Genomic DNA, 72089 nt, shown 5'->3' with positions numbered 1-72089 from the left:
GTTTTAGACTAACTTCAAACGGTGTGGCCACACCGTTCAAGTCGCAAAAAAACAGACAAATCATTTTTTCCAAATTCAAATCCCAAATGACATGGCCACATCGTTTTGGACACAGTCCAGATGGTGTGACGAGACCGTTTGGTGTGAAATACAAACGACCTAGCCACGTCGTTTAATTACTACATGCATAATTATTACATGTATAATCACTGTACACATCAATAATTCCTACATGCAAAATTATTACATGCATAATTACTACATGCATAATTATTACATGTATAATCACTATACACATCAATAATTCCTACATGCATAATTATTACATGCATAATTACTACATTCATAATTACATTTAATTTAGATTTACCTTATTCTTATTAAATGCATCATCATCAATTCCTCTATTTTCTTCAATTTGAACTTGTTCTACATTTTCTTCTTGAATGGGGTCACTTGGAACTTGTTCTATATTTTCTTCTTGAATGGGGTCATGATGCATTACATTTTCTTCGTCATCTTTATGTTCTAAAATGGGGTTGGGATGAAAAGGTAGCAACAAGTCAAATTCACTTTGGTTTGGGGTCTGCCCAACACAAAACAACTTTTGGGACCAATGGCACATTTGTAATAAGTGTTTTAGTTTTTGGAGTCTACCCAACACAATATGGGGTCCGACAGTAACAAGTACAATAAAAAATAACAATATAGGATCGAAAAATGTATATTTCAACGTTTAGCCAGAAAATGTTGGAATTCCAGTTTCTGGTACCATCCGAATTCCGGAAATTTGTATTAGGCAAAATAGTAAATATGTTAATTGGAGGAGGGCATTTTTGTATAGTCAAAAAATGTAAATTTCAAATTTGTAATTATGCAAATTGGGGAAGGGCAAAATTGGGGAAAAAATTGAACGGTTAGAATTGAGATTGTTGGGGAAAAAATTGAACGTTAGAATTGAGATTGTTAACTTTGGCATAACTCTTAAGAATTCCGGTTCGGTTCTTACCAGTTACGGTTTTGGTTCTTTTTTTATTGTTTCTACCGAGTTCAGTTTTTTTGGTTTTTTTATTATATTTAGAACATACCCATTAATTAAGTTGGTTCCGGTTTCAGTTTCGATTCTTTTTTGGTTATACGTTATTATTATTGTTAAAATTACTTTTTGAATTATGTAACTGATATAAAAATTGGTTTTTAGTGCGACTGATATAAATTTTTTTTTTAAATTACATTTGGCACCAATATTTTTGTCCTCTCCTAAAAAATAATGGTCCTAATTTCAATAATCTTTAGAAATTATCTAAAAACTTTAAATGCATCTCATAAATTGTACGTACAAGTGTAGTGTAGTATATATATATAGTGTATTAGTTAATTTAAAGCAAGGACCAAAATATCACCGATATATCGGTATTTTGGTACACCGACATCGATATTTCCGACATATATCCACCGTTTATAGAACCCTTTTTCCCGATATATATCGGAATTTCCGATATAAAACTTTATATCGCCGATATAATCGATATATCCAATATTTACAATATATATCGGTTGACTTTTTTACCATATTTTAATATAAATCCAATATTTTCAATATATTTCCGATAGTTTAAATAGTTTAGACTAGTCACCAAAAAACTGGATATATCCGATATATATCGGTTTTTGGGTACACCGATATATTCATCGATATCGATATTTTGGGCCTTGATTCAAAGTATACATGTATTAGTTAATTCATGTTTATTAACATTTAAAAAACACATTTACATAGTGTAATATGTTATAAAATATACATTTACCAGCACACATTCATTATATGCGTATATATCTAGGTTACATTGACACGCCGTATCGGATACGGATACGAATTGTCGAACACGGCAAAATATCAAAATTCGAGGTAAATTACATACAATATGTGTCCGACACGAACACGTGGATACGTACCCGACACGAATTTTTTTCAAAATATGGCGTGTCCATGTAACCTAGGTATATATGTTTAATAGACTTTTACACCAAAGCAAATACTATAATTTACTGTTTGAGTTCATATTTGTTAACTGTATAGTAAAATTTAATAATTTATATATTATTATAATCGGTTCCGGTTTTGGCTCGGGTATTCACGGGTTTTTAACCATTCAATTCTAACGGTTCCAATTCTTTATCGGTTCGGTTCTTAAAGACCCACTTTTAATAGGTCTACAATTTTAGAACCATAGCCACTCTAAACGGTTCCGGTTTGGGTTGGGTTTCGAGTAATCGGAAACTCACGCACACCCCTACTTAAGAATAGTAGATAAAACTCATGAAAGTAGGTAGCTTACTCCTTCAAAGGAAGAGTAATAGATCCATCTTTGTTTTTTTCTATCCTGTTAGGAACATTCACCATTCCTCGAACAAAGCCAAGTGCCCGTAAAAAATTTAAAAAAATGAGAATCAAAGTGACTTGCATAGTACAAAAAATGCAAGACATAAATAAATAGTATAGAAACTTACATATTCGGATTTCCATAGCCTATGGTTGTAGGTCAAATACAATTGGCCATGACCTCGTAGCACTGTTCCAGTTCCCCTTAAAAAACCTGGAAGGCCAACAAAGATTAGTAAATGGTAGTTTCATGTTCCTGGTTGAATGCTCAATGATAAATTGTCCTAACTTTTCACTTTCAGCAATTAATTTAAATATAAACAGATTATCACACATCAAAGATACTTATCAAACAAAATGCATGTTGATCCAACTTTATTAGAGAACCAAGACTAGAGTCCAAGATATGATAGGTTTCTTTTGGTTTTGTGTTTCTTCTTTAGCTGTTTGGTTTATCTTTAGGTGGGTAGCAACTTACCTGGGTGGGTTTTATCTATCTATTACCGACCCAAAAGAAACACAGACCCACACACAGAGATCAAAACATTCACACCAACAAATCTCAATGAATGATATCAGATTTTTATTGATCTGGGCCACCCGACATTATTAAGAGAGACTTGGTATCCGACATCTGAACTTTCAAGACTATACATGTATTTACTTTTAGAGCGATGAGATCATGAGCAAGAATCATTAATAGAATTAGTATACAGGAATACAATAGCAATGATAGCCAAAAACACGCACATAGGTGTATGATCATTTTCAAGATATTGTCAACTCAGCAGGCTGTGGGTTGTTGCCTGAAGTAAGAGGGTCACATTTTTTTGCACTAAAATAGTCATTCCACAGAAAAAATAGAATTTTGCCTCCACCAGGCTATATCTATTTGTCATAGGCTAATAAGAAGCAACATATGTCCCTTTGATAATTTCACTTCCAGCAGAGTCCACAACTAAAAGGTGGTTCCAGGTTCCTGATTGATAAATTGTCCTAACTTTTCACTTCTAGTGATTAAATTAGTTCTATATAGATAATCATACCTCAAAGATACTTGGCAGACAATATGCTTGTTGATCCAACTGATTTAGAGAACCAAGACTAGAGTCCAAGCTATGATAGGTTTCTTTTGCTTTTGCATCTCTTCATTCCCGGTTTGGTTTATCATTAGGTCGATTTGGGTGGAGATGTAGTGGGAGTAGGCACCAGCTACTTACATTGCGGGGTGTGTGTGCATATTTTAGCAAATAGATATGTAACACGTGGTAGCATCTTCGTAAGGCTCGGATATGGTCTTGGTGTGGGTAGAAAGTACCAGAACACACTTCAAGTCCAAATCCTCTTACTTCCTAGGTTCGGAAGTGAGATAAGAAGAGGAGGTTCGTGGGGTTTGGAACTAGTTGGAGTAGTAGGTTCGTATAACCAACTCCTAACTATGAACTCCAAATCTGGAACTCAACTACTAGGCCCGGAACAGGTTCGTGGGCTTTGGAACTAGTTAGAGTTGTAGGTTTGTATAACCAACTCCTAACTATGAACTCCAAATCCGGAGCTCAACTACTAGGCTCGGAGCTCTAACTACTACTCGAACCTAAACATGTTTTTCATTGTTTAAGTCGATAAAAGAGACCTATTTGACTTGGGAAACATGGGGCTTCTAGAAGAGTCAAGATGAGACTTAACAAGAGGCGGTCTCCTAGTTAAACACTAATTGGGAAACCTCATCTATTCTTATAAATAGAATAGTTGAACTACGCTTTGAGTTTGATTCCTATACACAGGATACATAGGCAGCCATTAAAGAACGTGGTTCAACTCATCATCTTCTACATCTCTTCTTCTTCTTTATCCAATACTTCTCATTGTTCTTTGATCATCAACAAAATATTTGTGTTTCTAGATTAGGAAAAATCATCACACAATTGGCGCCGTCTGTGGGGAACTATACAGAATTGATTTGATTTCTTGGTCGAAATTTTTTCGGTTCTAGGTTCTCCTACCTACCAATTTTTCTTGGGTTTGTTGTTCTTTAAAAACATATATATATATATATATATATATATATATATATATTTTCTTCACTTTGATTCAAAATCATGGTTACTACAAGAGCCAATGTGAATCAAAGTAACGAGGGGAATAACGAGATCAATAACCCACATGTTACTTCTCAAAGACAATCTGAACGTAGAGGAGATCGTCGTTTTGGACAGGGTCGTGAAGAAAATGAGCCTAACAACGATACTCCCCAATCTGCCATAACCAACCAAGCCATCATGGATGCTGTGATGGCCGAACGTGGTCGACAGGAGGCTCGTTTGTGTTTTTTACAAGACTACTACTGCACGCAGGAGGGTCGTTCACCTCCAAGAGTGTTGCCTACTGATGGAAACACGAGGGGGCAGTTCCGGCCACCAAGTCTCGACCCTGGTGAGGGTTACGTCCCTACACCTTATATACCTTACTTTGCTGGGTATCATAGCGACCAACCAGATTCGGATTATAATCCGGAATTGGATCCAACCCAACACTCGAGCTCACACGGAACTGACTTCTCTTGGTATTCAAGTTCTCAAGGTAATGCGGGATGGGCGTCCAATGTGTTTGCCCGGAATCCACAACTATTGAGGTCAACCTCGGCACGAAGAAGACTTTCAGTTTCAAGGGAACCTTCATTGCCTCGGAATCCCTCAGTTCCCCGATCCAGTTTTGCAAACTCCTCCACTCGATCTCGGGAACCGGAACCGCGTTATCATCAAGATGAGAACTATGAGAGTCCAGGTCCGAGGTACAACAACGAGAGAACTCCAATTAATGAACCGACTACTCTTGCACATCTCAAGGCACAAATACTGGAGGAACTACGAGGTTCGAAACCAACCAAGATGGACGAGTCAGTTGTTCGGTCAGCAATCGAGGGATTAGATCCCATTTTTGGTCTATACATATCTTTGAAGAAAAAGAAGCCTACGAACATGACAGAGTTGCAGGTTCGTATTAATAAGTATGCATAACTGGAAGAAGACCAATTGGATAAGGAATCTTCTCATAAAAGAGTGATAACCAGTGACACCTCCGCTCCTGTTGGTAGGAGCTCTACTAGTCATTATGATGATAGGAAGTCCAAGGAACCATAGTCGGAGCACAAGTTAGTCGACATGAATTCCTATCAAGATAAGTCCAAGAGACAGAAGACTGGTGACACGTTCGGAAGTAATAAATTACCTCCACAGGATAGGGACTTTACCACTTTAACTCATCCTTATGAGGACGTCTTTGAAGTTAACCAGGAACAAGATGTTCATGAAAGATCCTCCAGTGGTGAATCTCGATGCTAACATGTATTGTTTCCAAGTAATGTTACACTACTCTCAGCTTCTAAGAGACAAAATTTTCACAAATTTGGATATGCTTCTACTATATTGGGGTTTTACAGGAAATAATACAGGGGCACACCCTATATTTCTACAAAGTCTTATTTCTTAACAAAACTAAAGGTATTTACAGGAATTGACACAGGGGCAAACCCTATTTTCCTACAAAACCTTGTTTTTCTAAGATTCGAAATACAAATTTGTATAAAATATAATTCACACTTATGTCATTTTTCCTCAAAGGTCGAATGTGCAACCGCCGCCTAAGAGAAAAGTGGGGCATCTGTGTATACATATTTATGCAAATAAGGAGAAAAGAACACCACTTCTTAACTAGTCCGGAACTTCACGCCTCGTAACTTGTCCAAGTTCAAAACTCCACTTCCTAGCTAGTTAGGAACTCCACGCTTCAAACTCTACTTCCTAGCAAGTCCGGAACTCCACGTTCGAAACTTGTCCAAGTTCGGAACTCCACTTCCTAGCTAGTCAGGAACTCCACGTTCGGAACTTGTCCAAGTTCGGAACTCCACTTCCTACCTAGTCAGGAACTCCACGCTCGGAACTTGTCCAAGTTCGAACTCCACTTCCTAGCTAGTCCGAACTCCACGTTCGAACTTGTCCAAGTTCAAACTCCACTTCCTAGCTAGTCTAGAACTCCACGCTCGAACTTGTCCAAATTCGAACTCCACTTCCTAGCTAGTCGGGAACTCCACGCTGAACTTGTCCAAGTTCGAACTCCACTTCCTAGCTAGTCCGAACTCCACGCTCGAACTTGTCCAAATTGAACTCCACTTCCTAGCTAGTCCGAACTCCACGCTCGAACTTGTCCAAATTCGAACTCCACTTCCTAGCTAGTCTGGAACTCCACGTTCGGAACTTGTCCAAATTCGGAACTCCACTTCCTAGCTAGTCTGGAACTCTACGTTTGGAACTTGTCCAAGTTCAGAACACCACTTCCTAGCTTGCTTAGAATTCCACGTTCGGAACATGCCTAAGTTCGGAACTCCACTTCCTAGCTAATAAGTAACACAGAAAGTCCAAGTTCGGTACTACTCTGTCAAGTAACAAACCCAACACTGTTTTGTGGACTGAAGAATCCGGAACTGCCCAGTACTGAATCCGAAACTGCCTTGCAAATTAAAGAACTCGACACTAATTGGCGAGACAACGGACTTGGAAATACTCGAGGGCATCTGCCATAAACGAAGGCAACGGGGAGGCGAGTCCGACTTTCAATAATCCAAGATATATTAAGGGATGTTCATCAGTCCCAAGGTCAGTAGTTTGTGGATATACAATGTTGATTTCCTCCGAAATTGAAAATGCATTACGGATCTTTTCTAAGTCAGATATATCCCCAAAAGGAATAGCGTTCCAATCTATTGTGGGAATTTTAGCTTTGGGCACAACCGAGGTGTAGCATCTATAATCGCTCTATAACCCTAAGACCGCTATTGCTTCAACAACTGAATCATCCGAACTATAGTGGTGGGTATCAGATCGACAATCGCCTCACTACTTATGGAACTCAGCGAGTGATTGATGAGACATAGTATATCTGCAGTAGCAACACGCCGATAATCTTGACTTGATCAACTCGACGTAGCCCTCGCTAGAAAACCGATATACAACAATACCAACCAACAACCAACACCAGAACTGATGGAGCTCGGAATTGACTGCTGAAAATAAGATAAGAGAATTTAAACTAAGCAAACAGTTGAAAGTAAATTTTGGGTTTCAATCAAAGAAAATAAAAAGAACTCGACGGTTTACTTACCTTCTTTTGATATCTCACAACTCTTTAATCTTGTCAATGGCGATCAATGTTTGAGAAACAGATTTGTTTGATTTTAGAAGCACGTTTTGGTGAAGTTTGTTCGAGGTTACGGACTGCTTCGGATACCTTGCAGTTGATTGTTTCATGAACTGTCAGTAGTTGGTGGTATTACTGATCAATGCTTTGTTGGTTTTGAAGATGTGAATTCTGTGTTCAATTCCATGAACCCGAAAGAAAATAGGAATTTTGAATCTGTGGGAGCTGTTGGAGTTGTGGGAGCTGTTGGAACAATGTTGAATCTTGAATTTTGGAAGAAGGAAGAAGAAAGGGTTTCAAGCAATTAGGTAGCGAAGGGTATCTTTTTGGGTTATGTTCAACAGCTTAATTTCGCAAGGCAGGCCCAATTCCGGGTTGCACTTACAGTTCCGGGTTGCACTTCCGAGTCAAGGTGATTTGGTGAAATCTAAGTCCGGATCTTTATAATACCTGGGATGTCCGGACTTGACAAATTTCGATTCCTTGTGCTTAGCTCCTCATATACTAGGTTCGGCCTAATATACAAGGTTCGGGGCATGGTGATGTCAAGTCCGGCTTTCACATAATTTAGTTCCGGAATGTACTACCAAGAAGTCCCGATCTTTGTGAAACATGGGTCGGGTTGATCTGACCACGTCCGAATCATCACAATATATTGCATGTCTGGATTTCACCAGGTTCCTCATGACCAAGTCCGGACCATCACAATGCATGGCAGGACCAGTTTTCAGCAAGTTCGGCTTAATATACAAGGTTCGGGGCATGGTCGTGGCAGGTCCAAATTTACAATTCCATGTAATTGAAGTAATGCGAAAATTTTGCCGATACATTCCACAAAGAAAATCGAGGCATAAGGCGTCGTACATTTTTTAATTCCTTTTTCCTTAAGGGTTTGATTCACAACCTATGAATAAAAAGGGGGGCATCTCGTGTGTGCATATTTTAGCAAATAGATATGTAACACGCGGGTAGCATCTTCGTAAAGGCTCGATATGGTCTTGGTGTGGGTAGAAAGTACCGAACACACTTCAAGTCCAAATCCTCTTACTTCCTAGGTTCGAAGTGAGATAAGAAGAGGAGGTTAAGTGGGGTTTGGAACTAGTTGGAGTAGTAGGTTCGTATAACCAACTCCTAACTATGAACTCCAAATCTGGAACTCAACTACTAGGCCCGGAACAGGTTCGTGGGCTTTGGAACTAGTTAGAGTTGTAGGTTTGTATAACCAACTCCTAACTATGAACTCTAAATCCAGAGCTCAACTACTAGGCTCGGAGCTCTAACTACTACTCCGAACCTAAACATGTTTTTCTGTTGTTTAAGTCAGTAAAAGAGACCTATTTGACTTGGGAAACATGGGGCTTCTAGAAGAGTCAAGATGAGACTTAACAAGAGGCGGTCTCCTAGTTAAACACTAATTGGGAAACCTCATCTATTCTTATAAATAGAATAGTTGAACTACGCTTTGAGTTTGATTCCTATACACAGGATACGTAGGCAGCCATTAAAGAACGTGGTTCAACTCATCATCTTCTACATCTCTTCTTCTTCTTTATCCAATACTTCTCATTGTTCTTTGATCATCAACAAAATATTTGTGTTTCTAGATTAGGAAAAATCATCACACACGGGGTATGATGCAATTGGTCTTCGGATTATATCATTATCAATTATCTTGACCAAAAAGAAACAAACCCACGAACCCACCCACCCACAAACAAACAAGATGAAAGATAGTTGAGAAGTAAGAACAATAAGTACCTGGACATCACCAACACTAGTATTGTTAAGCAGAATTGACTCCTCCTCGTTCCTAGTTTCATATTTGAGTGCAGACAATTCACCTGAACTGATGACTCCTCCAGAAGCCCCAAGACTCATTGCCTGCCCTAGCTTTTCCAAAACCTCAGGGTCATTCCAATATCTACACCAACATCGAAGAATTGAATCAACAAAGAAATACATACAAGAAAATCCAATCTAAATGAAAGAAACATTTTATTACTACCTCAGGCTGAATATTGTGGACACGAGAAGCAGAAAGCATAAACCTCATACCTATATCAACAGAAACTTCAGTATATGTAAGTGGGAGTGCCATGGATTTACTAACACATCAGAGTAGAATATGGGTTCTAGTCACTATGTTATATGGACATGCCATATTTTGAAAATAATCTGTATTGGAGATACATGTCCATGTTGGACACATATTGGACGCATTGTATGTGATATATACCGTTTTTTTTTATATTTTAAAATGCCAGGTACTTTGTATGTGTCGGATTATGGACACATATATCCGTATCAAAGTAACTTGGGTTCTAGACGATATGAAAATGGCAATACGTTTTCTCCTGATCCAAAACTTCGAAGGTTTTGCTTCAGGTAATATAGTTTGTGGTGCTGGGGGTTTTTGAACCCATGCCGATGTCAACTCCCACAAAACTAGTTGGCACTAAGAAACTTTACCAGTTACAATACATAAAAATAGAGTCATACAAGCGGCGAGGTGTGTGCAAATGCGTTAAAGGCCAAACCAAAATGAGTCAGGCATATGTTCCCATCTGCCTAAATGTTGGAAACTCAAATTCCACGTGTAAAGGTGTGTTTTGGTTTTGCTTTTCAGATCGTGAAAAGAAAGGAATGGGTTGAGATTTTTTGGAGAGACCGAGTTCGCTAATGTGCGAGCTGCCTACGTATCCTCTCTTGATTTTTTAGGGGAGAGAGGAATCAGGCCTCACGTAGTTCAAATAGGTGGTATTTATAGGCTTGCGAAGTTTCAATCCTAGAGGCACATGTGCTACCTGCACACGTGTAAGGTGGAGATTGTGAATGAGTGTTGGGCTGGTTTTAGTATAAGTCGTGCTTTGATTGGGAGTTGGCGTGGTAGTCCCTATTTCCCGGTGGTGGGAAATACAAGTAAGATTTTGGTAATGATTACCCCTGGTGGTGACATGATTTGAGTCGTTCTATCTCTGGCCATGTGTTCGTACTGAGACATCTTAGTTCATACCTCCTACATGAAAGGAGCTGCTCACAGATCGGTCTTGGAGGTCGATGTTTTGGGTTCACCTATGCTGCGCGCGTATGTCTTCACAACGGAGCTGCTCACAGGTCGGTCTTGGAGGTCGATGTCCTGAGTTCGCTTATGCTTCACTCGTGCGTGATAATCCTTAATGAGGATATTACTCCCCTACACAGCCCCCTCTCAGTAAATTGTTTATGTCGCGAGAAACGATCTGTTGAGAGAAAAATGGAAGAACGTGTAGAGCATGAGCGAGCTGCGGTGGACGATCTGATTGTGATGGCGCAAATTTTGAATCCTGTGACATAATGATTTGGTGGGAAAGGGAAGTTGTTCCATAATTGGCACGTGACTGAATCGTAGCAGTTGGCGAAGAAACGTGTCGCCGCGTTATTCGGAACTGCTGAAAAGACAGGTCCTTAGGACACGTGTGCGGGCTAGAGCATAGGCTGTAATAATAACTTCTTGGTAACTGAACGGGCGGTTTATACAAAATCAAATTTGGGACAACCAAAAAAGGTATTTCCTGTTTTCTTCTTCAGCAAAAGCGCAAGCTAGGGTTCCTCAGGTGAGTGCTTCTGCTGCTGTTAGCTTTCCATTTGCAATTTGCTTTCCTCTCTTTCAAGTGCGATTTGTTAAGTAGGTAGGTCAGTGTAAGGCTGTAGGGTTTAAATGTGAGTAATTGATAAAAAGGAAACGTTATAATGTCTGATTCTGATGATACTCGATCGGAAGAGGTTTGGGAGATATCATTAAGTTGTGGAGAGTATGAGGATGAAAAATCGGTGAGTGTTGGCATTGAGGCTGAGTTGGATGAGGGAGTTAGGGTAGATGAGGGTAATACCCGATCTAGGTCAAAAGGTGGCGTGGCCAGTACGTCAGGTCGAGGGGAGATGTCGTCATCAAGTGAGTTGCCCCTTAGAACGGTAAACCGTCGTGCTGCAAACTCGTTCCCCGAACTGAGGGCAGCGTATGGGATCAATATCCCCGACCTAGAGATATACGAGCCACGGTTGAGTGAAAATGTACGTAGTGAGGAGTACAACCCGCCAAATGGTGGAATAATCATCTGTGAGGGCCAGCTGAGAACGCATATGCAAATACCGTTCTCGAAACTAGTATGTGACTTCTTGGCCCATTGTTGGAAGTCGCCTTGTCAATTCGTTAGTAACACCTGGCGATTGTTTAAGGTGTTTGACCTGTTGAATGCGAGTGGGGAATACGACATAGGGGTGTCCAACATAGTTGAGCATTATGTTGTGAGGCGATTTGGTAATTTGAACTTTAGCTTGCAAACGATGACGACGCGTTCTGCTGTGATCGACAGTGTAAGCAACGAGGCCTGGACAAAGAGGTCGTTGCTGTTAGTTGGCAACTACTGTGCTCACGGATGTAGGTTGCAAACTAGGATTTGTAACATATCCGGTGGGTAGGAATATTTTTCTTTTGTTGCTTTTCATAACGAGTGATAGTTATTCTAACAGGCCCATGTTTTGCTTTGTCTGTAGATTTCTCTGTGAAGAGGCAGACTGATCGTGGGGAGATAGAGAGGTTCGCACAGCTGACTCGAGAAGAAAAGAAAGCGAAGCTGCCTGAGGTTGCTCATTTCTTTGTGGAAAAGGGTGGGCCTGCGATCCGGGAAAAAAGAAAAGTTCAAAAAGACCGAGCTCGAGGTCAGTCAAGGCTAGAGATGATGGAGACCCGAACGAGTGAGTTGGTAACACGGGAAGATAGGAATCGGGTGCATGGCGGCGCGAGGCAACCTGTTAGGGGTGGTGCCTCAGGAGTTGGGGGGTCGGGCTCCCGACCTGAAGGGGGTTCGATCGATGCTCCAGTAGAGTTGGAAACAGTTGTTTTCAACCCATGTGCGAGGAGCAGGTCGGAGAAGAGACAACGTGACGCCTCTGATCACGAGGCTGTGCGAGTTGCGAAAGCAGCGCGACACGCTCTTGGGGAAAGCTCCGGCGCAGGGGGCGGTTCTGATGGTGGCTCGGCTGGGGCTACGACTTCTCCCCAGAGTCGGGCACGACCCAAGCAGGTGATGGACTTGGCCACTTTTGGGGCAGGGCCTAGTCCGTCTCGGGGGCGTGAACCGAGTCCACTGGCGAAAGCAAAGGCGCTGCGCAAAGCGAGTGGAAAAGCTGTTGTGATTGGTGACGACCTAGAGGGACAATTTGTGTATCTGGATGAGCATGGGGCGCAACGTACTGTGAAGCGAAGTGATTGTAGCTTCAGGTCGAGTAAGGTATCAGCCTGTCTGTTGGAACAGATAGCTCGACGCCGGCAAACCGTAAGGAGCCGGATGAGAAAGGGCTAGCTGATAACCTGAAGCGAATGGAAATTGCGCAATGTTTGGTACGCAAGTTTGTCTTGTTTTGATATAACGGCTCACCTATACATGTTGTTACGTTGTGGTTATTAACCATATGTGTGTAATTGCAGCTGGTAAGTGGATTTCAGAAATTGAAGGAGATTGCTTAGTTCGCAGAGGCAGATAGAGAATCTGTCTGATGAGCTGAAAAATGTTCAGGAGGCCGCAAAGATGGAACGCGAGGAACTGGAAAATCTGAAGAAAGCACATCAAGCTCTGAGTCTGGCCAAGATGCTGAAAGATACCGAAGCAGAAGAACTGAGGCAAAAGTTACAGGGAGCGGAAGAGAATGTTTTGGCCGAGACTATGGAAATTGGTAGGCTGAACGACTATACCATACACTGCAGGAAGGTTGCTCAGGACGCTACCAAGGCCTATGACGTTCTGGATGCGGACTTTGTTGAACTGGAAGCGGACTATAACGCTTTGAAGGAAGACCATGCAAGCGGTACATCTCGGACCGTGGTAGAACAGGTGCAGGGAGATGCCAGCAATGTGCTTGCTTCTTCAGTGATCGTTCCAGAAGTCGTGGTACCGGGAGTTGAAGCTGCTGCGTCTGATGTGCTAATGAGTTTGAACTTTGATGGAGTGACGGTTGTGGTGGATGGGAGGGATGCTGAAATTGATGAATCGCTCGTGCTTGGAGAATTAACCGTCATGCCTAGAGAGGACGAGCTGTAAATTTGATTTGTTATGTTGTCAGCTTATAAGCTGTGATACAATAGAGCTGGTTTCCTGGGGTAACCTGGGCAGTTCGTCTTTTTATTTGTATGTGCCATTATCGTGAGCGTCCGTACCTCGCCCGGGTTTGAGGTAACCATGTGATGACGAACATTGTTTAGCCGGGTTTGATTTCCTGAGTAGTCTCAGCAACTCGGCTAAAGAACGAATGATAGTTCAGGTCTGTTAGGACAGGTCGTTGTATGCTTATATGCCATGCTCATTGTTTCTTTCTTCACTATGCGTGTGTACCGCTTGCTTAATTGTGTTTATGAATGAGTATACTGCTATAGCTATGCATGGTTATCGTGCTGCAGTGATAACTGCGTTGCTAATAACTGGGAAGCTTGGATGATCGTCCTGTTGTTAACTTGTTTGCAGCTGTTCGGTGGCGCTCGGGATGATGTGATGAGATCGGCCGGGCTCGTTCGGGGCGTGTGTTATGTTTATTGTCGCAGAGGGTAATATTCCCACATGTGCAAACACACGTAAGAAAAACGAAGGTTCAAAGGACATAATGATGGCGGGCAGATGGCGTTTGGCGTCTCAAGGTATTTATGAGGCGCTTAGGGAAAAGACGTTTTATATCACATAAAATTGTCCATAGAATACCAAAAAGAAAAAAGGTATTTGCTCATCGTCTTGTCGTTGCTTGTCTCTGCCTTCTCGCTCTGCCCTATCGCTGTGCACTACCTTCGTTTTTGCTTCTTCAGGTACGTTTATTCTTATCTGTGAATGTTATTCCATTGAGAAGGACTTGGAGTAAAGCTTTAGCTCATGCCACAGTATCTTTGTTCCAAGGTTTGATCATGGCTAGATGTCGCCCATACGTTGGAGGAGAAGGGAGTATGAGGGAAATGTCGCCTCTGATCATGGATAAGATGTAGTTTGATCCTCACGTGCATGGTGATCGTGGTAAGAGGAAAGCTGCTGCTGTAGAGGCGAAAGGTCATAAACGACCTAGGAGGGTTGGTCGTTCGGCTGGCGGCATTGTGTTTAGGTCGCCGCAGCGGATAGGCGACACTGATCGTCATGCTGCGGAGTGTAGCGACCTGAGGCAAGGTCGCCCATTCACTGATGAGAGTTCGTCCCCGCGATGTGGGGATGTGGGGAGCGAATTCTACTACCTGGGGAAGACGGGGAAGAAGCGTATGGTGAAACGCTCAGACTGTAGCTTCCACTCGGCTCCCATAGTGACTAGCGTTCTGAAGGGGATCGTGCTGGATGGTGACAAGGCAGAGGTGAAAGATGAGGACATGGAGACGCTGCTGGGGACGATGGACATGGCCCTTGTTTGGTGAGTTCATGACGCATTAGGTTGTAATGTCGGTTTCCAAGGCGATCTGATGCTTTAACTTCGTTCGTGCAGTTTCTTGCAGGATACGATAAGTTGAAAGATGTTATGCAAAACACGGAGACTGATGATAACCCTCACGTCGAGCTAGGGTGTATGCGAGCTGCGTGGGGGGCTGACAAGAGAAAGCTGGAAGTGATGACTACCAAGTACCAGAACGTTGCTCCTGAGAATGCTGTATTAGTGACTGAGGTGACAGAGCTAGAAAGGGAATTAGCTGTAGTGACTGCTTATGCTAAAAAATGCCAAAAGGTGGCGCGCAAAGTACAGAAGGCATATACCAAAGCCTGTGTCGTATATGCCGCTCTGGACGAGAAGTATGACGCCCTGAAGAAAGCAACTGTAGGCGATGAACAGGGGCAGGGGATGCGTGTGATGCTGAGATCTGCCCGGCACACTGCTTCTACTAGCGCGACACCAGAAGATAAGCATGTCCTAACTGATATTTGATGATGTGCTCGACCTTTGTCTTAGTCAGCAACAATTTGTAAGTGTTGTTTACATTCTCCTCTCTTATATGAGAGTCAACAATAGAGCTGTGTCTTCAGGCTTGCCTGAGCAGTTCGCCCTTTTGGTACAGAGAACTGGTTTCCACAGAAGTGGCAATTCGATACTGTGTTATTTTTGTAATAGACACCGATCTGGATTTTATGGGTAATCCCAGCAGATCGGTGAATGTAGTTGTTGTGGCGATTGGTCACATATTGTTAATGGTTATGCTCCGAATGCATGTTGCTGCTTAGTTGTGTGTATCTAGCGTCTTGCTTATTATGCATTTGGCTTACAATAACTGAGGAGCTTGAAATTAAGTTTAGAAAGATGATCTGCTTGTACTTAGCGCTGTCTTTCTTGTTTATCATGTTATAAGAGCAGAGATGTTAGGAGTATGCTAGATGCCCTGAGTCTAGGACTGAGAGTTCTTCCTTAAGTGCATTGCGCTGAGTTTTAGAAGTAAGACTCAAAAGAATGCTCTAGTCAGACCAAACGTGTGGGCCTGTATAAGCGTGAAGCACATGGAGAACGCTTTCGTATAGTCGATTCTAGGGGTATAGGATCGTCATCGAACGATGCTCTGGGAGGGGTTTGTGGAGTCTGCGAGCTCCGTGAGAGTCACGCATTTCGCGGAGAGCGCTCTCTTGTTTAGTCGATCCTAGAAATATAGGTCGTCGACATTATAAGAATTGGATAGGCTATGGAGCCTGTAAGCTCCAAAGAGCTATCTGCTCGCGGAGAGCGTTCTTGTTTAGTCGATCCTAGAAATATAGGTCCTCGACGTGACAAGAATTGGAGAGGCTATGGAGCCTGTAAGCTCCAGAGAGTTGTCTCCGCTTTCAGAGGCGTTCTTGTTTAGTCGATCCTAGAAATATAGGTCCTCGACGTGACAAGAATTGGAGAGGCTATGGAGCCTGTAAGCTCCAGAGAGCTGTCTGCTCACGGAGAGAGTTCTTGTTTAGTCGATCCTAGAAATATAGGTCCTCGACGTGACAAGAATTGGAGAGGCTATGGAGCTTGTAAGCTCCGAGAGCTGTCTGCTCGCGGAGAGCCGTTCTCGTTTATGAGAGCATATGGCGCGCTAAGCGTGTTCGATCAGGGAAGTATACTGGTCGTGCATCTGATGCGAGCTGTAGGGCTGTTTGATGCAAGTGAATGGAATACCTTATACTAGGTAACATAAACATTTAACCTTAAACTTGCAGTACTTTGAAAAACAGTCTACACAACAACAATGGCTTTATTGATAAAATCTTTTCAACAAATAAGTATTCCATGGGCGAGGTAACAATTTGCCTTTTTGAGTTTTTATCCAGTACGCTCCATTGCCTACAACGCGTTCTACGATGTATGGGCCTTCCCATGTAGGGGCTAACTTGGAATCGTCTTGTGTCTTTTTTAACACTAGATCACCAGGCTGGAAAGATCGAGGATGCACCCGTTTATTGTAGGAGTTCTTCAAGGTTTGCTGATAAGATGCGACTCTGATGGCGGCTAAATCACGCCGTTCTTCTAGCAAATCGACTTCTCGTGCTAAAACAGAATCATTGTTTCCCGTTTCGACGAGCTCAGATCGAGTCGTAGTGACTATCAGCTCGGTAGGAATTACAGCTTCTGTGCCATAACACAAGAAGAATGGAGATTCGCCTGTACTGGACCGCGCTGTGGTGCGATGAGCCCACAAAATATTCTCCAACTGATTTGGCCATTGGCTCTTGTTTCTTTCAATCTTTTACTTCAAATTCTCTAAGATGGCCTTGTTGCTGGCTTCTGCTTGACCATTACTCTGAGTATATTGTGGAGTAGAGAACGCATGAACTATCTTCCATTTGGCTAGAAATTCTTTAACTGTTCTGCCTTTGAATTGGGGTCCATTGTCCATCACTAACGTATGTGGCAAACCAAATCTGGTGATGATGTGAGTCCAGATGAAGTTTCGGACATGTGATTCTTTGACATGTGCTAAAGGAATGGCCTCGACCCACTTGGTGAAATAGTCTGTTGCAGCTAAGACGAACCGAAAACCGGTACTTTTCTGTGGGACGAATGGTCCCATGATGTCCATTCCCCACATGTGAAATGGCCATGGGCTTGCTATACTGATCAGCTCTCGAGCGGGATGAATGATGTTGTGGCCAAACATTTGACATTTTAAGCACCTAAGGACGTATGCTTTGGCATCGATCTGCATACGGGGCCAAAAGTAACCTTGGGAAATTGCCTTGTGGGCTAAAGAGCGACCTCCGGCATGATTTCCGCATTCTCCTTCATGGATTTCGGCAAATATCAAGTGGCCCTGTTCTGGAGTAATGCATCGCAAGTGCGGTCCACCAGTAGATTTTCTGAACAACTTATTGTGCAATATGCAATAACGACGGGCTTGATATGGGATTTGTCTGGCTTTGGCACGTTCTGTAGGGAGCGTGCCATGTTGGATGTAGTCCATGATGGGCTGCATCCAGGTCTGGCTCAGCTGATCTTTGGAGAGAGGGAACAGATCGGTTATAACTAGGGCATGCTTTCGACCGGTATGCGGGTCGGTCGACTACCCCAATGAGGAGTTGTCGGGAATGCAACTTCGGTGTTTGAGTGGCTAAGTAAGCTAAACCGGTCTCATGGACGGTTCTCCTCACACAAAAAATGATGTATGGTAGATTTCTTAAAATAAGGCAATAAATGATGAACGACTTGAAGATATTTCGTAAGATTACCTTCATAAGTCGTGTATTCTTTAGCAATCTGGCGAACGACCAGTTGCGAGTCACTAAAGACTTGAAGTTCTTGCACACCGAGTTGTAGCGCCATACGAAGGCCCATGATCAACGCTTCGTACTCTGCCTCGTTGTTGGAAGATGCGAAGTTGAGTCGAACTAATTTTTCAACCATAATCCCTTCGGGAGACACTAAGACGACTCCGATGCCACTGCCTCTAGGGTTGCTAGAGCCATCGACAAAGAGAGACCAGATTGATTTGGCACGTTCCTTGGCGTCTACGAGCTCCATCTCTGGTTCCCAGTGTGGGTCTTTAACAGGGAAATCTGCTAGGAAATCGGCGACGACTTGACCTTTCTGAGAGGTGCGAGGTACAAACTCCATGTGGTGTTCACCAAGCTCTTCGGCCCATACTGCCATACGAGTAGTCTTGTTTTCTTTGTGTAGGATCTTCTTCAAGGGGAGGTCGGTCAGTACTTTGATCGGATGTGCTTGAAAGTACGGCCGGAATTTTCTTGCTGAATACAATAAAGCAAGGACGACTCTTTCAAGGAAAGAATAATTCCTCTCTGTTGGTGTGAGCGTCTTACTTGTAAAGTAGATCGGCTTTTCTGAGTTGTTCTCCTCTTTGAAGAGAACTGAGCTGATGGCAAAGTCTGATATTGCCAGGTTTAGCCCCAGTGTCTCTCCATGTATTGGTGTGGCTAAGACGGGAGGTGTGGTAAGGTATTCTTTGAGAGTAGCAAATGCTTGGTGGCATTGATCGTTCCATGAGAACTGCTCGCCTTTTTTGAGGAGTTGTAGGAACGGGCGACATTTGTCTGACGCCCTGGATATGAATCAATTAAGTGCAGCGACCATGCCTGACAACTTCTGTATCTGCTTCTTTGTCTGTGGATCAGGCATGTCTAAGAACGCTCGGATTTGGTCTGGATTTGCTTCAATTCCGCGCTGTGACACCTGATATCCGAGAAACTTACCAGAGGACGCTCCAAAGAGGCATTTCTCTGGGTTCAACTTCATTCGAGTGCGGCGCAATCTGGAGAACGCTTGCTCACACTACTAAAAAATATACTTATAATGACAGCTTTTAGCTGTCATGAAACAAGTTTAATGACATTTTTTCATTAAAGAAACAACCGTCATTATAGAGCCCGTCATAAAAGTTAACAAACTGTCATTATTTTAATGACGATTCTGGAGAAGCTGACATTAAAACTTGAACTTATATGACATAAATTTAGTTCAAAATGTCGTAATTGGGGTTGTTTGCATGACATGTTTTTACATAACCGTCATATTTTACTAGGAAAAACGTCAAGAAATAGCCCGTTTTTATGATGGTTTCTCTACAGCCTACAATTGTTAATATGAAAAGTGTCAAGAGATGAATATTAAAACCATCAAGAGATTGTATAGATAACTACATGTCCTTTGAAGCCGTCACAAACTTTTTTTTTGGGCACCCCGATGAAATGTTTGTCACACAAATTTTCCTACTTATCTCGATATAACCTGTAAATCCATACATACTAACAAATGTAGACTCATACATCAACTCCATTGCATAAACCTAAATCATACTTTTATTACCAACATAAATAATTCAAAAGAACTTTTTCACATTACATGATTTATTTGATCACCAAGAATAATAACAATTAATTAACAAATAACACTTGAAGTGATTCAACAAATTCAAGTCAATCTCATAACCAAACATATCCAACAAAAAAAGCTAATAGACCGATAAACCAATCCATCTCAAACAATATAATCAACACAAGCGAGCTTTCCCAACATTATCCATCTCCCCATAATCATTTCTTTCCGAACATTTTGAAAGTAATCGCTCCATAAACTTCAAAATGAAAAAGAAGATTTGGTAATAAGTAAACGGAAAATCAAATTGATCGACCATTTAAATAAATTAAAATGAGAACACAAACCAATTAATGAAAAGTATAAGCTAACTACCAACTTATATATGTAGAAGAATACATCCATCTCAAGTAGCAATAGCCAAGACACTTGTATTGTTTTTCTAAAAAAAAATATCAAATAGCATACAATAGATGTCATTTTACATCTGATAACCACGCTCACCAAGGAATCAACGCAGATACATATTGAACTCACCATAAGAACAATGCCGAAACCGTCCAACAAAACATTTATCGGCCTTTCAAACACATAAATGCCAACAAATTAAGTACCCTATCAAGCAATAATTTATAGAGGAGTGACAAATTTTCTAACCTACTTAGGACAAAGGGATATGATTTGTTGGAAAATTAAAAAGCACACCAAAATTATAGTTCAATGAAATTGAATTGGGAAAAAATTGGATGGGAGAAGAGTAAGACAAACCTGTCTTTGGTATGGTACATTCCTGAATTTGCTTTATGATGAAAAACGTACACCATCCAACTTCTATTAATTGATACATTGACTAAGTAGAAAATACATGCACACATTAGTAAGAAGTTAGGAGCATAAAAAGGTTCTCAGGTGAAAAACCTAAGTACAAGCATGCAATGGTGCAGTATTGGCTAACAAGAAAATGAACACAAAGACAATAGTTGAAACTAATATGAAATTGGTTGTGTAACTAGGCAAAAAGAAACCACACACATACAACAAACTCATACAGTAGACGTAGATGACTAGTACAATATAAAAGAATGTGCTACCACTTGGGTACTTCCAGCTAATCTTCACATAAAGTTTAAGTAGTTCAGACCCCTTGGGAATTCAACATATATACCATAGAAAGCCAAGAATAAATTATGTAATAAGTCTTACGAAAATACAGTATTTCAGCAAAAAGGAATAGAGAACTATTTCAAGTATTTGAACAAAAAAGACTAGTTTTATACCTTTGTGTCTCCATGTAATTGAATAAATGGTTTTGCAACAGTTGGTTTTCAGTGCAATCGTCAAAGTTCCGCCCAAAACGTTTGAAGGATGAAGCCATTGAGCTAGCAAAAAGGAAAAAAAAGAGGTCCATTCGCTCAACACATAATTTAAGAATGTGTTCATTTACCTATGAGTTGTTTAGCTGCCTATCATTGTATATATCCTTTGGTAACGTAATGTGTAAGTTTTGGTACGGGATGTGTAGTACTTGCATATATAAGAGATCATGTCAGTAGGACTCAAGTTCACTTTAGGACTTAGGTACATAATTAGTAAGAAACACAATAATCGCATAATTCAACTCAATTAACACCCCACACACACACACACACACACAAAAACCCACGCTGATTCCGAAATGAGTGTCGTAAGAACAAGGGTTTGAGTAACTAAACCATGGTATAACACCTTTAGTACTAACATCTTATATTCCCCAACCTACTCTGAAAACATGATACAAAAAAATAGCACATGTTCGAGTATAAAAATACATATATATACTGAAATATATAACAGTAATGAGATCATATTAGTCATATATATCACCATCCATGCATCCATTTTTATGTTCTAAAATAGACTCCCTTCCTCTAGTATTTTTTACACTACAACCATTCCAGTAACAAGTATTATAGATATGAATAAAGACCCTGGTTAATGAGATAAAGTCACCAAGCCTCTCGACTATCATGTTGCACTGTTCATGAGTAAGGGACTGAGCATACCATTCCACCTTGTTAGTAATACCACCTAGACATTTTGCATACCAATTTTAAAACCAAAGTAGAACAAAAAATCATCTAAGCTTTTGCAACTCAGACATACTTTTAACAAGTGGACTAGATTGTGTGATCGTATCATATATGAGATCTATAAGAATGAGTGTATCAACTTTCAAAGACTTCAATCCCTCATCAAAAAATGAACAGCCTAGGTAGTTAAAGTGATACTGGCCCATGAAAAAATCTATCATAATTTGTTCTACACTTCAGAAACAGAAAATGGTGATGGCGGCTAATTAGTTCAGAATTGTAATGCCAACTGTATTATGGATTAAGTAATTAACCATCTGTAATGCCAATTGTATAATTTCAAAGGATGAAATTAAGAAATATAATTTGGCCGAAGTAGCACTAATTGGAAGAAAACAACAAAAAATTCACCAAAGTTCATTAGATAAACAAAGGGCAATTTTTATGCTAATATTTTCTGAAGGTATTCATCTGATTAAGGAAATCAAAGAATGGGATCGAAATAAACCAAATCCAATACATCATATGACCTATAAATGTTGTCAAAAGTCTAGAAATAATCCAAATCAACAATAGAGAAGAACCACAACATCACTACATGTTAAGCACTTTACTAATATGGTAGTCAACACGTACAATACAACACTACCTGTTAAAAACCTTATGCGAGCAATTAATCAAACACCTAATGTACACAAAACAACACTCCCATATATACAAATGGATTCAACCTACTACTACAAAGAATCAAAAACTTGCCCAAGACATCATCAACAGAATACGACATTTTTTGCAAAATTAGATTTTCAACAAAAATAACAACTTTTTTCGATTATAACAATTAAAAAGAACAGTTTTTAGAAACCAAAACGTTAATAAAAAAGAGTGAAATGAATCAAAGATTGGAAAAATCACTCCCTTGATTGCAATAAGTCAATCAAAAACCAAATTCCTCTTCTCGAAATAAGTAACGAAAATTGTATCTCGCACCATCCAATTTCAGTACAAGTAGTTATTGGTGGGATTTTGACAGTGGCGGAGGATAGAAAGAAAAAATGGTTTGAGAAGAGAGGGAGATGGAGTCGGGGGTTGGCAGGGATAGAGGGGAGTTGTTTGCACTAGTTCGTTGGAGGTTTAGTTCTAGACTTGTTTTCGTGAGTTATTTGCTAAAACTGTTTTGAGTCTTGACGCTTGACTCCAAACAAACCATTAATATTTAGGGGTAACAAAATGCGACCTTATATTATTGATGGTTACGTTTTTTTTTGTTTAGTTCTTGACGGTTCAATTGAATCCAACAACGTGCCCCAAAAAATTGTGAAAGGTTTTGAAGGTTTATTACATTGCTTACTTGATTGTTTTTGTAAACATGTCATTAAATCATCGTATTTTATTGACGCCTCTATCATAAATGACATAATGTTGTGATAACCGTCATAAACTAATTATATTTTCTTAACGCATGTGTCATACACAACATAATATTGCAATAGCCATCATAAAAATATAAGTAAAATACTTATCTTGACAGTTTTCAACAAAGCCATCAAGATAGATAAAAAACAAGCGTCATAATATGTCTTTTTTTTAGTAGTGTCAAGGTGAGTAATATGGTCGCCTGCTTTCTTGCTTTTGATGACCATTTCATCGATGTAAACATCCATGGTCTCTCCTAACATGTCTTGGAACATGTAAGTTACCAGACGCTGATATGTCGCTTCGGCGTTCTTAAGGCCAAACGGGAGGACGTTGTAACAATAAATTCTTTGCTCGGTAATGAACAAGGTCTTCTCTTGATCTTCTTCGGCGAGTGGGATTTGGTTGTAACCGCTGTACGCATCCATAAAGGAAAGAAGTTCATGCCCACAAGTCTGGTCGACAAGTCGGTCAATGCGAGGTAGGGGAAAACTATCTTTCGGTGTTTCTTGATTGACATTCGTAAAATCGACACACAGGCGAACTGTTCCATTCTTTTTGGGGACCGCAACGATGTTGGCGATCCAATCGGGATAGTCCACCTTTCTGATGAAACCGACTTGCTTGAGTTTGTCAACCTCATCATTAATGGCTTTCTGAAACTGCAGGGACAACCGGCGAGGTCGATGGCGAACTGGTCGAGCATTAGGATTTACATTTAATCGATGACATGCTACATTAGGGTCTATACCGAGCACATCGATATACGACCAAGCAAAAATGTCTTTATTCATAGCCAAAAAGTTTACAAGTTGGGCCTTGAGTGTAGGGTCAAGGTTAGCCCCTACATATACAAACTTGGGATCATTATCAGTGCCTAAATTCACTCACTCTTTGTCGATCTGTTGAAGTACTGGCTTGGGTGGCGACGCTTCTTCGTGTGGTGATACTTCAACAACCTGAGGGAGGGTGAACTTAGTCGCCCGAACTGGATCGGTATCTGTGGTGACGAGAACAGGGATTGGAATGGCGTCTGTGATCATGATAGCAGGGGCAGGAGTGACTGTTGGAATGGAGATCTGTTGTGTGACACATGGCGGTGAGGCTATTGGAATCCGAATTGGTGAGGCAACAATAGTGGAGGGGCCTTTGGGGGCATGACTGCTGTACTGACACCAACTGACGCGACTTCTGGGATCCGTGCTGATGGAGCGACAATGGCGGAGTTGACTTCTGGAGTGGACACGGAGGACTGCATCTTCTTACTGGAGCCCCTAGCGTGCTACTTGGATTTGTTGGTTCTAACCTCGGCAATCAGATCCTTAGCCATGGTATAACTGGTGGGCTCGTTGCTTGTGTAGATTGGTCCACTGTCAACCCTACCTGCTGTCAAGATTTGGTTACAATGATATGCTTCCAGCTGGTTGCTTCTCAGCTCCATCATTCCTTTGGGGCCTGGGAAACGGAGAACTTGATGCAATGTCGACGGTACAGCTTGCATTTGGTGGATCCATCGTCGTCCTAGTATGGCGTTATAGGACGACTTGATGTCCAGAACGCTGAAACGTGTATTGCAGCTGACTTTGTCCTCTTTAGAGCCGACTGATACTGGAAGGATGATATCACCGACAGGGTCAGCTCTGGAGCCATTAAACCCATAAAGGGGAGCAATCGGATCTATAAGAACTAACTTGGGTAAACTCATTTCTTGGACGGTGTGATAGAATAAAATGTCGCACGAACTCCCCGGATCGATCAAGACGCGCTTTACGGTCCAGTCGCTAATTTTGACGTGGACGACCAGTGCGTCATTGTGAGGAAGGCAGACCTTGTTGAGGTCGGCCTCTGTGAAAATGATATCTCCTGAATGGCGACCTAAGCTGCGCGGAGCGTGTGCTGCCTGGGAAGTAAAATGATACACTTCCTGAAGAGCGCCGACTTGACGTCTTTTCTCTCTGGATGAGGTGACGGAATCATCAGGGAAAGTAATCATGTGAATTGTTCTAGCATTGTCACGATCTGAGGAGTGTTGTTCATACGTGGCGAACGGTCTCGGGGCGTCCTCTATCGTGGGGCGAGCTTGAAACTCTGGATGGTGACGGCGAGGTGGAGATCGATTGCGCACTCGGCGAGCCATGAGCTTATGGCGCAAATTACCGTCAGAAATGTTGGTGTCTTGCTTTAATATGACCAGCTTCGACAAGGTCTTGGAGATAGTGCTTAAGCCCCCAGCACGCATTGGTTTCATGGCATTTTGCTTTGTGGAATGCACAGTACGGCTTGTCGGGTCAATCTACTGGCTGCCTCACCTCTGGGTGGAAGTATGGGGCTCGCTGGATCTTGTCCAGTATGTAGCTAGGGGAGCGTGTCAAGACAGCGAACTCTTTGTTATTATCTTGCCGAGTTCCTGCCTTCGGTACCAGCGACTTGGATTGCTTTTTGGCACGCGGGGTATGATCAGAAATCGCTGCCACCTCCTGTAGCTCGGCTAAACCACTGGACTTCAAACTTTCTTGCAACTTGATATACTTGTCGACCCGGGCGTACAGCTCGGATAACGTTTATGGGCGTTCTTTCATCAGCAATCTGGAGAGGTCGGTATTACGCACTCGACAGGCATTAGAAAATGCCAGTGTGGCAAAAGACTCTTTCAGTCCGCTTTCCATACACAACAGTTCAGCCTTGAACCGTCCTAAGAATTGGCAAATGGTTTCATCTTCCCTGAATGATAGCTGGAACAGCGAATCAAGATCGGCCTTCTTTAAATGCATTGTGGCACGCGTCTTGGCTAGCAAACGGATCGATGAAGTTGCTCAAAAATTTTAATAGAATCAGGTTCAAGAGAGAAGAACCAATCAAGTGCGCCATCCTTAAGACTGGCCGGAAATAGTCGGCAGTGAAGATGATCAAACTCAGGAGAACTGTAGAGGGCCAGACTTTAAATGTATCGAGCCACATGCTGGCCGGGGCATGTGCTGCCATCATACATGGGGAAGCGTGGCTGGATAAAATCTTGAGGAGAGGGTTTACTGAGAACTTCAGCACTGAACGGGGAGGCGCGGTATGTCTTGAGCATCTTTTGAACAATTTGGGTCGCATCCTTTCTGACTGCACTTTGGCCTATCCTATGTGATAATTCATTAATCTGTTGATTAACCTCATTGATGCCATTTTCAGCAACGTTACCGACTGGTTGCTGTTGGTAGGCGTCTACTTGGGCCCGTAAAGCAGCATTTTCTTGCCTGAGCAAGGAAATGCTCTCGTTTGTGAAACCCAGTTGTTCTGCAAGGTTTTGAACTTGAGCTTCGAGGCTGACCATGCTTCGTGGGCTTGGGAATTGTAGTTGTTTGAGTTGGGTTAATGTGATTTCTCAAGTAATCGAAACCACAGACGGCGCCAATGTAAAGGTGTGTTTTGGTTTTGCTTTTCAGATCGTGAAAAGAAAGGAGTGGGTTGAGATTTTTTGGAGAGACCAAGTTTGCTGATGTGCGAGCTGCCTACGTATCCTCTCTTGATTTTTTAAGGGAGAGAGGAATCAGGCCTCACGTAGTTCAAATAGGTGGTATTTATAGGCTTGTGAAGTTTCAATCCTAGAGGCACGTGTGCTACCTACACACGTGTAAGGTGGAGATTGTGAATGAGTGTTGGGCTGGTTTTAGTATAAGTCGTGCTTTGATTGGGAGTTGGCGCGGTAGTCCCTATTTCCCGGTGGTGGGAAATACAAGTAAGATTTTGGTAATGATTACCCCTGGTGGTGACCTTATTTGAGTCGTTCTGTCTCTGGCCATGTGTTCGTACTGAGACATCTTAGTTCATACCACCTACATGAAAGGAGCTGCTCACAGATCGGTCTTGGAGGTCGATGTTTTGGGTTCACCTATGCTACGCGCGTATGTCTTCACAAGGGAGCTGCTCACAGGTCGGTCTTGGAGGTCGATGTCCTGAGTTCGCTTATGCTTCACGCGTGCGTGATAACCCTTAATGAGGATATTACTCCCCTACACCACGCACACTGCAAAATTGGGCATGGCCCAAAGGTATATGGTAATCAAGACCAGGGTACTGTCCTAAAAAATGCTTCATCTAAAAAATTATGATAACCTAAAAGTTAGTAACCTCGTCATTGCGTAAGGACCACCACACTCAATCTCCAACCGGTTTCGCTTTAAAAAAGAATCTTCTTCTATGCTTGTAATTCTCTCTTCAAGCTCCTCTGTACGCACTTCCAGCATGCGGGGTGTACATGGATCCTAGAAGAGCATGTAGACAAAATTCACTAATAAGACACTATCAGAGGAAATTCTGGAGAGGGTCTACCCAAGCCAAACAAACATATATATCAAGAAATTGGGCCGAATTTCAATTCAAAACAACTGTAGAAGATAATGTTTTGTGATAATGACTCACAAAACCATTTTCATCAATGAAATAATTCACGGACTCAATTTCTTGATTTTAATAACCCTCAAGAACAAAATAAGTTGGCCTGGTTTATTTTATATTTCTTAAATACCACTTTTATCATTTCCTGTTAATAAACAAAATTACGAGTGAGAAAACCCAAAACCCTTTTCTTCTCCAACTAACCTAACTTTTTTATTCATGACGCACCTCATCAAATTACAAATCGAATCCCTTCCCTGTTTTAATCAAACAAAATTACGAGAGAGAAAACCCAAAACCCTTTTCCTGTTTTAATCAAACAAAATTACGAGAGAAAAAACCTAAAACCAAAGTCGAGAAATAGACGAAGTTGTGTAAAGCTTCAGTTATTTTAAAGAAGTTGAACAAAAATGGCAATCATTATCCAACAAATCAAAGGCATTGAAGATGAAGTATCATACCATTATCATTTTTTTATTATTATTATTTTTTTTTAATTAAACCCTGGTGAATCTTTAGCTCAAATGGGCGAACACTTTGGAGATATCCAAAGGTGATGGTGGTTCGATTCCACCAAGATCCTCTAAAATTTTAATGTTAATCAAACAATGATTGTTTATTTTTTACTGTTGAACACATATTGTTCATACCTACTTTAAGTATGAACACGTATTGTTCATATCTGTTTTGGGTATAAACATTTATTGTTCATATATGCTTTGGGTTCATGTGTTTTTGTTAGTATGAACACGAATTTTTCATATCTGTTTTGGGTATGAACAATCAATGTTCATATATGTTTTGGGTATGAACATTTATTGTTCATATATGTTTTGGGTATGAACAATCAATGTTCATATCTATTTTTGGTTCATGTTTTTTTTAAGTAGGTATGAACAATCAATGTTCATATATGTTTTAGGTATGAACATTTATTGTTCATATATGTTTTTGGTATGAACAATCAATGTTCATGTCTGTTTTGGGTATGAACATTTATTGTTCATATATGTTTTGGGTATGAACAATCAATGTTCATATCTGTTTTGGGTTCATGTTTTTTTTTAAAACATATATTCATATATGTTTTGGGTATGAACATTTATTGTTTATATCTGTTTTGGGTATGAACAATCAATGTTCATATATGTTTTGAGTTCATATTTTTTTAGGTATGAACACGGATTGTTCATACCTAAAGAAAGTATGAACAATCAATGTTCATATCTGTTTTGGGTGTGAACATTTATTGTTCATATTTGTTTTGTTCATATCTATTGTTCATAGCTAATGTTCATAATTTGGGATATGAACAGTTATTGTTCATATCTGTTTTGGGTTCATGTTTTCATAGCCACAATCAATGTTCATAGCTGATGTTCAGCATGGGTAGGTATGAACAATCAATATTCCTATGAACATTGATTGTTCATACCTATTGTGGGTATGGGTATGAACAATCAATGTTCATAACTGGATCAATGTTCATACATGTATAGGTATGAACAATGTTTGTTCATAGCTCAAGTAAGTATGAACACTCATTGTTCATAACTAATGTTCATAATTGGGAGTATGAACAATCAATGTTCATAGCTATTGTTCATACATTGATAGATATGAACAATCATTGTTCATAACCGGGTTGTTTCAGTTGGGTCGGGCCATTTATTTTTTATCTTCAGGGGTATACTTGACTTTTTATCTACCTGAGCCGTTCTTATTTCGCGTTAAGAGTAAACTTAAATTTTTATTTATCCGGTCCTTGTGAGTGATTACAAAAATAACATGTCCTCTAGAGTTCCTCTTTCGGCCGATTTGTCCTCTAGAGTCGCTCCCTGCATATATATATATATATACCTGGATTACCACATTACCGAGGCGCTCGGCCATTGTCATGCATGTAGGATTCTGCATAACCTACTGCATGGCAGAGGAATACTCTCGTGGATCGAACTTGTGGGAAACATACCCACCTTCCAGCTCAATACTTTGCTACTGCTCAGCCATCTGGATGAATGCAAGATCTTTAGCAATCTGTGCAGCTAATTCTTTTATGCTTGGACCTACATCATCCACCATATGGTAGAATTAGTATACAGGAATACATAAAGTAATATAGCCAAAAACACGCACATAGGTGTACGAACATTTTCAAGATATTCTCAACTAAGCAGGGCATTCTGGGTTGTTGGCTGAAGTAAGAGGGTCTGAGTATCTCTTGGGAAAAATCCTAACATTTATTTGCATTAAAATAGTCATTTCACATAAGAAACAGAATTTTGCCTCCACCAGGCTATATCTATTTGTCACTAGGTTAATTAGAAGCAACATTTGTCACTTTGAATATTTCACTTTCAGCAGTGTACACAACTATTTTTACTAGAAGTGGTTCCATGTTCCTAATTGATTGTCCAAACTTTTCACTTCCAGCGATTAAATTAATTCTATAAAGATAATCATACTTCAAAGATACTTGTCAGACAATATGCTTTTCGATCCGACTGAATTAGAGAACCAAGACTAGAGTCCAAGCCATGATAGGTTTCTTTTGCTTTTGCATCTCTTCTTTTGCTGTTTGGTTTATTTTTAGGTGTATTTGGGTGGAGAACTAGTGGGAGTAGGCTCTAGCTACTTACATTGGGGGGGTTAGATATCAAAACATTCACACCAACAACAACTCAATGAAAGATATCAGATTATTATTGAACTGGGCCACCCAACTTTATTAAGAGAGACTTGGTCTTGTAAATATTGAACCTTCATGATTAAACATGTACTTATGCAAGACCATAATTTCTATTTTTAGAGCAATAAGATCACGAGCAAGAATCACTATTAGTTGAAAAGTGGTACTTGGACATCACCAACACTAGTAGTGTGAAGCGGAATTGACTCCTCGTTCCCACTTTCGTATTTCAGTGCAGACAATTCAGCTGAACTGATAACTCCTCCAGAAGCCCCAAGGCCAATCGCCTGCCCTAGCTTTTCCAAAACCTCAGGGTCATTCCAATATCTACACCACCATCGAAGAATTTAATCAACAAAGAAATAGATACAAGAAAATCAAATCTAAATGATATCAACATTTTATTACTGCCACAGGCTAAATAGTGTGGACACAAGAAGCAGAAAGCATAAACCTCATACCTATATCAACAGAAACTTCAGTATATGTAAGTGGTAGTGCCATGGATTTACAAACACATCAGAGTAGAATATGGGTTCTAGTCACTATGTTACATGGACATGCCATATTTTGAAAATAATCTGTGTCGGACACGTATCCAAGTGTCCATGTCGGACACATTAGACACACTGTATGTGATATACATCATTTGTTGATATTTTGACATGTTAGGCACTTTGTATGTGTCGGATTACGAACACATGTATCTGTGTTAATGTAATTTAGGTTCTAGACGATACGAAAATCGCAATATGTTTTCTCCTAATCCAAAGCTTAAATGGTTTTGCTTAAGGTAGTATAGTTTGTGGTGGTGGGGGTTTTTGAACCATGTCAATATCAACTCCCACAAAACAATACAAACTAAACTAGTGGGCACCTCCCACAATTCTTCCACTTTACAAGATTCTTAATAAGCAGATCTTACAAAAACCTTAAAGGATGTAAGCCTGTAACTAGTGAATAGTGAGTGCTCTGAATCTGATCTAAGTTGACTTGGATCTGGTCGGAATAATAATTTTTGTTCAGTTAGGAGATAGGGATGGTTAATGATGCTAAGAAGGTTTTCATTAGATCTAATGTATGGAAGAAGGCTAAGTTACACCAGGTTGATAGAGGAACGAAAGTGCATCATCTGAGAGCAACAATATCCATTAAATCAGATAGGGTGGCACAATCATTTCAAAACTTGGTTAAAAGTTTACAACTTTCTTCTGTTTCTCGTGTTTTTCCTAGCAAAACCTTTTCTCTCATATCAATATCATGTACTTCATCTTCTAACTTTATCAATCTGTCAGTTTTCTTTTTTCTGTCCAATCATTCTCAAGATCTTTTGTTAGTCCTTATCTATCTAAAGCTAGTTACTCTGTATATTTACTCTCTAACCATATATATGCCAACATTCTTTGTTTTTTCTGACATGTGTTTACAGGATTCTACCAATGAGAAGCATAAGATCATCAAGCAAACATTCTTTCTCAAGTTCAATATTCTATTAGGAAAAAATCCCATGGAAATAGCCAAAGCCTTACTTTTGAAACCACCTGAACCATCGAAGCACGTCCCCACATCTTTTGTCTTTCCGCCCACCAAAATGATTACTTCCATGCATATGCCCCATAATACTCAAAATTACAACAATATATCATCCCAATGCACCTCACCATACATATTTTTGATATCTTTTTGGGTATTTAAACAACAACATCAACCCCCTGATCTGGATCTATATATCATGGAACACATAACACACTCTTTAAACCAATCTCTTGTTCTTGGTAACCCAGAAGATTTAGAAATTATGGATATTCCACGAGACTTACTACTACAATCTCAGCAAGGTGGACAGCTTCTCTTATTGGAAAGCTCATCTTTGATGTCCCACACCATCCAAATGAAATATTAAGAGCTATTCGTTCAAACTGGAACCTAAAAAAAAACTAGATATTGTGGTCCTTAAAGGAGATCTCTTTGTATTTCGGTTTGAAAGAGAAGCTGACAAAGCCAAAATCATAAAGGAACAGCCTTGGCAAGTTTTAGGTTATTTGTTGGTCCTAAAGGCTTTCTCCCCAAATATCCGACCTTCGACAGTTCTGTTTAAGACCACACCCATCTAGATTGGCTTCACGGGACTGCTTCTCGAACATCAGCTCTCCATTGTAATTGAACGAATCGCTTCCACTACTGGAAGGGTTTTGGAAGTGGATCCTGCTGGCAATAATCCTAAAGATGCAAATGGGTATCGAGCTCGAGTGGAGGTGAATATTGGGGAACCTATCATACAAGGGGTAATGGTACAAACAATCAATCATGAACTAGTGTGGATCTCATTCATCTATATGGGAATGCCTTACCACTCATGCAAGAGATGTTTCAAGATTGGACACGACACTTATTACTGTAATCTTCCTGATACAAATATCGTGATTCCTGGTACTATACATGAACCGGATGCCTTGCAGGTGGAGTTCTATCAACTACCATAACCAGAACTAGTAGGTGTGGAAGTCCCTCCTCCGCCGCCAAACATGACAGATGAAGCTCAAAACCATTTTAATGCACTGTTTGGAGGAATTGCGTCACGCTTGTTGACGTCACCTTATGAGGTATCAATACAGTCACGTGAAATACAAGTGGGAAACACACCATCTCTGATCTCTCCATCTGGTGAGAGGAACACACGCTTACCAAATCTGGATCATGGACGATTGATCAGGTACAAGCTATCGCCATGGAAATGGCTAACCCAGAAGGTTTTATTTTGGGCCAACCAATTATTTCTTTCCCTCAAAACCCAAAACCTGAACCGAATCTTATCATTAACCTACCATACGTAAGCCCTCCTTACCACCCCATAGAATTCACCACCGAACTTAATCAACATTCCCCAAATGCAGATCTCAACAAAAAAGCCATCAAGACTCAAACTTTAACCAAAATCAATCAAATTCCAAATCAAGGGGAATAGACTCAAGTTGTACCTGAAGGCTCTAATAGCAAATCTGGCCACCGTAAAATTAGGGGTAAAGGAAAACTCAAAGATCAGGATGAAATGCCTCAAAAAAAGAGGAAAACTTCGGTTTTTATCAATGAACAAGCATCTGCTTCAGTTCAGACCTCGGTAACATAAATACAGCTTCCATCGCACCAAGATCTCGGAAAGAAAGCGTCGTTTAGCTCTAAAATCAATAGGAAAGACATAAATGTGGAATTTGTATAGGATATGATCACCAATCCAGTGGTGAATCAAATATTGCTCTCTCAAGGGGTTGTCCTGCAATCTATCTGGGGGGAAGACAACCAACACTCTGTGGAAGAGGTTCCTATTGTGGGTGAAGCTACTCCACAAACCCAAATCATTAATGATGTTATGGAAGAAACATCTGTTGAAGCCAATCCCATTACTATCCCTTTTTCTGACAATACCAATCTGAATGCTGAACTTGAGGCTGATATGGACCAGGCTTTGATCGCATCTTATGCCTCGCATCGGGAGATTCTATCTATTAATGTTGTTCAGGTACCAATCTCACATCTTTCCAAAACCAATATCCTTCCTCATTCACAATTTTATCTCTGTTTATTACTAATACATCATCTATCTTATATTATTTTGCTTTCTTGGGTTACTTATTATTTCTTATGGTCTAGTCTATGCATGAATCCCTATTCTACTAACTCCAATAATTATTATCCTGCTATTATATTTTCCTCCACCTCTTCTATGGAACAACACAATATAGGATTCATACTTTATAGTACCAAGCATGTTGCTTTTATCCAACAATTGAATATATTGTGCTACATCAATATGATACAATGGATATATTTGTTTATTCAGTTGATACTATCTACGGATCTTTATGATATGAACTGTTCATAAGGGTCCAACTTATTTTTCATGTATATGATATGGAATGGTTAACAAGAAGATGTGATTTGAACAATGTTGTGTCCTTTGGGTTTGTTATGCGTACGCATACAGGACACCGATGAAATGAATAGATGAGGATTCTCACCGGAATTGTAGAGGTGTGGGAATCCAAAGAACCATGAGACATCTTACTAATCTGGTTAATACACATAATCCTGATATTTTGTTTCTTTCAGAAACAAAAGTCAATTCTAATTCTATATCCTACTTTAATCATCTTCTAAATTTCCCCAATTTCTTTGATGCACTACTGATTAACATAGCAGGTAGTTTGTGCTTAATGTGGAAATCTGGGATTACTCTCTTTGTTCTCACCTTCTCCATCCATCACATCACCACTAATGTACACTTAGGACCTCTCTCTTTTCCTTGGACTGCCTGTTTCTTTTATGGCAGCCCATACAAAACATCAAGAAATCAAAGTTGGGATTCTATTAGAGCACTCCAAAACATTTCTCCCAATATACCAATTCTCATTATAGGTGATCTTAACATCATTCTCTCAGCAGATGAACAGATTGGAGGAAAACCTTTTGAACAAAATGATTGCCAACCGACTTCTACCATTATTAGAGATTTGGGACTTCTTGACTCAGGCTTTAAAGGGTACCCTTTCACATGGTCTAATAAGAGGATTGCACCTGATAATATTCAAAAAAGACTAGATAGGGGGCTTAATAATTCAGAATGGAGTCTTCTATTTCCAGAAACAATCATTTACCATCTGCCAGCGATTGAATCTGATCATACACCTCTTCTCCTCAATACCCATCCATCTTCCCAAGCTTACCCTAAACGTTTCAAGTTTCAAAAAATGTGGATAGAACATCAAGGATATCCACAGATTATCCATAATGCCTGGAATAGAGTCCATCTAAACCCAAACTTCAGCTTACATTGCCCCATTCAGCAACATCTTTCTTCTACAAAAAAAGCTCTCAAAAATTGGAACAAAACTATTTTTGGAAATATTTTCCATCAGATTGCAACTCTAGAAAAGAATATCTTATATATTAATAAGCAAAATCCTACAAAAAATAATGTTGCTTTAGAAAAACAGCTAGTTTTGGAACTGGACAATCTTTTCCTTTGTGAAGAGATGATATGGAAACAAAAATCAAGGGATAAAGAGCTTAGTGAAGGAGATAGGAATACTAAATATTTTCATATTAAAACTTTGAGACATAGGAAATACAATAAGATTGAATGGTTAAAGATATTAAAATTCAAATGATCAATGGGTAACATCATATAAAGAGATTGACCAAACCTTGGTCTCACATTTTGAGTGTCTTCTTTCTAAACAGAACTTGGACCATTCAACTGATAATTTGTCTCATATACAAAATCTTTTTTATAGTGTTATCTCCTTAGACAATAATGAGGACATGTTAAAGGTGGTGACTAGTGAAGAAGTAAAAAATATTGTCTTCAGTATTGGGGGTGGGTTTGAAGTCACCTGGACCTGATGGGTTCCTTGCTATTTTTTATCAATCTTCTTGGGATATTATTGGACCTGATGTTGTTAATATGGTCAATTTTTTTTTAAGGATGGGCATTCTTTAGAAGACATAGGTCAAACAAACATTGCTCTTATCCCAAAATGTTCTAATCCAACTATATGTTCTGATTTCAGACCTATTAGTCTATGTAATCTTTCTTATAAAATTATTTCAAAACTCCTGGCTAATAGATTGAAAGAATACATTGCTCCTTACATCTCACCTTATCAATGTGCATTTGTACCTCATAGACAAATAACTGATAACATTAGTCTGGCTCACGAGATTATTCATGCTATGAAGCACAAGCAGGGGACTTCTGGTCTCATGGCTATAAAGCTTGACATGTCGAAAGCTTTTGATAGAGTAAATTGGCATGCTCTTCTTTCTATCCTTGACTCTTTAGGACTTGACTCTCACTTAGTCAAACTTGTAAATCTTTGTATATCCTCTCCTCATTTTTCTATTCTTGTGAATGGGTCCCCCTTTGGATACTTCAAATCCAATCAAGGACTAAGGCAAGGAGATCCCTTATCTCCAATCTTTTTTATCATCATTATGGAAGTTCTATCTAGAATTCTTGAAAATAAAATAGAAGATAAGAGTATCCATGGCATTAGCATATCTAGATATAGTAAACCTATATCTCATCTTTTATTTGTCGATGATGCTTTTATTTTCTGTAGGGCTAATATGAATGAGGCTGAGGAACTTCTAGAGGCCCTTAATCTATTTTGTGTCATAACAGGACAAGAGATTAACTATGAAAAATTAGGTATTCATTTTAGCAAAACTGTTCACCCTTAACTTGCATCATGCATCATGAAATCTCTTAACATGAGGTCCATTGTCATTGGGGGAAAAATACCTTGGCTCACCTTTGTTCTTGGGCCAACCAAAATCACACATTTTTAATGAGATCATCACAAAGGTAAACACAAGAATTGCTGGTTGGAAAAGTAAATTACTTTCGCAAGCAGCAAGAACTGTTTTGATTAAGTCTATATCCTCTGCCATCCCTTCATTTCACATGTCCGCTTTCATGCTACCATCTCACATCACATCCACTATAAATGGGCTACAAAGAGACTTTTGGTGGGGTACAAACAAGAGTAAAGCTCATCCCCTTTATCTCAAAAGTTGGAGATTCATTTGCCAATCTAAAAAATCAGGGGGTTTGAGTATAAGAGATATGTCTATTAATAATCATGCTCAAATGAGTAGAATAATTTGGCAGGTTATAACTACTCCCAACTCCTTCCTCTGCGAGCAGTTGAAAGGTAAGTATTTCCACAATACTAATGTTTTTCATTCTACTATAAAACATGGAGCATCTTGGTTTCGGTATGGGTTTCAAAAATATATTAAATCTGTTATGTTAAACTCTATTTGGAAAATAGGTTTAGGTCTGACTATTGACATATGGAAAGATCCTTGGATCCCAGGCATACATGAAGGAAAAGTTCCTGTTTCAAACAGTGTTAATTCAGCTTATAATACTGTTTCTGACCTTATAAATCCTTGTACTAGAACTTGGAAAGTGGATATCCTTAATCAGCTCTTTGACAGTAATACTAGCATGCATATGCAAAATATTTTCCTATCTAGAAGTCACTTACAAGATACTCTTAAGTGGATTAGTACTAGGAAAGGTGAACATAGTGTAAAATCTATGTATCATGTTCTTAGTGACCAATCTCACATGCCTCCAAACAGAACAAATCTTTGGTTCTGGCAGAATGATAACCAACCTAGAGCTGCCCTTTTTGCGTGGAAATGCTATAACAATATGACCCCTACTAGAGACCACCTAGCCCAAATCATTCATGTTCCTGATAAAACTTGTCTGTTATGTGGTTTGAATGATGAAACCATACATCACTTGCTTCTGAGTTGTTCCTTCACACAGTCTCTATGGAATGCTACTCCTTGGCAGTTTAGACTAACTCATTTTGAACATTTGCAGGTTACTCTATGGATTGATATGTGGTTCAACCCACCCAAACACTGGCCAATAGAAAAAAACTTATGGAAGAAATTATGTTTATTTTTTTACTGGGCTATTTGGTTAGAAAGATGTGATGTATATCATAAAAAGAGGAAATCTTGTTTCTTTGAACTTAATATCCAATTAAATAAATTTTTGGAAGGTGAAAGAGAAAATACTGACTTGCAGGTTCAGCATCAGCAAGAGTCAAGTATTATCAATTGGACACCACCTTATAGAAATTGCTTTAAGCTTAATGTGGATGCAAACTTTAAAAAACTTGATTTGACAGCTACTTATGGATTTGTACTAAGAGATTCAAGGGGATTCTTTATTGGAGCAGGAGCATTCAGAGATAGAGCTACCAATTCAAAACAGGCAGAGTGCAAAGGACTACTTAAAGCCTTGGAATGGTGCAAACAGTTCAACTGTTCAGAACTAAATGTGGAGATGGACGCTAAAGCAACTATTAACTACCTAAAGCAGCTTCATTCTAGTATCTCTTGGAACTCTATGTTAATATTAGATGATGCACTAAGTATTATGTCCACTTTTGGGACTATAACATGCAACTGGGTTTCTAAAACTGCTAACAAGGCAACACACCAGATTGCATTTTTTGGGTTTGCTCATTCTCTCCCTAAAGTTGTGGAATGGTTAGTAATACCTCCACCATGGCTTATGGATACACTGGAAAAGGAGAGATCTAATGTAATCTTTTGACATGTACACATTCTAATATATATGATGATTATCAAAAAAAACAAAAAACAAAAAAAACAAACTTTACCATTTACAATGTTGTTAAGGTTTTCAAAATGTGTTAGAAAAATAGAGTCATACAAGTGGTGTGGTGTGTGCAAATGCGTTAAATAAATTTTCCCGTCTGCCTAAATGTTGTAAACCCAGTGCCATGCACACTGCAGAATTGGGGATGGCCCAAAGGCTTATGGTCAACATCAAGACCAGGACACTGTCTTCACAAATGCTTCGTCTAGAAAATTATGATATTCTAAAAGTTAGTAACCTCGTCATTGCAGCAGGACCACCACACTCAATCTCTTGTAGATTTTGCTTTAAAAACGAATCTTCTCTTATACTCATAATTCCCTCTTCACCCTCCTCTTTAAGCAACAGAATGTCTAAACTTTCCAGCACGCGAAATGTACATGGATCCTAGAAGAGCATGTAGACAAAATCCACTATAAGACATCGTGATCAGAGGAAATTCCGAGGAGGGCCTACCCAAGCCAAAAAGATCATATATATACTTGGATTACAGCATTACCGATGCACTCAGCCATTGTCATGAATGCGGATTCTGCATAACCTGCTGCATGGTAGAGTAATAATCTCTTGGATCGAACTCGTGGGAAACATACCCACCTTCTAGCTCAATACTTTGTTGGTGCTGCTCAGCCAACTGGGTGAATGCAGGATCTATAGCAATCTGTGCAGCTAATTCCTTTATGCTTGGATCCTATATCATCCACCATATGGTAAAATTAGTATACAGGAATATATAAAGTAATTATATCCAAAAGGCATGCATATAGATATAGGTGTGTTGACATATATGAGCATCTAATATATTAATAGAATTGACCATTCACATAAGTTCGAGCTTATGGAGAAATTGGCAATTTAACATGGTATCAGAGCCACTGGTTTCTGAGAGGTCTCGAGTTCAACGCCTACCAGGTGAAGATGTTCAGTCCTTCTACTTGTGTATTATCAGTGTGTCCTGCTGAGGGGGAGTGTTGACATATATGAGCCTCTAATATATTAATAGAATTGACCTTTCACATAAGTTTAAGCTTATGGAGAAATTGGCAATTTAACAAGGTGCACAATCATTTTCAAGATATACTCAACTAAGCAGGGCATTGTGGGTTAAGGGGCACTGAGTATCTCTAGGGAAGAAGCCTCACATTTTTTTTGCACTAAAATAATGATTCCATAGATGAAATAGAATTTTGCCTCCACCAGGCTATATCTATTTGTCACTTTGACAAGCTAGGTTACGAAAAAGACCTCCCAAATTAATCTCCATTTTTGGTGATATAAAATAAGTAAAACACAATAAGTTTCAAATCCATTCATAATACAATGAAGTTTACATAAGACAATAAATAGAACAAAAGTGGAAACATACCCAATTCATGGCATAAAACTCATAAAAGGAATTGAGTTATGACTATTTAGTACCACGAACTTTCACTTTTTTTTTCTAAATGGTACCTGTACTTTGTTTATCGTCTATTCGTACCTCGTGCTTTTAATTTGTTTCAATTTAGTACCTCAGTCTCTTTTCCATCCAATTTCGTCCAATTTCACTAACGGTTTCGCTAACGCCGTTAGCAAGCTCACGTGAACAATTTTTTTTTTTAATCTTTAAATAGTCTTTACGTGAACAATTTTTTTTTTATAATAATCTTTACGTGAACAGTTTTGTTTTTTGTTTGTTTTTTTTTTTTTTTTTGTAATAATCTTTAATCAATCTTAAAAATTTACGTGAACAGTGAAAAAAACACTGTTAACGTAAAATTTTAAGATTGATTAAAAATTATTACAAAAAAAACACTGTTCACGTAAAGATTATTTATAAAAAAAAAACACTGTTTACGTACGTAAAGATTATTTAAAGATTAAAAAAAAACATTGTTCACGTAAAGATTATAAAGATTATTTAAAAAATAAATAAGTAAATAAATAAAAAATTGTTCACGTGAGCTCGCTAACGGCGTTAGCGAAACCGTTAGTGAAATTAGATGGAATTGGATAGAAAAGAGACTGAGGTACTAAATTAAAACAAATTGAAAGTTCGTGGTACGAATAGGTGAGAAACAAAGTACAGGTATCATTTAGGAAAAAAACATGAAAGTACGTGGTACTAAATAGTCATAAACTCAAAGGAATTTACCTAAACAGAATTCCACTAATCACATCATAAGACAAAAACTATCTTAAGATATACAAAAAAAATTCCTAAAGTCAACTACATAAATCACTTCAACAGGGATTACATTAGTTTGAAAACAACCATTTACATTTTAGTAGCAAACAAATTAACATCTCACAAGTCAAGTGCTTTGGTTATTAGATAAATTCATTAATTGTGCGTAAATCACTTGTTGGACATCACAAACTAGTTTTGTTAACAAAGAACTTGCCAAACAAACTTAGCTAAGCTGAAAATCCACTGAACTTCAAGTAAGTTGAAACTCATTAAATTTGAACTTCAGAGTAGTACAAAAAAGACTCATTAGAAAGGAAATCAATAAAAAATAATTATAATAATCATACCTCAACATCACCAACACTAGCAGTGTTGTGATGCACAATTGAAGGATTTAGTAAATGAGCCCTCCTTGAATTTATAAAACAAGCGAATCTACACCTGATCATTGTCACTGAAAGCTAGGGTTTGTTTAATCTTTATAAATGGTGATGGAGTAGTGTCCTCTTTTTGTTTTATCTTTAGCTCTTCACTAGTGAAGGAGTACTAGGGTTTAAAAGTTGCAACTTTAGCTTTATATATTGTATTAATAGTTGGAACTTAGGTTAGAGTATATACACAGTCAAAGTTCCCTTCGTATTATACAGTTTACACTTTACATACCAGATAACTTTTGATAATTTTTTACAGTTTGCATTCCTACGCACCAGTGCACCACCATTATTGCAATACAACGGAAAAAAAAAACAAGAAAACAAAAAAATATATCTCACCCACTTCCTAGATTTTAAAATTAAGGAATTTGGTAAATTTCAGCACAAAACAAAATAAATAAAAACAACAACAACAACAACAACAACAAAAAAGAAGTTTCTATTCTTTTTTGCAAAACAAAATTTTTTTACTTTAAATTCCATAAGATAAATTTTAAACAAATAAAAATTGTTATCAAATGACAATTAGGACTCCCAACCTAAGATAATTCAATGCAAGGGAGCAAATGTAGGAAACTTATTTAAAAAATATACTTATTGTTAAGTAAAACAAGAAATCAAATTGATATAACAAATATATTATGAACAAACCTTTAATTTCAACAAACAAAAAAACCTTTTAGTTCAACGAATGAACTTAATTTACCAATGATTAAATCCGAGCCTAGTGATGATCACTATGTCCTTAAGACAGATTTTCCCCCTCACGGTGCTTGAAGGTTAATGGGAAACTGTCTCCCAAGATAGAACGGATTTTCTTCTATAGAAAGCTAGTACTTCAATTCTATAGAATCAGCGAACACAACATAGTATTTGACTAAGAACAGAGGGAGAAAAGAAATATCAGAACTCTGTGTGATCTGGTGTATCTTTCTCTCCAAATTCATCCACTATTTATAGGTGAGTGGTGCATCGAAACAACACAGTGACTCTTGGGAAAAAGTAAGCAACTCTTTGAAAAGTCACATGTTTCCAAAGGACACACTATTTCGGCATATAGTACTGTTTCGAACCAGTGTCTATTTCGAAAGGTTACACCTTTTTGGCATGATGCACTATTTCGAACTAGTGCACATTTCGAAAGGTCGCACCTTTTCGAAAAGGTTTTTCTCACTTTACATACTGTTTCAAGAGAAATCCGTTTCATCTCAAGTGGAGTAACTTGGGAGACAAATAATTCATTCATATCTTAATGGATTTGTACAAATCTGTTTGATGAGCTTGTTTATTTTATTTTATTTTTGGGTGCTGATGAGCTTGTTTATGATATAAAATGCTGTCATGGATTATTCTCTTATCGCCCAGAGCTATCTTTGTACAGTCATGTTTGGTGGAACATGAGATACTGGGACTCTTTATGCATTCTTGAAAAAGCTGAGGATCAACGAAACTACACACAGACACCAACGTGGCAACATGGATTAAATTTTCAAAACATTTAACTGTATAGATACAGAGCGCAGCTTTAGATGGACTCGCAAACAAACTTCCACAGTATGCAGAATGTTTCGATAGTACGCCAAAACACTTTCGACACGTTATCACATTAAAACTGCTCCCATTATTGTTCAGCATGATGATTATCATCTGTAAAAGTTGGCATTAGTAAAAGGGAAATTAACTACTAACTCAAAAATGTATATTATAGCGAGCCAAGCAACATAAAACAATGATCAGTCATTAGCTCTTATGCTTCTCTAAACTAAGGGTGCGTTTGTTCTGAAGGAAAGACTATGGAAAGGAAAGGAAAATAGGTGTGGTCCACCTTTTCCATGGTTTTTTGGCTGTTTGTTTGTCCCATGGAAAGGAAAAGGTCATTCCGTATGGAAACAAAACTAGGGAAACAGAAATGGTTTTGTGTCTGTGCCCTACCCCTAAAAAAATCGCGGAAAGGAAAAGAAACTAAAAAAAAGAGGGCGAACCACTTCAAAAAAAAAAAAAGAGGCGACAGCTCAAGCCACCACACCCTTTTTCTTCTCTTCTCATCTTAAGCTTTTGTTGCTCTCATACATGGTTCACAAGTGCTGATATATTACCCAACTAGCTGTGGTTTGCTAGCATCAGTTTAACAGTCATTTAGGCCACGAGAAGAAAATGTCGGGCTCCAAAGTGTATGGATTTGAGGTCGTTTTTTAATGGATGTCGGATCGTCACGCAGAAATCACAACTAGGCACAAGAGTCCGAAACCGACCGATAGAAACAAAGAGAATTGCGATAAGGGTGGGATCAATATTGAAGAAGAGGCATACCTTAAAGCCGGGATCATCCAAGAAGCTAAAGTTCAAGAGCATTTACAAGACTTACATGCCAAACAAATACGGTGATGATGATGGTGGTGGGGTGAAGAACTTGCTATCTTGCTATGATGACATGTATCACCCTTACGTTTGGATTCATGATTGCGTGGGTAACTTCGTCCACGGATGGTGAAGCAACAATATATTAGTCTTGATGATCCGAGGTACTTCTCTCGAGATTAAAATTTTCGAGAGACCATCAAAGGGGTTCCATTTCTGTTCTCAAGAAACAGAGAACGAATTTGTTGGCGTATCTTGCGCCACTTTTAACAATATTTTTCTCATGTGATCGGTGTTAAAAAGTTAAGCCCCAATGGATCAAGGGAAAAAAATTCAGTAGTTCTTATGTAATTAAGTGATGGAATTATAAATCAGCATTTCCCATCAAAATAGTTCAGTTATGTTATTTCCAAAAAGTTGCATAAGATAATCATGTTGCAAAGATTCTATAGAATTGTTTTAAAAGGCGTTTGAGGCCTTAGTAAAGGCGCTTTATGCAACGTGCGCTTCAAGTGTGTTGAGGCGTTCTCGCGTTGAGGCGCTATTGAAGCGTCGCCTCATATTGCAAAAAAAATTAGACCATCACTTTCGCTTTGATTTTGATTTTTAGTGTAAGTAGACATCAACATTAAATAGTATTAAACTAACCCATGTTCATACTCCTAAAACAGGGGTAGTTTTTGTCTTTTTTTGTTCTATATGCTAAATTCATTTTAATTTACAAGTTTCATGTATATATCTGCAAAATGAAAAAGGTCATGCCATTTGTTTTTTATTTTATTTTTCCGAGAGTAATGAGTTTTGGAGAAAAATGATAAGTAGTTTGGAGAAAAATGATAAGTAATATTGATGAAGTATTCATGTTTCCAGCTTTCTTTTCCTTTCCACAGCTTTTGCATAACAAACAGGATTATTCCTTTCCTCAGTTTTACTTTCCTTTCCACAGTTTACCAAACAGACACATATTTGAAACTCTTTTCATTCCATTCCATTCCATTCCTTTCCACAGTGGACCACTTTCTTTATTTCCTTTCCATTAGTAAAATTTTAACAAACACACCCTAATTCTCTCTAGAAGTGAACCCAGAGACGACTCTCAAAATCATGTCAACGAGGCAAAATGAGATTTAAATAATCACCCGAACATAACTAGTAATCAGTTTCACTTGAGGGAAGATGCCAACATCTTCAGCCTAAATCTCATCCTACAAATTAAGTACGTGGAACAATGTGAACAGTAAATGTACTTCATCCTACACTTACTCACCCTTTGGTTTCCTACACCATCATCACCTACTCCCATCGGTGTCATCACCATCCGTCCATCCTCCTCATCATCCTAGTAGTTGTTTTAAAAAATTAACACTGAAAACAAGGAGAACTTGAAAAATACTTTTCTTTAAGAGAAGCTCAAATAATCAAGGTCCAAAATATCGATATCGATGAATATATCGGTGTATTTAAAAACTGATATATATTGGATATGTATCGGATATATCCATTTTTTTGGTGACCAGTCCAAACTATTTAAAATATCAAAAATATAATATCAGAAATATATTGGAAATATCGGATTTATATTAAAAAATAGTCAAAAAATCAACTGATATATATCATAAATATCGGATATATCAATTATATCAGCGATATAAAATTTTATATCGGAAATTATGATATATATCAGAAAAAAAGATTCTATATTCAATAGATATATATCAAAAATATCGATATCGGTGTACCAAAATACCGATATATATATCGGAGATATTTTGTTGCTTGCAAATAATTACCTCGGAACCGATAGGATCATCCTTCGTACCTAGCAAGAAGGGTTTGGGAAAGGTAGGGTCAGCATAGAGCTAAATTGACGACATTTGATTGGTTAAAGAGCTTACTAAAAATGTTCATTATTTGCGAACTTCTCAAGTATTCAAGGCTGAATCATGTGCCACAATTTTTCTAATTCCGAAGCTACCACTATACGAAGAAAACTTTCAATCTTTCAAAAGCATCATGTCTTTGCTAACTCTGGGACTACAGTTAAATCCTAAAGCAGGTATTTCAAGGCTTAAAACCCCATATATATAAGACACGTGTCAAAAAAATCCACTGATGTGGAGGAGGAATTAAGAACAGTGTAATCAGGTATCAATTGCTGCTGTCTCAACCTACCAAATACAAGAATCAGCATACATTGCACATTAAATTTTTCAAAAATATACATATATATTAGCAAATGAAGGTAAAATGCGTCGTACATCCTTGTGCTTGCCCCAGATTTTTTGGCCAGCTTTTACAAATTCCAAATTATCATAGACCAACAAAATCCCAACTTTAACTGCATTATATTTCTTGCTAAGTTATCGAATTGTCTAAGAGTAACAGTGTAAAAGTAATATGTAGACACTAAACCTGCCACAACTTAATGTCTACATATTTCAAATTGAAACCAAAAAAAAAATAAGCATTTTTCAGTTTCCACTACAAATATTCAAATAAAAGTCAAACATCAACAACTGAGATCAGATGCAAGTGGTTCAATTTTCCCTTGTAGATGGTATCAGGGCACAGAGCATTTCACCCAGACACACCAAGGAGGTTCAAATATGGTAGATAACAGTGTCAAAGAAAAAGATAGGACTACACTAATGAAGGCTTCCTATATTTAATAAACACTGAGAACAAGTCTAAGGGGTCGTTTGTTTTTCTGAGCCTATGAATGCTGAATGCTGAATGCTGAATGGCTCATTCTCTGAATGCTAAATGATGATTGCTGAATTTTAAAAAAACATGTTTATTTTCTGTTAGAATAACCTGGCTCTGAAGGCTGAATATAAATCATTCGGACAATTTTACTCATGCTATCTATTTTAAACACTAACTTGATTTCTTGTTAAACAAAATATATATTATATTTGAGGAGAAGAGATGGATTATCGAAAAAAATAAATGATAAATAAATTTATTTAAAATATGTTTTCACAAATATATTTTAACGGTTTATTTTCATATTTTGTTTATTTTCAGAATATATATATGTAATTCTATTTTAAACAAAATAGATATCATTCACCCAAAAAAATGAAAAAACCTGTGACGCCAACATCAAATTTTGAAGAACTTATTTTGAAGCCATAAAAGTCAAGGTAGGAAAGTAGATGGGTTCTTAAGATTGGGTTCTTAAGAAAGGGCAAGAAGGGACTTTCTTGTTTCAAGTATTAGAATTCAGCATTCAGAAGAAATTTTGGTCTTTGAATCTTTGAATGCTAAAAGTACCACTGAATGCTTAAACTACTTTTAAAAAAAAAACAAGTTTTGAGCCTCTAAATGCTTAAAACTTAAGTTTAAGAGGCTCTGAATGCTGAATTCAAAAAAAACAAACAACCCCTAAATGTAGTTCTGAAGAGATGAACTACTATTTAATAATAAGATTCAGCAGGGAGATAATCTTCCTCCATCCTGACAAGGGCACCACTCCCTTGATATTGGTTGCCTGTCTTTTAAACAACAGGGGGAGATTTGAATTTTACGTGAGGGGCCCTGAACCCCAACTCGTGGCTCGACTAATGGGCAGAATCTCGGGCTAATCCAACTGTTAGGCCAGCCAATCAATTCTTTGACACAAGGTGTCCATCTGAACAGAATCTCGGGACTTATGTAGTCACATGCCCTCGCGTGCTCACTGTAAGGGAGTAATATCCTCATTAAAAAATATTAAGCACGCATTAAGCATAAGTAGAGATCACTGCAGGACATCGTTCTCCAAGATCGACTCGCGAGCAGCTCGCTTTATGTAGGTGGTACACTCCAGCTCCCTCAAGAACGTCCCAAGAAGATTGAACGACCTAGAGCAGAACGCTTCGAATAAAGACATTTTCCTTAATCCAAGGGTAATCATTACCAAAGCCATATCTGTACTTCCGATTACAGTACTTCCGATTACAGGGAATTATGAACTACTGCACCCACTCCCAATGATCACCGCCTTCTTACCAGAACCAACCTAACACTCATTTGTAATCTCCACCCTACATATGTACAAGGGAGTACACGTGTCTCGAAGATCAACACTCTCTTGTGCCTATAAATACCACCTACATGAACTACGTGAGACCTGATTCTTCTCTCCCCCCAGAATTAAGAGAATATACGTAGGCAGCTCGCTACTTAGCGAACTCGATCTTTCCCAAATCCAATCCCCTTCTTCTTCCTCCTGTATATGTAAGGGAAAACGCTCCTTTACATTGGCGTCGTCTGTGGTCTTAATTACTTGAGAAACCACCTTCACACAAATCAAAAACCAAAAAACCAAAAGTCTCAAGCCCACGAAGCATGGCAAGCCTCGAAGCTCAAGTTCAAAGCCTTACGAACCAGCTAGGTTTGACCAATGAGAGCATTTCCTTGCTCCGGCAAGAAAATGCTGCTTTTCGTGCACAAGTAGACACACAACAACAACCAGCTGGGAACGGCATCAATGAAGTTAATCAGCAAATTAACGAACTATCGCAAAGAATCGGTCAAAGCGCAGTGAGAAAAGACGCAACCCAAATCATCCAGAAAATGCTCAAGACGTACCGTGCATCGACATTCACCACGGAGGTACTAAATAAACCCTCTCCTCAGGATTTTGTTCAGCCATGTTTTCCGATGTACGACGGCAGCACATGCCCAGGGCAACATGTGGTTCATTATATCCAAAGCTGGGCATTATATAGTGTACCAGAGTTCGATCATCTCCACTGTCGCTTGTTCCCTGCCAGTCTCAAGGATGGAGCACTCGATTGGTTCTTCTCACTCGAGCCAGACTCGATAAAGACCTTCGAGCAACTTACTGATTCATTTGCTAGCCAGTATGTGCATAACAGACGAAAGAAAGCTGATCTAGACTCGCTGTTCCAGCTCTCACTTGGCGAAGACGAAACAATTCGTGAATTTTTAGGTCGGTTCAAAACTGAACTACTGTGCATGGAAGCAGGATTGAAAGAGTCTTTCGCCACCTTGGCATTTTACAACGCTTGCTGTGTGCACAACACGGCACTCGCCAGATCGCTGATGAAAGAGCGTCCTGAGACTTTATCCGAGTTGTACGCTCGAGTCGACAAGTATATAAAGTTGCAAGAAGGCCTGAAGCGTCAAGGCCTACCAGAAGAAGAAGAGGTCGCAGCAATATCAGATGACCCCCCAATCTCCAAAAAGTGCCCCCGACATCAAGAGAGGAAGCCGGATAACAGAATGAATAACAACCGCGAGGTCACCGTCCTGACACGCTCGCCCAGTTACATCCTAGAAAAGATCAAGTGCGCTTCATATTTCTGACCTGATGTGCGGCAACCAGTCGACTAGGGGTGGGCAATGGGCCGGGTCGGGCTAGCCCGGCCCTAAACATTTAAAAGCCCTTTAGATATTAAGGCCGGGTCGGCCCGACCCTAAAGTCAATATAGGGTCGGGTCGGGCCGGGTCACAAGTCTCAATCTCAAGCCCTGACCCTACCCTAAGCCCTCTTTAAAAGCTTTAAGGCCGGGTTTTAGGGTCGGGTTTTAGGGCCGGGCCTATATATTTTCTTCGTTTTACAAATGCCATTTTTCAGACAAAGGTTGTTTTTTTTGTTTCTGTGTTACAAATGTCTGCTCTGTATTTCGCTTTAATGGTGTGGACAGAAACTTTTAGTTCTAGACTTGGCTTGCATGTGAATAAAAATATAATTTATAAGAAGTAAGTGGGAAAATAAATTGAGAATAATAAGTTCTAGACTTTGATTTGATGATCAAAGGAATAAAGTCTTATTTTTTTATTAGGCTAGTGCTCATTGTTCTTCATGGCTGCTAGATAGGTTGACAAGTTTTTGTTATATAAGACAAGTTATTGGAAGTACCCTTGGATGTAAGTGATAAATTACAAAGGACAATGTTATTTTAATTTAAAATATTTAACAAAGAGTTGGACAATTATGGTACGTGTATTTATAGTGAAAATGTAAAACTATAACTAGGGCTTAGTTAGGCTGAATTAGGGTCGGGCCTATGTTTCAGAACCTTAGCCCTAGCCCTGCCCTAGAAGGCCTTAGGGTCGGGTCGGCCCTGCCCTAAACTCTGTGAGGGCTTTAGTTGTGAGGGCTTTATAGGGCTTAGGGTCGGGTCGGTCAGGGGCGGGTTAGGGTCATTAGGGCCAAATTCCCACCCCTACATGGACCGACCTGACAAACCGTACTACGCATTTCACCGAGCCAAATGTCACGAGACTGATGCATGCTGGGGGATAAAGCACTACCTCCAAAATCTCATCGAAGTAGGGCATATCAAACAGTATACTAACATAGCCGACGACGACTTACGCCATAAGCTCATGGCTCGCTGAGTGCGCAGTAGATCCCCACCTCGCCAGAACCATCACAAGGTTCAAGCTCATTCCTGCAGCAGAGGACATCCCCAAGACTGTGACCGTTCTCTCCATGAACGCCGACAGCACTCATCAGATCGCGACAACGCCAGAACTATTCATATGATCATTTTCCCAGATGATTCTGTGACATCTTCCAAAGAGAAACGCAAGCGTGTCGGCGCCCTTCAAGAAGTTTATCATTTTTCTTCACAAACGTCACACGCTCCGTGAAGTTTAGGTCGCAACACAGGGGATATTACGTTTACCGAGGTCGACCTGAACAAGGTTTGCCTCCCACACAACGATGCACTTGTTGTCCATGTCAAGATCAGCGACTGGACAGTCAAACGCGTCCTGATAGACCCGGGCAGTTCGTGCGACATCCTATTCTATCATACAATTCAAGAAATGAACTTACCTAAGTCAGTCTTTATAGATCCGATCGCTCCTCTTTATGGGTTTAATGGCTCCAGGGCCGACCCAATCGGCGATATCATACTCCCAGTTTCAGTGGGATCTAGAGAGGACAAAGTCAGCTTCAATACACGCTTCAGCATTCTAGACATCAAGTCGTCCTATAATGTTATCCTAGGGCGGCGCTGGATTCACCAAATGCAAGCTATACCATCCACGCTGCATCAAGTTCTCCGCTTCCCAAGACCAAGAGGCATGATGGAGCTTCGAAGCAATCAACTTGAAGCTTATCATTGTAATCAAATCATCTCTGCAAACAAGACCGCTGACCTGCATACTCACACAAGGAACGAGCCCACCAGTTATACAATGGCCAAAGACCTGGTTGCTGAGGTCAAAGCCAAAGCATCAAAGCAGCACGTTGGGGGCTCCAGCAAGAAGGTTCAGTCGTCTGTTTCAACTCCAGAAGTTAATCCAGTCATTGTCGCTCCACCAGGTCGGATCCCAGAAGTTACATCAGTTGTTGTCAATCCAGCAGTCAAGACCTCAGAAGTCACATCCGCTGTTGTTGTTCCACCAGTTAACACATCAGAAGTCGCGCCGTTATGTTTTGCCCAACAAATATCAATTCCGAAGGTCACTCCAGAATCTGTTGTCATAACCACAGAGGCAATTCCAACCCTTGTTGTCGTCGCCACAGATATCGCTCCAGCTCGTGCGACCAATTCCACTCTCCCTCAAATCGATAAAGTATCCCCATCTGAGGAAGCATCAGTACCAAAGACAACATCTCAACAGGCAAACAAAGAGTGAGTGAACCTAGGAACCGAAGATGATCCCAAGTTCATATATGTAGGGGCTAACCTTGACCCCACACTCAAGGCCCAGCTTGTAAACTTTTTGGCCATGAATAAAGATGTTTCCGCTTGGTCGTATGTCGATGTGCCTGGAATAGATCCTAATATTGCGTGTTATAGACTAAATATGAACCCTAATGCTAGACCAGTTTGCCAACGACCTAGACAACTCTCCCTGCGATTCCAGAAAGCCATCAATGATGAAGTCGAAAAACTTAAGCAAGTTGGGTTCATTAGAAAAGTAGACTATCCAAACTAGATCGCTAACATCGTCGCAGTTCCAAAAAAGAACGGCACAGTTTGTCTTTGCGTCGACTTCACGAACGTTAATCAAGAAACGCCAAAGGATAGTGAATGATGTTAATCACGAACGTTAACAGTTCGTCTTTCCCCCTACCTCGCATAAACCGACTTGTCGATCATACGTGTGGTCATGAGCTCCTCTCTTTCATGGACGCGTACAGTGGATACAACCAAATCCCACTCGCTGAAGAAGATCAAGAAAAAACATCATTCATCACAGAACAAGGAATCTATTGTTACAACGTCCTCCCCTTCGGACTTAAGAACGCTGGCGCAACGTACCAGCGTCTCGTCACCAACATGTTCCAGGACATGTTAGGTGACACCATGGAAGTCTACATTGACGACATGGTCATCAAAAGCAAGAAAGCGGAAGACCACCTCACTCATCTCGAGAAAGCATTCTCCAGGTTGCGCCAAACTCGAATGAAGCTTAATCCTGAGAAGTGTCTCTTCGGAGCGTCCTCCGGAAAGTTCCTTGGATACCAAGTATCACAAAGAGGGATCGAAGCTAATCCAGACCAAATCCGAGCGTTCTTGGACATGCCTGATCCCCAGACAAATAAGCAAATTCAGAAGTTGTTTGGAATGGTAGCGGCACTTAACCGATTTATATCAAGGGCATCAGACGAATGCCGACCTTTCTTGCAACTTCTCAAAAAGGGGGAGCAGTTTTCGTGGAACGATCAATGCCACCAAGCGTTCTCCACCCTCAAAGAGTACCTGACCGCAGATCTCCCCAAGCCCTAAGGATGGTGAAACGTTGGGGCTATATTTGGCGGTATCAGACTTTGACATTAGCTCGGTTCTTTTCAAAGAAGAAAACAACTCCGAGAAACCGATCTACTTTACAAGTAAAATGCTCACTCCAGCTGAGAAGAATTATTCGTACATTGAAAGAGCAGTACTCGCATTGTTATACTCGGCAAGAAAATTCAAGCCCTACTTTCAAGCACATCCAATCAAGATTCTCACCGACCTACCTTTGAAGAAAATTCTTCACAAAGAAAACAAGACAACTCGCATGGCAATATGGGCCGAAGAGCTCGGAGAACACCACATGGAGTTTGTCCCTCGCACTTCACAGAAAGGGCAGGTCGTGGCTGATTTCCTAGCAGATTTCCCTGTGGATGACCCAAATTGGGAACCAGAAGCAGAGGTCGTACCCACAAAGGAAGCCACCAAATCAATATGGTCTCTTTTTGTCGATGGTTCTAGTAACCCTGGAGGAAGTAGGGTCGGCGTCGTCTTAGCATCCCCAGAGGGAGCCATGGTCGAGAAATTAGTTCGTATTGACTTCACGACCTCTAACAATGAAGCCGAGTACGAAGCGTTAATTATGGGACTTCGCATGGCAATGCAGCTCAGTGTAAGGAGCTTCAGGTCTTTAGTAACTCGCAACTGGTTGTTCGCCAAATTGCAAAATAGTACACTACCCATGAAGGTAACCTCGCTAAATACCTTCAAGTCGTTAATCAGTTACTTCTTTCTTTCAAAAAAGTCACGATACACCACTTCCTGCGTGACGAGAACCGTCACGTAGACAGTTTATCTTATTTGGCCACTCAAACACCGAGCTGTGCCCCTAGACAATTACTCATTGAAGTAGTTAACCGACCTGCTTATCAAGTAGACCATGTATTAGAAATCAGCGACCTATGCCCGCTCTCTGCCAATCAGATGGGCCAAACATGGATGCAGCCCATCATACATCCAACACATCATGCTCCCAGACGAGCGTACCAAAGCCATGCAAATCCCATATCAAGTGCGCCGTTACTGCGTGCTCAATAACAAGTTGTTCAGAAAGTCCGCTGACAGCCCTCACTTGAGGTGCGTAAGCCCAGAACAAGGCCAACTAATTTTCGTTGAGATTCATGAAGGAGAGTGTGGAAACCATGCGGGAGGTCGCTCTTTGGCTCACAAAGCGATCTCCCAGGGATAATTTTGGCCTCGCATGCAGATCGACACCAAAGCATATGTGCTCAAGTGCGTCAAATGTCAGACCTTTGGCCACAACATCATACAACCAGCTCGTGAGTTGATTAGCATCGCGCGCCCTTGGCCATTTCATATGTGGGGCATGGACATCATGGGACCATCCATCCCACAGAAAAGTACTGGATTCCGCTTCGTCTTAGCTGTAACTGACTATTTCACTAAATGGGTCGAAGCTATTCCACTCGCAAATGTCAAAGAGTCACATGTCAAAAACTTCATTTGGACTCATATCATCACCAGATTTGGTTTGCCGCACACACTGGTGATGGACAATGGCTCACAGTTCAAGGGCAAAACGGTCAAAGAATTTCTGGCCAAGTGGAAGATAGTTCATGCATTTTCCACTCCCCAGTATGCACAAAGTAATGGTCAAGCTGAGGGCAGCAACAAAGCAATCTTAGAAAATTTGAAGAAAAAGATTGAGAAGACCAAAAGCCAATGGCCAAATTAGCTAGAAAACATTTTGTGGGCTCACCGCACCACAACTCGCTCAAGTACAGGCAAATCGCCATTCTCCTTGTGTTACGGCACAGAAGTCGTTATTCCAACCGAGCTGACAGTCACTACTACTCGGTCAGAACTTGTCGAGTCTGGAAACAATGATTCCGTCTTAGCACGAGAGGTCAATCTTCTGTAAGAACGGCGTGACCTAGCCGCCATCAGAGTAGCATCCTATCAGCAAATTCTGAAGAAGTCCAACAACAAGTGAGTACATCCTCGATCTTTTCAACCCGACGATCTAGTTTTGAAAAAGACTCAGGATGACTCCAAATTAGCACCAACTTGGGAAGGCCCATACATAATGGAACGCGTTGTAGGCAACGGAGCATACTGGATCAAAACTCAAGAAGAGAAATTATTACCACGACCTTGGAACACTTATTTGTTGAAGAAGTTTTATCAATAAAATTACATTGTCGCATATCCCATGTTTTCTCTTACTGTAAATTCAAAGTTAATCTACTTTTGTTTATTATTACAATTCACTCCATTTACTTGCAATGGTAAATCTCGCAATACGCTTTCATAAGCCCACACGCTTTTCGTGAGCAGAACGCTCTCAAGAGCTTACAGGCTCCACAGCCTCTCCGAGTCTCGCTAGTCGAGGACCTATACTTCTAGGATCGACTCAGCGAGAACGCTCCCAGTGAGCAATACGCTTTCATAAGCCCACACGCTCTCCGTGAGCAGAACGCTCTCAAGAGCTTACAGGCTCCACAGCCTCTCCGAGTCTCGCTAGTCGAGGACCTATACTTCTAGGATCGACTCAGCGAGAACGCTCCCAGTGAGCAATACGCTTTCATAAGCCCACACGCTCTCCGTGGCAGAACGCTCTCAAGAGCTTACAGGCTCTGACCTTTTCCGAAGTCTCGCTAGTCGAGGGACCTATACTTCTAGGATCGACTCGGCAAGAAGAACGGCTCCCAGTGAGCAATACGCTTTCATAAGCCCACACGCTCTCCGTGAGCAGAACGCTCTCAAGAGCTTACAGGTTCCACAGCTTCTCCGAGTCTCGCTAGTCGAGGACCTATACTTCTATGATCGACTCAGCGAGAACGGCTCCCGGTGAGCAATACGCCATAAGCCCACACGCTCTCCGCGGAGCAAAACGGCTCTCAAGAGCTTACAGCTCCACACCTCTCCGAAGTCTCGCTAGTCGAGGACCTATACTTCTAGGATCGACTTCGGCGAGAACGGCTCTCGATGAGCAACACGCTTTCTTAAGCCAACACGCCGTCTCTCGGGCGTAACGCTTATCTCGCAGCTTACACAGCCCCAACGCCTTATCAACTTACCTGGTGAGAAATCCTTAATAATATTAAGCTCATTTCGGCGAGTACTCCCAATGAGCCTCACAAAGAAAAAGCAACAACAAAAAAAAGAAAGATAACTACAAGCATGATGCTTCTTTAAGATAAACCACAGGTTCCTTGGACATTCCATCCCATACGCATTATAAACAAGGTGCTAGCTATAAACATTCAAGCAGAAACATGCATTCCATACACAGTCAAGGGGAATACTCAGCCAACGCCAAGACATTAATTTACCGATCTGCTGGGTCTACCCAGGAAATCCAAATTGATACTTCTAACATGTGCACAAAACATCAAACTGCCACTCTCGTGGAAACCAGTTCTCAGTATCAAAATGGTGAACTGCTTAGGCAAGCCTGAAGACACAGCTCTATTGTTAACTCTCATATAAGAGAGGTGAACTTACAAAATATTTCTAAAATTCCCATAACTGACAAAGACAAGAAGATACATCACAATCAAGAATCAGCCACAACATGCTTATCTTTCGGGGCAGCGTTAGTCGAAGGGGTGTGCCTGGCAGATCTCAGCACCACACGCATACCTGAACCCTGTCCATCGCCGTCATTCCCCTTCTTCAGCTGGTGATATTTCTCATCCAAATTCGGTATTGGACCACGAGGCCATGGTATCGCCTCTTAAGCCTTTGCGGCGCCACCCTCGGCATTGTTTGGCATACTCGGTCACTTTAGCCAAATCCGCAAAAAATCGGTCATAGCGGTAGCCAACCGCAACGTTCGCCGTCGGAAGATCCCGACACTTCTTGGTCATCACCTCTAGTTTCTTCTTGTCAACTCCCCACACAGCTCGCATACATCCTAGCTCAACGTGCGGGTTAGTGTCAATATCGGCACACTGCACAACGTTCTTCAACTTGTCATACCCTGCAAAAAACTGCAACTACAATGTTAACTTCAAAACTGCCCAAGTAACAGAAACAAAAACATCACGCATAAGTTACTCACCAAACAAGCAGCCATGTCCATGGTCCCCAACAGCGTGTCCATATCTTCATCCTCTACCTCAACCTTGTCACTGTCCAACACGATCCTCTTCAGCAGACTGGTCGCTATGGGTGCCGAGTGGAAGCTGCAGTCAGAGCGTTTCATCGCACGCTTCTTCCCCGTCTTCCCCATATAGTGGAACTCGCTCCCCATGTCACCGTGACGCAGAGACAAACTCTCACCAACGACGTGGTGACCTTGCCCCAGGTCGCTACGCTTTTCAGCATGTCGATCAGTATCATCGACTCGTCTAGACGACCTGAATACAACGCCACCAGTCGAACGACCTGACATTCTAGGTCGTTTGTTCCCTTTGGCCTCTACAGCAACAGCTTTCCTCTTACCCCGATCACCATGCACGTGGGGATGGAATTCCATTTCCTCCATTATCAGAGGAGAGGTCTCCCTCAAACTTCCTTCTCCTCTTACATATCTACGGCATTTGGCCATAGTGTAACCTACGAGTGAGAATGACAATACGCGAGTTACCAACCAAAACAACAGTCTTTGTTCAAACGGGATACCTAAATAAGGAAGACAGACGTACCTGAAGAAGCAATGAAGAAGATGACGTAGCACAGGTTGGGGACGAAGAAATGCAGTAATAGGAAGAGCAAATGGAGCAAATGCCTTTGCTCTCCTACGAATGATGTTACTTATGGTATAATAACGTATCTTCCCTAGGCACATCATAATTACATCGAGACGCCAAACATCAGGCCACCTGGCAGCCATCATTGCACACATCTAACCGCTCACTTGCTTACACGTGACATGCATGTGCAAAACTGTTTCACTTCTACAGAACAGAGATATCGACCTACGTCCTACTATCTCCACAGTACCTAACGAATCACCAACTCACGTTACATGCGACCTGCAGCGCTAAAAGACCTAGTAAGGACAGGGCGCTCATTTAACAATCACAGGTTACTTAAAGTCAACTATGGTCACTAGGAAGCATCTACACATCCATACAGATATAGCGATATCTCCATTCATATATTTAACCAATACAAGAATCTTACAAAGCAAAGAAACAAGGGATAAACATAGCATATAAGAAAAAAAAATGATCTGCCAAGGCAGGCCCAAACACAGTTCACATGGCAACCGAGCTGCTAAGTCTACTCAGGAAATCCAACTCAATTAACCAACATTCATCATCGCATGGTTATCCAGTATTCAAAAACAGAAATAAGAAAAGTGAACTGCCCAGGTTACCCCGGGAAACTAGTTCTATTGTATCACAACTAACAACCATTCAAATTACTAACCTTACATCACAACTCGCTAGTTCCAAGCATAACGGCCAAACCTCCGGCCACCAACGAGTCGTCAACTTCAGCTTCTTTCCCCTCAACTACTATGGACACACCGTCCAGATTTAGACTCATAAGAACATCAGACACAGCAACTTCAGTGTGAGGCACAACAATCTCCAGAGCAGCGATGGAAGAAGTAAGTGCAGCACTGGTATCGCCCTGTACCAGTACCACTGGAGGACGAAGAGTACTGCGTCCATGCTCCTCTTTCAAAGCTTTATAATCAGCTTCCAGATCAACAAATTCAGCGTCCAGCTCGTCATAAGCTTTAGTAGCGTCTTGAGCAACTCCCTTGCAGTGCAGAGCATACTCATTCAGCCTACCAATTTCCACAGTCGTTACATTAACGTTCTCTTCAGCACCCTGTAGTTTCAGCTTCAGATCTTCCGTCTCAGTATCCTTCAGCATCTTCGCCAAACTAAGAGCTTGGTGTGTTTTCTTCAGGTCTTCAAGCTCCTCGCGTTCCATCTTAGCAGCATCCTAGACATTCTTTAGCTCCTCGGTCAGCTTCACCACAGTTTCCCTATCTGTCTCAGAGAACTGGGCAATCTCCTTCAGCTTCTGAAATCCACTCACAAGCTACAGATGCACACATATGCTAATAATCAGTTCGCAACGAGTTTAATAAGCAAGCAAATAAGTTAAAACAAGATAGCCCCACGTACCAGACATTGAGCGATTTCCATCTGTTTTAAGTTATCCTCCAACCCCCTCTCATCCAGCTCTTTACGGTTACCATCCAAAGCTATATGATCAAGCAGATAAGCAGCTACCTTACTCAACCTGAAGCTGCAATCAGTCCGCTTCACAGTACGCTGCACCCCATTGTCATCCAGGTATACAAGTTGGGTCTCCAAGTCCTCAGCAGTCATAGTTGATTTCCCACTCACCTTACGCGAACTCTTCGCCTTCGCTGGCGGACTAGGCTCTCGCACCACCGGCGACGAGCTCGGCCTAGCTCCAAAAGTAGCAAGGTCCAGAACCTACTCCGGTCTCGCCCGAGTCTTGCGAGTGGTAGTCCCACCAATTCGACCACCACCAGAACCACCCCCAGTGCTGGAACTCTCCCCCAAAGCATACCTCGCAGCTTTAGCAACCCTTACAGCATCTTGCTCAGACGCATCAGCTTTCCTCTTCGACGACCTGCTCCTTACACGAGGGTTGAAGACCACTATCTCCAGCTCTATAGGAGCATCAATCGACCCACCCTCAGGTCGCCACGACTCCACCCGCCCTTTTGGGCACCAAAGCACCTCCCCGGGTCGTGCGGAGCTAACGCGACCCCGGTTTCTATCCTCCCTGGTTACTAAGTCACTTACGCATTTCTCCATCACTTCCTTCCTAGCTTGACCTCGAGCTCGATCCTTCTGAATTCTTCTTTTCTCCCGGATCGCTGGACCCCCTTTCTCTACAAAGAAATGAGCAACTTCAGGCAGCTTCGCTTGTTTCTGCACTCGACTCAACCGCGCGAATCTCTCTATTTCCCCACGATCAGTTCGTGTTTTGACAGAAAAATCTACAAGTCAAGCAAAGACACAGATCAGTTAGAATAGCAACAACTCACCCATTAAAATGACATGTACAAGACACTCCCACCCACCAGAGATATTGCAAATCCTAGTTTGCAACCTACACCCGATAACACAGTAGTTGCTAACTAGCAGCAACGGCCTCTTGGTCCAAGCCTCGTTGCTTACACCGTCGATCACACTAGAATGCGTGGTCATAGTTTGCAAGCTAAAGTTGAAATTATCAGATCGCCTTACAACGAAGTGCTCAATAATATCAGACACCCCTATGTGGTACTCGCCACTTGCATTCAGCAGGTCGAACACCTTGAACAGCTGTCAGGTGTTACTAACAAACTGACAAGGGGACTTCCAACAATGAGCTAGAAAGTCGCAAACCAGCTTCGAGAATGGTATTTGCATATGCGCTCTCAGCTGACCCTCACAGATTATTACCTCACCATTCGGCGAATTGTATTCGTCACTCCGCACATTTTCACTCGGCCTTGGTTCGTATATCTCCATGTCCGGTATGTTTATTCCATAAGCTGCCCTCAGTTCGGGGAACGCACTCGCTGCACGATGATCCACCGTCCTAGAGGGCAACCCACTTGAAGACGACCCTCACTATGACCTGACTTGCTAGCCACAGCACCAATAGAGCCAGATCGAACACTACCCTCATCTCCCCTAACTTCCTCACCATGTTCAAATTGATTACCAAGACTCACTGACTCTTCCTTATCATCCTCATACTCACCACAGCTTAAAGAGACCTCTCGAACCTCTTCAGATCGAGTATCGTCAGAGTCAGACAATTTTACGTTTTCTTCTTACCGACTACCCAAACTTAAATAATAAAGCCTAACACTGACCTATCTACTAAACACACAATGCTTGAATAAGATGAAATAAAATGGAAAATGGAAAGGCAGCAGCAGCAGAAACACTCACCTGAGAAACCCTAGCTTGCAGTTTTGCTAAAGACGAAAACAAAAAATAACTTTGCAGTTGTCCCAAATTTGATTTTGTGCAACTGCCCGTTCAGTTACCAAGGAGTTATGATTACAACCTATGGCCTAGCCTACACACGTGCCTCAAGGAACTGTCTTTTCACGATTCTGGAAAATACGGCGACACGTTTCTCTACCAACTGCTATGATTCGGTCACATGCCAATCACGTGACAACTTTTGTTTTCCAACCGAATCGTCATACAACCCAAGTCGAACGTTACAGTGTGCCAATTACTCAACTTACACCAGCCGCTCGTCCACTCATGGTCAACACGTATTGTTGTTTTCTCTCAGCAGATCGCTTCCATGAACAACGCAATCTACTGAGAGGGGGTTGTGTAAGAGAGTAATATTCTCATTAAATAATATTAAGCACGCGTTAAGCATAAGTAGAGATCGTTGCGCAACCAGGACATCGTCCTCCAAGATCGACTCGCGAGCAGCTCGCTTTATGTAGGTGGTGCACTCCAGCTCCCTCAAGAACGTCCCAAGAAGATTGAACGACCTAGAGCAGAACGTTTTGAATAAAGACATTTTCCTTAATCCAAGGGTAATCATTACCAAAGCCATATATGTACTTCCGATTATCGGGAATTATGAACTGCTACACCCACTCCCAATGATCACCGCCTTCCTACCAGAACCAACCTAACACTCATTCGTAATCTCCACCCTACATATGTACAAGAGAGTACATGTGTCTCGAAGATCAACACTCTCTTGTGCCTTTAAATACCACCTACATGAACTACGTGAGACCTGATTCTTCTCTCCCCCCAGAATCAAGAGAAGATACGTAGGCAGCTCGCTACTTAGCGAACTCAGTCTTTCCCAAATCCAATCCCCTTTTTCTTCCTCCTGTATATGTAAAGGAAAAATGCTCCTTTACACTCACAAAGGTGTTCTGATGCTGAGAGGTCACTTGAACAAGATGTAGCATGCTTGCCATGGGGGAGCTAGTAAATCCACTGCTAAGAGGCCCCTCAATTCAAATGCAGCATACGATGTCTACCACGTGGACAATTTCATGCCATTTCGTACATCACTCCCTCTCTGCCACGTGGAGTATAGGGAAACGCATTGCCCTACCAGGTAATTTGATCTTGATCTTTACCAGTGACCCAAATTCGCACCAAATCAATTCCTAACCTACTGGACAACCATAAAACATAGGGTCGCTTACAGGCTGTAGACTTCTGAAACCGCGCTGGCACGCTCCACTAAACTGTACCACTTCAACACAACACACTACTGTCCTGTTGTCCAGCATAACATTAATGACCCACACTTCTTTTTTTATCCTGAAACTGATCAGAACTCATTAAGTGTCCACACACCAAATTATTAACATTGTCCACAATAACTAAATTCTAATATAAGCAACAGAAAAACCTAACAGAATGGACATCTCCATGAGTCCACATCTCACTTTAACTTCTAGAGGAAGGGGAGAAATTGAGTGACATCGACATTGATAGAGTTCAAATTCAAACAAGATTGAAAAGTTAGAACAATAATTCTATTAGGGAAGGTAAAATCCATTTTGTTCTTACATTTGCTGGTAGCATCATCAACCTTGGGTTTTTACTTTACGACTGTGACTTTATGATCTCAAATCTTTTTCACTGATCTTTTTCGAATTGATATCCAGATGGAAGATGAAAACAAGCGCTTAGAACTTCCATTGTGTAAAGACAGTCCCTCAACAAAATGGCATGTAACAAAAACCAAAGTCCAAAACAACAAATCCAATCTGACAGCCCTTTGACACACACTCACTTACCACACCGTCTTGCCAGAGGCTTAATATTGATCCCAACTATAGGGTTGTTGTCCCCCAGGTTCAAGTCCTTTCATTTGTATACCCATCCTCGATTCTCTTGATCATTCACCTAGTACTCTCCTTTCTTCTCAACCAGACTAACGTGTGGGCTTCTGCTTGCCCTTGATATATTCTTTTCCTTAATCTATACAATGATGAAAATCATTTTCTTTATTTGCATTTTCTAGATTTTATCTCCTTTTCCATCTGGGTATGCTGGGAAACGCAAAGGTTTGGGGATTTTTCCTTTTCTGTTCTCTTACTGTTCTGACTGATCAACTTTAGAATGAAAATGATTTTATTTCTTATGAATCTCTACGTATTACATGTATATATAGTATTCATACAATTGCTAAGATAATGACAAGTGTCCTACTCTATTACAACTGCATAACTAATTCTGTTATGAAAACTGATTCTGTTGAGACTGTTGAATTGGCGTGGATGCTTGATTCAACTGGATTACACCCCTCAAGTTTGTGTTTGGTAAAACACACACGACTTATGCGTTGAAGAATAGAAAATCTTGCGGAGGAGAGACCTTTTTTGTAATGTCACCGCTTGGTCTTGTGTGCATATATATTGAAGCTTGATGCAATTTGTTTATTCTGAGCTCTCGATATAATGAAAATCGACCTCAATATGTTTTGTTCTACTATGAAACACAGGATATAATGAAATAGCACCGACATTATCACAGAGTAAGAGAGGTGGTTCCGACAAGAATAAGTGAAGATCTTTCGGGAGAATGCAAAGGCGATTATAACTTTCGGTTTCTTTGTGTAGGCTAATGAACGATATTCGATTACTAGATGACACGGAAATAGTTGGTTGCTTTTTAGAACACCAACTAATAGGACTAGAGCCATAAAAGATAGAAAATCCACTTGTTGATCTTCTAGTATCGGGACGACCAACCCAACCGAAGTCTGAAAATGTCTTTGTAATCTTTTGTGATCCTTTTGTTAACCGGATACCATGTGTTATTGATCCTTTTAAGAATCGTAAAATTCTTTTAACAGCTGCCATATGAGTAGTTCTTGGTGTTTGCATATCTTTGACACACTTTATTCACTGCATAAGATAAGTCCGGCCTTGTCCATGTTAAATATTGCAAAGAACCAACAAGAGACCTATATAATGTGGGATCGGACATAATATCACCGTAATGTATATCCAATTTCAACTGTACTAGAGCAAGGTGTAGATCACGGGCTTTGCATCCAACATATTTGCCTTTTTCAAAAACATCTAAAGCATATTTACTTTGTCACGAAACATGCCTTGAGCTGATCTAAGTACTTCAATACCCAAGAAAAATGAATATCACCAAGATCTTTCATAGCAAAGTGTTGATTTAACTGAAGAATGAAATCTTGACAATATGAAGGTGAGCTTCCTGTAATTAGAATGTCGTCAACATATACAAGAATATAGGTGATTGAATCTGCTGCAGCTCTTATAAACAGTGAAGGGCCTGCCTTGGCTGAAATAAAACCATACTCAAGTAAGGCACCCATCAAATTTTCAAACTAGGACCTTGGTGCCTGTTTAAGACCATATAAGGACTTATGAAGTTCACACACATAGTCAGGTTTACTTGGATCAACAAAGCCAGGTGGTTGCTTCATATACACAGTTTCTTTGAGATCACCATGAAGAAAAGCATTGGATACATCCAATTGCCTAACTCCCCAATTATTCTGAACTGCAATAGTAAGAATCAACCTGATGGTGGTTGACTTTGCAACAGGACTGAAAGTTTCTGAAAAATTAACTCCTGCTATTTGATGAAACCCCTTGGCAACCAGTCGAGCCTTAAACTTGTCTATAGTACCATCAGATTTCTCTTTCAGCCTGAACACCCACTTATTATCCACTAAATGTTGAGATGAATGAAATGGGACTAGTGTCCATGTATTGTTATGGAGTAAAGCATTATATTATGTTGCCATTGCTTGCCTCCAATTTATATCCTTTACAGCTTGAGTGTAGCATGTAGGAACTATAACTTGAGGATTAGACTGTGATATGTAAGCTCCAATAGGATATTTAGATGCAGTGAAGACTTTCTTTTTGGAAATTCCCATTTTTGATCTTGTATTCATAGAATGTAACTGAGGAAGGTGAGCTTGTTTGGATCGAGTTGGTTTAGTTTGAACTTGGTGAGATGGATCTGTTGAAATAAGAGGAGTTGCCAGAAATGGTGGTTGAGAAAGTGATGTGTCAGAAGGTGTTATATGTGCAATGGTGACATCAGCAGAGGATGAAGACATGTCAGAGTGTAGGAAAGAAGGAACAAGAATTTTAGTAGCAGATGGAATAGAAGGAATTGATGTTGGCGTTGAATTTCGAAAAGGAAATGAATTTTCATTAAAAATGACATGTCTACTAATATAGATTCTTCCAGTGGAGGGATCAAGACATTGATAGCCTTTATGATGAGGGTTATAACCAATAAAAACACACTCTTTGCTTCTAGCTTGAAGCTTGTTTGTTGTATAAGGCCTTAGCCATGGAAAGCATGAGCACCCATAAACTTTGAAGAAAGAGTAATTAGGAGTCTTTTTGAAAAGTTTTTGAAGTGGAGATAGATATGATAAGGAAGGTGTAGGAGTTCTGTTAATAAGGAAAACACAAGTTTGAAATACATGAACCCAAAATTTTGGTGGAATGTTGCTTTGAGCAATGAGAGTTCTTGCCATTTCAGTGATATGACGATGTTTTCTCTCTGCTAAGACATTTTGTTGTGGTGTATGAGGGCATGAATATTGAGTGGAGATACCATGATGTTGAAGAAAAGTCTTGAATACTTGACTAATGTACTCACCCCCTCCATCAGATCGAAGAGTTTTGATATGATCGATAATCAGTTAGGTTCTCAACATTGGTTTTAAATAATTGAAACATAGTAAGAAGATCAGACTTTTTAAACAAAGGAAAGATCCAAGTGAATTTAGAGAAATCATCTATAAAAGAAACATAATACACATGCCCAAGAGTAGATGGTATGGAAGAAGGACCCCATAGATCAGTATGTACCAACTATAAAGGTTTAGTAGCTTTATTCAAAGACATTGAAAAGGGAAGTCTTGCACTCTTTCTAACTTTACAAGCATTACAAAAATCAACACTAGTACATGATGGTAAAAGATGATAGTCAGTGACAATTTTCTTTAAAATGAACAAGGAGGGATGTCCAGTTCTGTGATGCCATAATGTTGAAGATGCATTTTCACCAGAGAAGGTAGTATGAAAAGCAGTAGATGATGACTGAAAAGATGAAGGAAGAGATGCTTGTGAAGTATGCTTGAACTACATAGGATAGAGACCATTCTTATGTCTCCCTTGGAAAAGAATCTTTCCTGTTTTGTTGGCCTTTACATAAAAAGCAAATGGAGTAAATGTGATTGAACAGTCATTGTCACTTGTGAACTTATGAACAGAGAGTAAATTTTGTGAAATTGACGGCACATGAAGTATATTTTTAAAAGAAAAAGTGGAATGTGGTGTGTGTAATAAAGAGTTGCCTACATGAGATATAGACAGACCTTGTCCATCACCAACAATCACTTTGTCATGGCCATCATAATCATGTGAAATCATCAGATTTTGCAAATCAGGAGTAAGATGATTGTTGGCACCAGTATCAGCAAGCCAGCTAGAATCATGCCCATACACGTTTGAGTAACTAGAAGCATTAGGAGTAGAGACATTACCCTGATCATAGTAGTTACTCTGAGCATTCCGAGAAGAGAAATCAGCATCTGAATAGTTGTTGTATGCCATTCTCCTAGCAGCCATTGCTTGAAGTTTCACTGGTGGAATTCGACCTTGATACGCATAATTCATGCGGTTGTAACAATCCACAGCAGTGTGATTAGTTTTTCCACAAATCTGACAGCTTTGCTTTGAGGTAGAACCAAGAGAGTTGTTTTCTTTAACTTGCTCACTAGAACCAGAATTCGAGCTTGAACCTCACATTGGATTGAAACCATTAGAACCGCGTCCAAAACTGTTATTCCTTCCACCATAAGAATGATTATTTCCACGACCTCTGCCTCTATGATAACCTCTTCCTCGATTCATTTGATTGTAATTTGAGTAGAATGCTTGAGGAGCAAAATCAACCAAAGCTTGATGTCGTGATAGAATTGTGATTTCTTCACTGATAAGCAAACCATACAACTCGTCAAACGTCACTTCTTCAGTTCTCAACCGTATTGAAGTACCAAATGCATCATCACTACTACATAAAAGCTCATATACCACTGTTATATACAGTGGTAAAAACTCTTTAACCACTGTTTTAAAACCGTGGTAACAACCATCGTGACAAATACTTCTAATAAAACCATGGTTAATAGTATCTCTTATATACCACGGTTATTGAAAATACCGTGGTATTATGATTTCTAAAACCGTGGTTAATAGCCTTTGTGCTTTGCTATATTTGGTGGGAACCATGGGAAATAATAACAATAATTACCACGGTTCTTGAAAAACCGTGGTTTATACGTTTTTAAAAAAAAAAAAAACAAAAACATTTCCTGTTTTAATTTCACTATATTAATACAGAATTATTTGCAAACAACCTGTCCATCACAAATAGCCATGTCATACAACATTCCACACTGAATTTATCAAACATTGCCAATTATAAACAAAACATATTACAACTTGCAAAAAAAAATAGACATCCAACAACCGACAATGCATTGCTAATTACTATTTCTGGATCAATAAAGAATAACGAAAAAATTAAACCAACCAAATCTACTTGTTCTACCAAAAGAGAGATCTACTAGTTCCATCTAAATTAAACATCATAAGAATAATATATTTATTCCATCTATACATCAAAAAGACTTTGACAACATAAGATCCTTCCTGGCGAAGCCTTACAATACCTTGTAATCTCTCATATGATTGAGATGTCTCCTTAAGTCCTTAACACATTGTAGCTTCTTATCCAAGTCCTTGATTTTAAGTAGAAGGGCAGAAGTTTCCACACCATAATTTCTCAATTTTGACTTCACTGCATGCAAAAAGAATAAAAAATTTCATACTTAACACGGAGGAGAGAGATGCCATAGTTAATGATAAAAAAGGCTCACCCTTTAACTCTAAACTCAAAGTTGTCAGACGCTGGTAAGCATATATATATTCTCATAACACCTCAAGTATTCTGTTTTATTCATTTCACTTGCTTCCAGTTGCTTGTTAAGCAATCCCATTCGATCTGCAATTGACCACTATATTTGACCATCTTGTCCTGTATTGCAATGAAAGAATTATGTACAAAAGAAAAAAATATATAAATCCCTATAACTTCACCAAGAATATTCTCCTCTGCGTTAGCATTCTCGTCCCAAAAACATGCAAAGTCTAATCCCTATGAAGTAGTTGTGAATTAAAAATAGATAAAAAGTACAAGTAAAATAGTTTAGAAATTGTATAACTAACCACTTATGATACCTTGTTAAATAATTGGTTCCTTAATCTTCTTGAAGTATGGTTGGTTGCTCGTATAATCTTCTGAGATCACCATTGTTACATGCTGGTGAAGAAGCATCCTGTTAAGTGAAAAATAAATGAATAAGAAATAAAAACAATCAAAACAGTATATAAAAACAAGAAGCTCTCATTCCTTTTATCAATCTTAAATGTAGACAAGGTTGTATTTATGATTGAAATAACTAGAATTAAAGTTACACTAACACACTTTACGAATGACATAATTTCCAATCCTCCGTCATTAAAATACGGAGTTAAAAGTACTTCTAAAACATTGTAAGTCATCTTGCATGTCCATAAGTTAATTAGAATTCAGTTATCATCCAATAAGGAGTTCCCGTGAAGCCAATCAAATATTCTCACCTATATATATATATATATGGCCTTGACATCAAACAAATTAACTTTATATATATTTAAAATTTCAGCTGAATCACTATCCGATATGAGTCAACTGTAAACTAACTTAGATACTAGGAACAAAATAATACTAACAAGAGGAGAATACAAATCAATTCAAAAGCATTATCCAATAGGTCGAGCATAACAAAAGTTGGTTGAACAAGGAGTACTACGTAGTATAGTTTGAAGGCTCCTCCTTGCAAAAGAAGCCTTAGCAACCACAATCCTTGCTTCACTTTTTCTAGTAAAAGCCTAAGCAAATACAATTCATACTACTAGAAAAAGAAGCCTAAGGAACCAAGACTCTTGCTGCACTTCTTGATTATATCCAACAAGAAATTCAAACCCTAGACAACATGAAAACAAAGTGATAAAAACCTTGCAAGAAATCGCACTTCAACTCATCATGAAACAAGTCCATAAGTTGTAAGCAAAAGTAATAGCACTTCAACTCATGCAAAAGTGCATATATGAGACATGCTATAAGGTCAGAAAAAAAGTAAGACTAGTATCATAATAGATAACAAAAGAAAAAACTGTTTGCATAAGACAATAAACTGACCTTTGTTCCTCAATTCCAGAATAAATGCAACCTTATGATGTGTTAATTGCGCATACTTCATTAGATGACCTTGTTGTAGCCACAAGATGCCTGAAAAACAATTCCTCATGTGGTTGAATTGCACCCCAGTAACCATCCATTGGAGAGTTTAATTTAAGTCATAAAGATGAGTAAATCTCGGTCAAATGTTGCTACTACCTACAAGGGCGGACCTACATGAGGACCAGGTAGGGTTAAACTTTAAAGGCCCAACTGGCCAAGCCACCATTTCAAGTTTACATTGAATTTTTCTTGAGACAAAACAGTGAAGCACCCTATGATATTTCACTCATAGATTATTAGATTTACCAACTAAATCAGAGTGTCACATAATCACTAATTGAATTAGTTCATCTCTTCAAATAAAATTCCCACACACACACACAAGAATCTTACTTACCATACACAAAATCGATTAGTATCCTAAACTTAGTTGCAACCGAACTTGAAGCAAGAACGACATTCTTGCACTCATTGGAACCATAGTGCTAGTGGGAAAAGCAAAACATTTGCACACCTTGGGTGTGACCTTGACATGTCCAAACAAAGTATTGTCCTTAATAGCTTCAATGACAAGTGCACCTTGGTGGAACCAACATTTATTGGCCTAAAATGTGACTATTTTCAAATGTAAACACGTGTACAACAGATTACCAATATAAGTTATAGCCTTTCCAGTACCATTTGTCTTCCTAGAAAAAGTTCAAGTACTTCGAGTACTAACACAGAAGTCTAAAAAGAGATAAAAGAAACTGAAAACAAAAAGTAAAACATACCAAAGGAAGCAGGCTTTTCCCAATACCAATAGAAGTTCAACCATGACCTGAAAAAAACAATGATTGACTACATGCTATATAGTGAATAAACTTTATAACAATTCCAACCTATAATTCTTGTTGAAGGAGTATAGATGTATCACACCTTGGTCATGAATTGCATAGCCTTATGTGCTAGATTGCCAATTTTCCAAGTTAAGTCTACTTAAATGTAATCAAAGCTCCAGCCTGTTGTGTTATTTTGAGAACAAATTATGAAGGCCCAGATGAATTACTAACTTTTACAAATAATAAACTAAATAAAAGATAGAAAAATAAAGGATGGAGCAATAAGGGAAACATAAAAAGAAACTACAAATTTTCAGATTAAACCAACAAAGAAAATAAGTTGCACTAGAGGTATCTTAAACCTAGGACAAATGTTCTTGCAACCCACAAAACATCCATGAAACCGATGGACCACTGTGCAAACATAACTCTTTTAGTTGTCAACCAAACGATCAGGTCACATATCTAGAAGGAAGTTGAGCGGATCCAGCAAGCTCTACAGATCCTCTTCAGAAGAGGCAGACCAAAGGCTTTATGCTTTGCTACTTTTTGTTCTGCCTCCACTAGTAAAGGGTCCTTAGCCTTGCAACAAGTTTGATTTAAAAGGCTTGAAAAAGTTTGATCTATGATACGCTTGAACTGAATTATCAATCCTAGAAAGAACCCGCTTATCGTTGCAGAAGAAAGATGAATTTCTTCTCTAAGCAAAGCTACTCTCTAAGCCAAGCTTCCCTTTATTCCGAAGTGCACTTTGGCACCAGACTAGCCGACCTTGTGTCTCTTTGTTTCCCTAAGCCAACTTATACAAAAAGTAATGAAGCCAAGAGTTTTTTCTCTTTTCAAAGCAGTCTTATCGTAAACCCTACCAGAACTTGTACTGGTGCCTACTCCCTATGGCAGAAGGACTTAAAAGCGCCTAGCTTACTTTTTTTCCTTTCCTTCACAATTATTCCTTGATAATCGTCGACATAACTTATATTATACTACATTATATTATCGAGACGACGCTCAATACTACTTCCCTATGATTCCAAATGGAGAGATAGGCTAAACAAAGAGAATTAGAAAGAAGAGATGTTCCCATAAGAAACCCTACAAGACCAATTCATTTCAAAATCATAATACTCGGTCTTAAAGATTAATCAAATGAACAACACAAAATTAAAGGGAAGCAGATATAAAGGGGAAGAAAATCGAAACCTTTATTCAAAAAATGGATGTGAAAGATATTGAAATCAAGTAAAAATAACTATTTTGTTTAATTATATCTTGTAGCCGGAGTGGGAGGAGGACATACCGTTGTTGGAAGACGAATATCAGTGGTGAATTCGAGCTCTTGTCCATGGCATAAGTTCTTCATTGCTCGAAACTTTTTTTTCCCCTTCAAATCGAAATCAATCAGAGAGATCTAGCGCGAGTGGGAGAAGTTGGTGGGTCTCTTCCATTTACTGACTTTTTCGGTTATCCTTATTATTATTTTTTTAGATCTGGCTTTATCCACGGTAGGCATAATTTTGCCCAAAACATAAACCACCGTTTTCAAAGAAACAGTGGGTATACGAAGACCAAAAATAAATTAAGCCATATTTGATAGTACCGTAGTATATGTCCTATTATATACCACTGTTTTACAAACATAGTGGTATTTGCTTGTTCAAAAACTAGATAAGTCTGTTGTACCGTGGTAAATGACTATAAACCACTGTTATTAGCCAAACAGTGGTATATACCAGTTTACTAACCGTGGCTAATGTGCTTTTTTGTAGTAGTGCATATTCAGGTGTAAGACCATTTAGAACATGCGTAACCAGATCACCATCAATTTGTGACTTTCCAGCAGCCATTAAAGCATCAGAGAGGTGCTTAATTCTTTGTAGAAACTCAGACATGGTTGAATTACCCTTTTTGGTCATTTGAAGTTGACTTTTGAGCTGATGAATATGAGAATGTGTTGTCACAACAAATCTTTTCTCTAACAGAATCCACAATTCTCTTGCAGTTGAACAACCAATGACATACTGCAAGATTCCTTCAGAAATAGTTGCATTTAACTAGATTAATAAGGTTTGATCCATTTTCTGCCATTGAAGATACTTAGGATTGATAGTAGTCGTGTGAGCAAGAAATTGATTTGGAATTGATCTTGATCCATCAACAAAATGAAGAAGATTATTGCTTCTCAACACTGGCATGAAGAGAGATTTCCAGAGTAGAAAATTGTCTTTTGTATGTTTAATGGGAATGAAATGATTTATGTTAACAGAAGTCATTGAAGGTGTTGTTGAATTCATTGTTTTGGTTGAAGATTGAAAGATGAATACTGATCAACTTGATCAATTCTGATTAGAATTGAACAGAGAAATGAGATAAATGAATAGAGAGTAATGAGAATAGAGTGAGCAACTGGAATAATGAGAGTAATGAAGAAGGAAAACTTAGCTTGTTGAAGCTTTAATAACATTTTAATGGAGTCTCCAGAATCGCCTTGTTAGCTTTTGAGCTGATGGCTCCGATACCATGATCAACTTTAGAATGAAAATGATTTTATTTCTTATGAATCTCTACGTATTACATGTATATATAGTATTCATACAATTGCTAAGATAATGACAAGTGTCCTACTCTATTACAACTGCATAACTAATTCTGTTATGAAAACTGATTCTGTTGAGACTGTTGAACTGACGTGGATGCTTGATTCACTGGATTACTGACAATCAT

General features: G+C 39.8%; 1 pseudogene; it reads right to left on the bottom strand.

Moving 5' to 3' along the window:
* Window positions 1–30558: 30558 nt before the first annotated feature.
* On the bottom strand, window positions 30559–47490 carry LOC147515308 (ankyrin repeat domain-containing protein 2B-like; annotated as a pseudogene).
* Window positions 47491–72089: the final 24599 nt, after the last annotated feature.

This window comes from Coptis chinensis, chromosome 2, assembly GCF_015680905.1.
Source record: "Coptis chinensis isolate HL-2020 chromosome 2, ASM1568090v1, whole genome shotgun sequence".
In the NCBI taxonomy this organism is placed as follows: Eukaryota; Viridiplantae; Streptophyta; class Magnoliopsida; order Ranunculales; family Ranunculaceae; genus Coptis; species Coptis chinensis.
The sequence above is the reverse complement of the archived record's forward strand: the minus strand, read 5'-3'. Positions and strand labels throughout refer to the sequence as shown.